Source organism: Micropterus salmoides, unplaced genomic scaffold (genome assembly GCF_014851395.1).
Source record: "Micropterus salmoides isolate LMB-PRFRI ecotype aquatic unplaced genomic scaffold, ASM1485139v1 Ms_hic_scaffold_8, whole genome shotgun sequence".
NCBI classification, from domain to species: domain Eukaryota; kingdom Metazoa; phylum Chordata; class Actinopteri; order Centrarchiformes; family Centrarchidae; genus Micropterus; species Micropterus salmoides.
In genome coordinates, this window is record NW_024044570.1 from 37,007,645 (window position 1) to 37,079,733 (window position 72,089).

Genomic DNA, 72,089 nt, shown 5'->3' on the forward strand with positions numbered 1-72,089 from the left:
AAGAGCCGGGGCCCCACAGAGCCCTTGCAAACCCTCCACCTTAGACATGAGAGAGCCCACCTGGTAGGACTTCCAGGAGGTAGTCAGAGCCAGCTAACACCCAGGGGAGTACCCTAGCCGCAGAGGAAATGCAGTAAATATGGGACTTTGGGAGTCCACTGCATGCTCTGAATTGATTACAGTGTAATAACACTGACTGTTTCTCACGAAATGACGGCACATTCTTTCTTAGTAGTCTAATCTATAATACAGTTTACATCCAATATCATACACTATCATCTATATATATATAGATGTACACAGTATTGTACCATACCCCTTAAATTTGAATTGTAATCAGTTGTAGAAGCAATAATGTGCCTTTTGTGCATCTTTGAGTCGTATAAATTTGACTACATTTAGACCAAAACAGCATAGAAAAGGGATTCTTTGTTTTGCCAAAAGACCTTTCTCCCAAGCAGTGTGGAGAATCTTTAAAAACAGCATTACACCTTCATGTTAGGAAATACAATATAACAGAACTGTTTACAAAAGGAATAACATATCTAAATAATGAAAATAAATAACATTCTCTTTGAAGAAGGGGGACTTAGAATCATGACCTTAGTATTTCTAAAACTCAGCCCTGTGGTCTAACACAATCAGACTATATTTAATCTCTCAGGATGTGTGTTCATGACACACGTAGCGGTTCCTACTATTCATCCCACATCTGCTCCATGAAAGAACCACCTCAAATATTCTCAAAGATTCTCTACTTCAAGTATCTTTAATGCCAGAAGCCAGTGAAACAGCAGATGTCAAAAGTATTACTTTTATTATGGAACCAGTTCAGCCTATACATGAATTATTCTCAAGGCTGAGCTAAAAGGAAATAAATAAATACACTTTAAAAATCTAACAACAAAACTGAATACAGTAGAAAATGTATTTTAAATTAGTTAGTTTGAACATTTGTTACATTCATTTGTATATATAGATTAGACAACTCATTTTCTTGTTATGTCTAAAAGACTGAAATATGCTACAGAAGGCAGTCACCTTGAACAATCTTTGAAATATTTATGGTACAAACACTGGAACTGCCTCTGAATGTTGAATGCTCACCAGATTTAAATCAGAACCAGAACACTAACTCTGAAGAAATCATACAGACCCCAAACAGCAAGAAAAGAAAAAAAAACACCTCTGTGCGGCTGTTTATAAATGTTTGTCTGGTATTAACAATAAAACTAAAATATTGGAAATTCACTCCACTCAGGAGCACAATCCTATGAACCTAAGCTCAGTGTAATTCTGTCAGTATGTGTTGTACTTGAACATGGCCATGACAATCTGTGTGAGACAGTGTCCGAACTCGTCCAGGACCATGTGCTCAGCCTGGGCGCGGCTCTGGGCCTCTCTCTCAGCCCCCTCAGCCTGAGCCAGCAGACAGCCACACACAGCCTCCACCACAGCAGGGGTTATCACGATACAGGCCATCTGAACACAAATACAGACACACATTAACGTGATGGCTAAGGCCCTTCCTCTGGTGCATGTTAAAACATATCCAACGAAGGTTGAGGTCCAGGGCAACTGGACTTGGTTGAAGATGCTAGAAGACGGTCGTTCAGACTTGGCCACGGGTGGCTCTAACGACCATGACGACTGTCGTTACCACAGCCAGGAGCACTGACGAACCAGCGGTATTGACGATCCGAGCTAATGATCCCAGAGGTTAAATAGCTGAGTTTCCCTGAGTTTCCTGAAGAAGTCTCTTGGATGACGGACAAAACGTCTTCTAGTTTTTTCTTCTACAAAGTCCAGTTGCCCTTGACCTCAACCTTTGTTGGATAACTATGACCTGAATGACTGAGAACCTTCACAGACATGTTAAACATGACCATTAAATGGCAATTACGTTTTTCTTCATTCAAAGTTAGATTCACCACACTCTAACTAGACACACTTGTTGTAAACTTTGATGCCCCTAAATTGCTAAATATACTTTACAACACAGAGGCTGCTGCTATTAGAGACCAGGAGTTGTTACTGTAACAGATTTAGCAGTGCAGAAAGTGGGCCATACTGTGACAGAGATAAAGAAAGGGTGGATATGAAGTTAGAAGAAAATATCTACTTGCTAATGTAAAACATCTCCATAAGAAAACAAGACTAGGTGCCAAGCCAGTATATGGCTGGAGCGTGTGTGGTGAATGTGCTCCTGGGGATGTAATTGAGGACAGTGCCTCGCTGTAAAGCTTTGTTTCTGCTCAGTGCAGTGTTCCCATTGCGAGGGTGTGCACGCCTAAAGTGACATCAGCAGAATCAAATTGTTTACAGGAGTGGCTTCATTAGAATACATTTGTTTTTACAAATACTTGACTTGTTACTTTACAGGCATTGTATAAGGGGGATAACGTATGTCCATAAAAAATCCAATACATTTTTCCCCTGCATAGCAGCCATGTAATTGGTTCTTGCTTCTTCACAGAATGTTTGTCTGTACGCCCCTTGGAGTTTTGGAGAATACAATCCAATTCAATTTTATTTATATGGCAGCAATTCATTATTTCTATTTTCACACACAGTTTATGGAACCTGTAAATTAATTTCATACAGTTGAATTTGGTTACTATTAAATATTATACAATAATAATCCTATAGTTATTTTTGAATTCACTGTACTTTAACTGTAACACTGAAACCTGCCAAAATGACAACATGGCAACAGTGTTCCAAAAAATTCAAACCAATTAATTTACAGTCTACAGAGAACGTGATGCTAAAGCAAAGAAATGTGGCTTGTTCCAAAAACGGCATTGATGAGTGAGTTTGTAATGAGAGGAGAGTGACAGAAGTAACATCTCAGAGTTTGTAATTTACATTTCTTAACAATTCCTTTGGAACTGGAATTTTGGAACTGGTTCTAATTTGGAACTAGTATTACAGAAAGATTAAGTTAAGATTTTTCCCAATTTGGTATTACAGAAGCAAATCCTAACTAACTTTAGGAATCCTATCTTATCTTATCATAATTCTATTTTATCTCAGGTTAAAAATCCTAAATACTCAATCCAACACTAACCAGTTTTTGTCTGTTACCTAGCAACCGATGGCACTTTTCTCACTTTTCTCATCTTGCCGAGCTAAACAGCTTCTAACCTTTTTTAATGGTACTTTTTTTATTAAACATACATTGAAAAATAAAGCTGAAACAATTGAAATTTATTTGGCCCCAGTTCTTGATGCCCAGCCCTACTCTTGATTCACAGATTCACTCATATGGTTTATGCATGAGTCCCACTGTTTCTACTTCCCACATGGCAGCAGGTTTATCTTCAGTGATATGGTTTAGTAATCTGCCACTGTGTCACTGACGCAGCTGTGACATAATATGATGTACTGTGTCAAACTTGACTGACTCACTTGTCCTTGACATTGACAGTCTTCTCTTTGAGGCCTGTTTCTGAGCCGTCATCGTAGTTTCTACAGCCAACACATTTACAGCTGGAGGTACACATGATGTTGGCCTGCACACAGACAACAGTATAACTCACATTTCAAAAGAAATACAATTAGCCAAATATCTTGTTTGACCTTACACTGACAAAAGTGTGTGAAAATGACTGCAATGAATAAAACTGTTTTATATTTGCAGTAACTAAACACCAGCATACAGAAAATAGAAAAGAAACAGATATGCTAAAGAAAATCTGTCTATATGCTTCCATATTAATCCATTTGTATTTAACCTTACAGTAATTCTCTGCTGGGCAAAAAAGTGGTAATTACCAAACTAAGTACAGAAGCCTGAGAGACCGTCAGTCAAGACAAACAGGAGGAGGTCATTTTGTTCTTAGTACGAGAAGTTTCCGCTTAGTTGGAGCCAGCATCTGGGAGCTATTACAAGATGTGCAGTATAAGGCCACATTCAAATTCACAACAACATTGCTCAAAATATGCATCCTCCTCATTTATTTCAAAGTCGTCCAAAAGATCATGGCAGACTCAAGTCAAGCTGATCATGGCTCAACCTTTGCTGCAGTGCGGTGTATTACACTGTGTTAGCCAATCAAACTGCAAGCAAGAATTCACAAAATACTGTCTCCAGTGTATATAAAGCACTGTTTCTTTGTAATAAGCCCTGAGCATGGACTTCCAGGTTTGTATTTCAAGCTCTTACCAACACACCCACTCCAATGCAGTGTGTTGCCAGTGGGCTGATGTCTGTCTGAAGGTGCCCTAACTTACTTCTACAACAGCTTCTGCACTCAGCTCTTGTAGTTACCACTTGGTTTCCTTATGATTTCTATAACAGCTTATTAAATCTGGGTCACTTTGTGTGTGTGTGTGTGTGTGTGTGTCTGTTTGTCTGTCTGTAAACCTCATAGCACTCGCAGTAGTTCTTAAGGCAGCCGGAGCGTTTACAGTTGCAGCCTTTGTTGTGCCAACCTTTGACCTCTCTTGACTTCCCACCAGCAATCTTAGACCTGAAGGCATCTGGGTTCCGACCTAAACATGACTACCATAATGACAACACTAGTAATGATTACATCAAGAAGGACAGGGAAATTATTATTAAACTGTTAACATTCCATAACCGATGATATACATATACTACTTTTCCTGTTGTTCTACTGAAATGCTTTCAGTAGGTATTGGAAGACGTGACACAGCTGTGACACTCAGCCACGTCCAATGAACATTTTGGGTTAGAAATCATACATCTCTCAACATTGTGGTTTTATTAGCCTTTACTGTCCTAACTCTAAACACTACCACTACCACTGCACAGAGCATCCTTATAATAGTGCACATGCACTGACTGTACATGCAGCCTGTTGCAGTTGCTCCTGCTCATTTCTTCATTATCTTACTTGTTCAATTTTTTACAAAAGAAAATGACCCAAATTCAAAAGTAATCAAAGTCACAAGTGTTCCTTTGACTATGAAGACATACTAAAAGTAATTAAACACATATGCATATGCTGAGCTAAATAAGAGGAACACATATTCAAAATGAAACAAGCAAATTCTTAATGATGCTCATAATGTTCTGTTTACAGTGAGACTGGGACAAAGAGGTGTAGAACTTTGTTCTGGTGACTGGGCTCACTCTTAATCTGAGGTGCTAAGATATTTTTAGCGAGCTGCTCCTTTTCATATTTATAGGGGCCGGTCGAGATGGTAAAACATCAAGATATCTTTTAGATGCCACGCTGTGAAGGTGTTCCAGACACAGACTCTGTCTGTTGTCAGGTTACACCCCAGCAAATGTGTTTTTTTTTAATTATCAATCATCAAAAGGGGCTATGTAGTTTTAAAAGTAGTAAAATAAATCACTTTTTATTGCCTGTGTGTGCAGGGGTTGTAACATGACATAAAACCATCCACTTGCTCCCGAGCCTCTTGCCTACTCTATATATTCTGCACCTTACACACAGCAATGCTACAGCTAATGAGATGGAGTCCGCTAAAATATCATGCTCAACACTGACTCCACGTAAGGATAAAAACCAATCAGACGGCTGTCAGGTGAAAACACAGCTTCATCGGCTCAGTCGCTGTAACTTCTACAATAATGCAACATAACGGCGCCGGACAGCAACACAGCAGAAGACCCATTCACTACAGTAATGTTACTGCGGCCTAACTGTTAAAAAGTGTGGCAACAATCTCAAGAGATTATTCAGTCTCGCTCACTAACTGTTTCGTTATAATCCAATACATTTAGCTGTGCTCACACGGTTGAGCCTCCGGTGAAAGACACACAAATAGTTATTAAAAAGCAGCAAGCGAGCTAACGCTGACATAACACGTCAGCTAAATGGAGTCAATGTAACATTGTCATGTAACGAGCATGGATTAGTTCAATCTCATGCTGATAAAAATTACTTTAACGTTGCAGTGGAAATTGACCTGAGCTGTCTCCCTGTGTTTCGGTCTGTGTGTGTCGGATTCTGCTCGCTTATGAGTTCGAGCACACTTACGAATACAAGCACACACCTGCTTGCAATTTTAAAAAATGCACTGCTAGTGACTGCTGAAAACAACACATTGCCCCTTTAATACGGGCGAAACATCACTGAGGTTAGCAAAATAGCCTTGCTAGCATCAGAGCCTTTTTGTTTTATGTCAACACATGAATCATATTCATGCTACTTTACTTTATCCGCTCAACATCCACGACCCCCCTGAGGGGGCTCTAAGCCCCCCAGTGGGCCCCGCTCTTCAGTTTGAGAACCACTGGAATAGATTAAAATTGGAGTGACAGTTGTGTTTGTCATGTGGTGGTTATGGCTAAGCCTGTATTAAGTTATTGTAAGTCAATACACTGTCCTTACAAATGACAAAAGTGTATGTTTGAGACAAACATCAGAGAGTGAGAGACAACATGTCCCCCCAGTTTTCCAGTAACAGCAGTAACAGGCTGATGAATCAGATACCCATCACCTGAGCTGGAGCACCAATTAGACACAATCAATGCAGTCACCCCTACTCACATCTTACTGTCTACAGCAGCTCAAACACCAGCAGCCAGCAACAGTCGATGTGTTTCAGCTCTTACTGACTGATTGGCAGTCAGCTCACACAGCAGTCAACCATCCTGTACCATCCCACAGCTGGATGGTGACACTATCAGCTCACTGCTTGCACACTGTAATCAATATAATGTATTTTTTTCTTTTTCTTTTTCACTTCTTTATATGTCACGGTGGCTGCCGCTTAGAGGTAGAGCGGGTCGTCACTAATCAGAAGGTCTGCATGTCCAGATGGGCAAGATACTGAACCCCAAATTGCTCCCGGAGCGGTGCCATCGGTGTGTGTGTGTGAATATTAAATGTAGTGTAAAGTGCTTTGATTGACTAGAAAGGAGCGATACAAGTACAGACCATTTACCATATCTAGTACTTACTGTTGATTGACCATTCAGATAATTTCTGCCGGTGAGTCATTTATTCATTTATTCACTGTGTACATTGAGTTGAATGGGGTCTCAGTCTGCCATTTTCCAATTTTATGATTGGTCATCTTATATATCAGTGTTTTCTGCTTTCCATTAGTCATTAGTGGCTTCATTTATTCTTTGTAAATATTTCCAGACATGTTAAAGACTCACTGTGAAGCACTTCATTAAACTGCCATACAGATACATGTGTTTGTGTATTTGTGATGTGAACATGATTACCACAAGCATCACAAACCTTAATTGCCTTGTGACGCTTCATTTCATGCTCCGCATTGTTGTGGCAGTTAGAGCAGTCACAGTTGCTGCACATCACTCCATTGGCAAAACACTCACAGTAGCTGAAAGAGACAAACACACAAAAGCACAGACAGGGGCTCAGCTGCAGGTCATCTGATATCAGAATCAGAATCAGCTTTATTGCCAGGTATGTGTACACATACGAGGAATTTGACTCAGGATTGTACATTGCTCACAATGTGCTTACTTATACAATAATACAATAACACAATAATAAATAATAATAAAGAATAGAACACTAATATACACTCTATGAACAAAACAATACAGACATATTGACAAATAGTGCAGTAATCAGAGTGCAAAGGATGCAAGAGTAAACTATTCTCATTATGTACATGTTGAAGGTGGATATTATATACAGATACACATACACATACATGTACACATGTACACAGTGTGATGGAGCATAGTGCAAAGGATGCTGGAAAAAATAAATAAGACCTATGACCTTCTGACCTGAGGTAGGTGTATTGGTATACAGTATATACAATATGACATAGTATATTGAAGAATTTGTAGTATGTATAAATATTGTTGTGTATGGGTAATATCTGTATGTGAATAGAACTTTTGAATATATATTTTCATTGATTAGAGATTTATTATCTATTTAGAGTTAAGTAGTAAGGTAGTAAGGCTATAAAGGGGTAGGAGTACATAAGTTTTACTTTTTTTACTCCTTTTTGCACATGTAAATTGAGGTTTTTAAGTACTGGAAAGTATGGAGTTTTTCTTTGTTGTTCTTTTTTTTTTACCACCATTTTTTGTTTAATTGATTATTTTTATTTACATGTTCAAAATAAAGATATCAAATCAAATCAAATAGTATGAACAGTACTGAAATAGAGAATGGTGAATAAATAAATAATAAGTGGAAACCAGTAAACAGGTGACTGATTAGAGGCAGAGTTACTGGGTTATTGCACAGGAATTGTTCCTGACACTGTGAGTCAGAAATCAGCTGTTCATTAGAGTGATGGCTTGTGGGAAGAAACTGCTTCTGTGTCTGTTGGTTTTGGCGTACAGTGCTCTGTAGCGCCTACCAGAGGGGAGGAGCTCGAACAGGTTATGTCTGGGGTGAGATGGATCTGCAGTGATGTTTGTCCTGACTCTGGAAATGTATAAGTCCTGAATGGAGGGCAGGTTGGCACCGATTATTTTTTCTGCAGTCCTGACTGTCCGTTGTAGTCTGCTCCTGTCTTTTTGGTGGCAGATCTAAACCAGACAGTGATGGAGGTGCCAGACTGGATGATGGCTGTGTAGAACTGGATCAGCAGGTCCTTAGGCAGGTTGAGCTTCCTGAGCTGACGCAGGAAGTACATCCCTCTGCTGGGCCTTCTTGATGGTGGCAGTGTTGGGCTCCCACTTCAGGTCCTGGGATATGGTGGAACCCAGAAACCTAAAGGATTCGACAGCAGACACAGGGCTGTTGAGTATGGTGATGGGGGGCAGAGTGGGGGGGCTCCTCCTGAAGTCCACGGTCATCTCCACAGTTTTGAGTGTGTTAAGCTCCAGGTTGTTCTGACCGCACCGAGAGCCAGCTGTCTGCTTCAGCGCGTCTGCCAGTTGTTGAGTACCAGCAGTGTTGGGGGATGGTCTCTTGTAGTTTGTGAGTGTCCGTAGGCTTCTCCACAACAACGCAGTGTCGTTGGCTGCAAAGCTGTTATTTAGCTTTTCAGCGTAGCATCTCTTTGCAGCTTTGACCTCTGTAGTCACTGTGTTTCTGGCCTGGTTGTACAAGAATCTGTCCCCACTTCTGAAGGCCTCTTCCTTGGTCTGACAAAGCTGCCTGAAGCTTGTCATATACTGACGCTTGGTCAAGACCCTTTGGAGTCACTTCCTAACGCCATGAGTAGCGGTTTTCTTAGGGCTCCGCGGTCAAGTTAGCAACAAATATGCAACGTCTGGTAAAGTTAGCAACAATAAATATGCAATATACTTTAAAAATAAAACGCTAGCACTGCGAAACATTGCCATTTTGAAATGGCACGTTATAAGTTGTGAAACGTTGAAATTTGGTTAGGTCTAGGCACAAAAAGTACTTTACCGTCACAAACTGACACTACAGGGCTTCCCCCACTGCGTTGAACTATGATGCTAAAGGGATCCCCAATGTGTTACATACTGACGCCGATGGGTCTTGACCATGTCCATATGTTCATATGTGACAAGTTGGGTAGTGACAACGGATTGAATTTGCACAAAGTGCAGTTATGCATGTCTGGACAAGTGTTTTCTGAAGAGAAAACACTTTCGGACATGCAACCGTGCACTCATGCCGTAGGATATACATACAATGTGAGGATTATTAAATATCCTGATCATTTGAGCTAAACAAAAAGATCAGTGGAGCTGGTTACACTTTTAAACATCTTGTAATTTGTGTTTCTCTCTCTCTTGCTGTCTATCTCATTGTTTGGCTCCGGCTATGGTCTCTCATCTTCTGGGCGTCCAATAAAACAGTGGGACAGATTGACAAGCTGTTTTCCTCAGATGTTAAATACCAGACACATTTTATTCTGCTGCAGTGGTCAGTCTGCTGTATGTAAATAAGGTACAGCAGCTATTTGTCCCATATTTAGCACCTCTGAGCAGGGTCACCTTAAAATGCATACTGCATTCGACCGAACATGCAGTTATCAGTAGTGCTACTTTATTATGGTTATTTTAAAAGCGCAAAACCTTGGTGCAGTCAATAAACAATAACAAAGGCATTTTGACTGTTAAGTGGATAAAAAGGGCTCAAAATCTTTAGTAAATATCCCTCAGAGTTGGCAGTCTGTAGTAAAATGTTTTATGGTCATATTTTGGGCCCTGTGTCCACCAAAGCATTTTTTACCAGCTGAAAACGCCACCTGCTCTTTTGAAAATGCCCAGCAGGGTGCGCTAGCGGGCGTTTTTGAGGCGCAGCGTTTTTTCCTCCTGCTTTGTTTGCTATGACACATAACCTACCTAACTTTACTGGATGTAAAAATGGCAACACAGAGCAGAGTACTTGCTCTGTATGAGAGAAGGCTGAAGCAGGTAGAGAGAGAGGACGGACTCGCCGAGTTCCACCGTTTGGTCCAAGAGGACGATGCCCGGTTCCAGGATAGTAACCGTTGCTACGGTGTGCTATTTGTCCCGCCCCTCCTCTACTGTGATTGGACGGCTGGGTAAAAAGTGACAGTGACGAGCGCAGCGTTTTTCCCAAAGTTTCAACTCTCGGTGACCACAAAAAAATGTGATGATGATGAGCATGATGTCTCAGAAGGAGGTTGACACTATATCCTGCTATAAAAAAAACACAAAATGAAAGTAGTAATAAGATCGGCTACTCACAGTTTGAGGCACTGGGATCTGGTGCAGTGGCAGGGTTTCCTGGACTTCGATTCACAAGTTCCAACAGTTCTACAAGGAATCAGAATCAGGTTTATGGCCAACTAGATTTTCACATACAAGGAATTTGCCTTGGTCTTTTGGTGTATAACAACATCAAACATAGTAAGTAGAAGATATAAAAAAAAGTAAAGTAAGCAAAATAAGTACTGCAAGTCATAAACAGAAAATAATAATACAATTTGAAATATTTATTTAAAAATATTTATTTTTCTATATTTTTCTAAATATTTAGTTTCTTATAAAATGGCTGTACAGTTTTGTGAAGTGTAAAATAGTGACCATGGAATGTACAAAAGTTCACAGTTTGAATTGTAAAGAATATAGGCAATGTACAGAGATCATAATCCAAAAGATGTGTGTTGATGCAACGCACTGAGGCAGTGTGTAGGGATGGTAATGATTCTTGGAAAATTGATTAATCGCTGTTAAAGAGGTGGTATTCTGCTCATTTTCAGGTTCAAACTCTTCTTTAGGGGTTGTACCAGAACAGGCTTACATGGTTTCATTTTCAAAAAACACCATATTTTTGTCATACTGCACATTGCTGCAGCTCCTCTTTTCATTCTGTGTATTGAACGCTTTGTTTTAGCTATGGAGTGATGCATCTTGTCTCTAAATGATCTTTGTTGGGAGTTGCACATGCGCAGTTCCTAGTTAAGCACTACTAGCCAATCAGAAGCAGAGAAAGGCGGGTCAGTGAGAAGCCGGTAAACACAGGTTCGTTTCAGCTGTAGGCTACATGTTGCCGACCAGGTTGGCAACATGGACTGGAGCAAGAGTTTCAGAGTGGTGAGTTAATAATCTGTAACAAAAGTATCTTTCATCCATGAAGTTTTAACTGAGCTCTGTCTCTACATCACAGGAACAACTTTATGTCCACTGACTGCCTGGAGGGTAGCTAGTGTTTGGTAGGGAGAGGAGAGCTGTGGTGCAGCTCACTGTTTTTCCCCCGGTGTTTTTGAGGGCGTGTTGGAGTAGCCGCTTGACGAGCGTTATGACACGTATTTTCATTGTGACGTCACAAGAAAGGAAGTAAAGACTGGACTACAAACGAGCCATTTTCAGTTCAGAGCAGAGCTTGCTGTGGGAGATGGGAACTCCCTTTGGGCTGGACTTTGGGCTTTTTCACTTTCCAAACCTAGTACATGCACAAAAAAGATATATAACTCAATAAAGGAGAGGGAAAAAGCCAAAAACCATAATACCACCTCTTTAAGAAGTTAACTGATTAAAATTACAACCGAAAATGTACATTTGTGTACCATTTCTGCTGTGGGAAATGGGGCAAGATGAAGAGGGCAAAACACTGTACACTGTAAAAGAGGACAAGGCTCAATGTAAATACTGCAACACCATTTTAAAATACAGATCCAGTACAACGTCAGTGTTGCACCACCTGAAAGGTCAGCACCCAACCGTTTCAGTGCAAGTTGAGAGTGGAAAAGAGTCAGTGTTAGCTATAAGAGGCTGTAGTGATGCGTACAGAGGCAAAAACTCAGAGGCTTTCCTTTATGGTGGAAAAGGACATGATGCTTATAAACGTGGTGGACGCTGAGGTCTGACAACACTGAACCAGGCTATCACATCGCTAGCTGCATGGAGAAGCAGTAACATTTTATAGGTGTTAGCTGGGTGTAGCCTACCCCACGCACAGCCTCCCCACTCTGCCCCAGATGCAGTTTAACGTCAATGCCCAGGACACTGTTTATTTGAAACTAGCGCAAGTGAAATTAGTTTTTGACCCGATAAGCAGAATCAAAATGTACTTTTCTTAAAGGATAATTTTGGTATTTTTAAACCTGGGCCCTATTTTCATATATTATGGTGTCTAAATAACTATTTGGTACAAAAAGGTGTAGAATCCGTGCAGCTGTAAACCTGCAGTGGTTGCAACATAGTCCTTCAGGGCGCCCATCAAAGTTGAGACAGTAAGTGCTTCTTTTTGCCACCAACCACTTACCGTGCTAAAAGGGCTTGAAGCTGGGTGTTGGCTGTCTGATCTCTGGACTCATACTGGGGGCATGTTGTCTGGTGGTACTGGGGAAGCTATATATCAATGAATGATTAAATAAATGGATAACAATCTATTAATCAATCAATTAATGAATTAATCAGTGGTAAAGTTGGAGCTAGGTTCGATTTACTGAAGTCTGTGAATGTTCAACAGAGACATTTGATTTCTGGGTCAAAATGGAACAACCTTTGTTTCCCTACCTGGCTGGGAGTCCCTAGTACACTCACATCTGGTGAACACAAAGGAAAAGAGGATCACTACAAAAACTGAAATGCATCAACAAATGTAAAACTTTTACTGCTGTAATATTTGGGTGAGCCATTTACAGTAGTGTTGAGCCATCTATGGATTGTCTCTTCTTTCACCTCTTTTCTTTGGATCACCCTTTCAAGGGTCCTTTTCAGGTTGAGGGCGAATTTGTCTCAAGCATTTACGGTTCTGGTAGTTTGGTTTACTAGAGAAGCTGCCCCCGTATTTCCAACTATACTATGTATTTTAAAAAGTACAGTACCAGCAGTTAGCACAAAGGCAGGGGTCAAAGTGTCTTATTTACTTTTAAATAGATATTTCACTATTAAAATCATAATTTAGAGTTCTTGTATTCACGCGTCTTTAATATTGATGCAAGTTTGGCTTATTCTATAAAATGGTGCTGTCCATGTTTTTTTTACCTCCTTATCCAAACTTCCAAAATCCTTAATAAAAATAATTTAGGGTTAATTATGAGCAGTTTTAATCACCCGCTGCAGAGCCCCCGGTCCTGGGCCGTGCACATCCCATGCCAGTCAGGATGCTTTCTATTGCTCCTCTGTAAAAGCTAACAGGAATTTGGCCTTCTTAAGCTTCCTCAAGAAATACAGTCATTTCTGAGCTTTCTTCAGCAGCCTGGAGATGTGAGATGATGTTTATTCCCAGGAACCTGAAACTGTTCACCTGCTCCACCTCAGCTCCACTGATGTAGACAGGAGTGTGTGTCTTTATCTCCTTCTTCCTGAAATCAGTGATCAGCTCCTTGGTTTTGCTGACGTTGAGCAGTAGGTTGTTCTCTGAGCACCACTCTGCAAGATTATGAATTTCCTCCCGATATGAAGTCTCATCTTTGTTTGAAATCCGGCCAATGATGGTGGTGTCATCCGCAAACTTTTCAACAGAGTTCTCTCCATGTTGGGGGATGCAGTCATGGGTGTACAGCGTGAACAGGAGGGGGCTGAGCACACAGCCCTGGGGAGCTCCGGTGTTGAGCACTTGTTGAGCTCTAGTCACTGCTTTTTTCTTTACACAGGATTTGCATGGCCTTTTTGCTTTTAACCCATGAGATTCTTTTGCATCTCTTTTTTTTTCTTTTTTAAACCTGTCCTGCCCAGCAGCCTGGTATAGAGTATAATCACCTGGATACCATATTGTGCCAGACAGATTTTACTTTAACAAGAGAGTATTAAAATACTCCTTTGTCTGTTTTATTCTGTATTATTTATTTAATTATGTATTGATTTGTCACCGGGCCGGACAGGGGGGCAGACACGGGGATGGGGGGGCACAAACAGACAGCACAGAGAAAGGACAAGACCTGTAAGAGAAGGGGGAAAGGGGGATGGAAGGTGGGGACAACAGGGAAAAGCTGTGGCAAACACCAATTGCAGAAAGCAATGAAACCTGAAATAGAACAGAGAGGGGGCTTGGGGAGGAGAAAAACAACAACAAACACAAACAAAAACAAACAATAAATAATAATATAATAATAATAGTAAAAGACAACCAGCCGAACAGCAGCAATAAACAGCTGACATAGAATGACAACTAAGAGAAAAATGAAAACAAGAAACAAACCGCAATCGGATCAACCCGCACAGAGACCCCCACCCCCAGAAGCCAGGGCACCCTGCGACCCCCCAAAGCGCAAAGGACCCCAGACTGCATGTCCCGGGGGAAGCTGTACCCCGCCCCAAGGAAGAACAGCAGAAAGCCGTGCCGGGAAGCTCCCTGCCGCCAGAGAGCGACAACGTGGGAGAGCCAGGCCAACGGTCCCCCCAGCCCAGCCAGAGGCATCCCTCCCTACAGTGCAGGCAGTGACAGCAGCCCCCGAGGCCGATCTCATCCCCGGACAGGGGCCCAGCCCCACCCAGTCAAGCACCCCCAAGGAGGAGCACCAAAACCTACCCCGACAACACCGGCCATGCGCCCCAGAGACTCCCGAATGCCCCCACCGTGAGAGAGCTGGCAGGGGGAAGCAGCGGGAGCCTCACCTCTGCCAAAGAGGGCCCAGGCGAGGAGAGGAGACAACGGGCCCCCAGGCCCAGGGACACAGCACCCGCCCAGAAATGAGCAAAGGCCAAAAGCCCGAGTCCCCAGTCCCTGACCCCCCCCAGCCCACCCCAGATCAGGCACGGCCATCACCAACCCCACAGCACCCCCGACGCCCGGGGCTCCAGGGGTAGGACACGAGGCCAATGAGAATCTCCCCCACTCCTTCAACCCCTCTGCCTGCCTCTGTAAATGTATTGTTTTGTGTTGGATGCATGTCATGGATTGTGAAGTGTTGTATGGTGGAGTAAAGATAAGGTGTGTGGTAACTAAGGTGCAACTAAAATTGGAGGGTAGTTGTGACACAGGCACCCCACAACTGTCAGGTAGTGGAGCCTCCCATCGTTCCCCTCCCACCCCCCAAGCCCTCTGTGTCTAATGTGTAATTAAAATTGAGGGGCGGGCAGTGAGGGAGGAAGAAGTGCAAGGCCGCAATAAAGCAGCCCCACCCCCCAAACACCCTGCAGGCTGCCCGCCCCCCAGGGTCCTAAGGGTGTATGTTGTGAGACATGACCAAAGGGGGAAAGGTGAAGGAGGTCATAGGGAGGCTAGGAGACCAGATTCCTGACTGGCCCCATCATTCATTCAGGTCCCTCCAGCCCAGGGCTTATAGCAAGAGCCCCTCTAGCACTGGCAGCACCCCAGAGTCAGCGACAACCCCCCCTCCATCCCCAGGACGGGCCCAGGCAGTTCCGCCAGTGTATGAATGAGTGTGAATGCTAGTTTCTGTTTGAGCACTTAGGCTCAGTGTATGAATGACTGGTGAATGCAGATGTAGTGTAAAAGCGCTTTGAGTAGTCGAAAAGACTAGGCAGGTCAGTGCAGCCAACCCAAAGTCCAACAATCCCCAGCCCCACTGCCATCCCCCCACCTCACCGCTCCCACAATCAGGAGCACTCCGAGCACCACCAGGCCATCGGAGCTGGCACAACCCCCCCCTACAAGGGAGCAGGTCCGGAGCAGCAAAGACCCCGCCCAAGGACAGAACGGCCCAACAGCCCAGACCCGAAGGTCAGCCCACACCCAGGAGGCAATGCCACTCAGGCCAGGTCAGGCCAGAAGACCCCCACCCCCCCGCCTTTCCCTCCCTAGCAGCGAAGCATCCCACACACAGAAAAAGTCAGAAAAAAAAAGCAGATGCACCCAGCCCCCCTAGGACTCAACACGACCACAATCCAGAGGGCCGCGACGCGACTGCGAAGCAACCATCGACACACCCCAAAGCACAATCCCTCCACACACAGGATCCCCACACCAACTACCAAGCATCCAGTCCGGGCACTAAAATCCAGAGGAGACCAGCTCAAAAAGGACCAGCCCGCACCCACCACCCCGTCAACCCCTTCTTCCTGGTTCCCCACCCCTCCAACAACCAGTTGCCAGACCCCTCAGAGAACCGAAATGTAATTATCAGGATACACAGCATGCACACAGGCCAATAACGACCTACAGGTGAGCCAACCAACACTACCCCGCTACCAATCTAGCGGCACACAACAGCCAAGTAATGCGCTGCACAGGAGAGATGCCAGCCGGCGCAAACCGCCCCCATCCCCCGAGGCCACTAGATCCTGGAATGGAATAAAGTTACTACCTTGCATTACATGCTCTTTGTCAAACCACAGTGGGGAATTTAGTGTTTTCTTATTTTGCAGGATGTCAGGATTATTCCAGATTGGGGTAAATCTGCATGGGATAGGTGAAGACCCAGATATTTTGAGAAGTTCCCACCAAGCTGCCAAGGAAGTGCTTATGTTAATGCTTTTAAAGCAGGTATGACGTTTGATGCTGGAACTGATGAATGGCATATCGGAAATTTTAATTTCCTTACAGAATGTTTGTTCTATGTCCATCCATGAGTGGTCCAGGGGGCTCTGATTGATCCATTTTGAGATATATTGTAGTCTATTGGACAGGAAGTAATGATAAAAATTTGGCAGTTCTAAACCACCACAGTCTTTTGCTTTTTGCATAGTTTTTAGACTGATTCGTGGGGGTTTATTTTTCCACAAAAATTTTGAGATGTTTGAGTCCAGAGATTTAAACCAGACAGCAGAGGGTTTGGTGGGTAACATTTAAAACAGGTAATTGATTTTAGGTAGGACCATCATTTTTATGGTGGAGACTCTTCCCATGAGTGATATAGGTAATGATGTCCACCGTACAAGGTCATCCTCTACTGATTTAAGAAAAGGCGTGTAGTTTAGCCATGTCAGTTCTGACAGCCTGGAGGAAATATTGACACCCAGATATTTAATATTCCCAGACTTTAGCGGTGTGGTAGATATACTCTGGAAATCACACTTTACAGGTAAAACTATGGATTTACTCCAGTTAATGGAGTAGTCTGAGATGGATGAGAATTTATCTATAAGTGTGATTGTCTCAGAAAGAGAAGTTTGTGAGTTTAGGAGGAAAAGTAATACATCATCTGCATAAAGGCTTATCTTGTGGTGTATATTTTCTGTTTGAATTCCTTTAATATTATTATTTTGTCTGATAGCAGCTGCTAGCGGTTCTATAAAAATAGCAAATAGCGAGGGAGAGAGTGGGCAACCCTGCCTGGTACCCCTCTGGAGACTAAAGCATGGAGAAGTATGATCATTTGTTTTGACAGAAGCTCTTGGGGAACTGTATAAGATTTTAATCCAATCTATGAAAAGTAGCGAATAGAAATTTACAATTTACTCTTACTTTATCTAAAGAAACAACTGTAGTTTCCAGGTTATGAATAGTAGCATAGTCTATTACGTTACGTTACGTTACGTATAAGTAGCCTGCGTGTATTGTTGGTGGAGTGCCTGCCCTTAATAAATCCTGTTTGGTCAGAGTGTATTATACCAGGAGTGACCTTCTCTAGCCTTCTTGCTAGGTGATGCTAGATGATTTTAAGATCTGCGTTAATAAGTGATATTGGGCGATAACTGGATGGGAGTGTGGGGTCTTTGTCTGGTTTAAGGAGCAGGCTGATATTAGCAGAATTCATTGTTGGAGGCAACATGCAAGTACCCCTAATTTGTATAACCATCCTATAGAATGTGGGCGCAAGTATTTCCCAGAATTCCTTATAGAGTTCAGTGGGAAAACCATCTGGCCCAGGGGCTTTATTATTTGGCATATGTAAGAGAGCTTCCTGGAGTTCAGCCATTGAAACAGGTGAATCCAGAGCCCTGATCTGTTCATCATCTAACCTTGGCAAATCTTTATTGTTCAGAAATGCATCGATGTTAGAGCTAGATGGGTCAATTTGTGATGTATATAAGTTTTTATAATAATCTCTGAATGCATTGTTGATTTCTTCTGGGTTATAAGTCAGATTCCCAGCTGAGTCCTTTAAGGAAGAAATAGTTATTTTTTCTTTATTCAATTTCAATTGGCTGGCTAAGAATCTGCCGGATTTATTGCCATGTTCAAAGTTCTCCAAGCGTAGTCTTTGCAACTGAAATTGGGTCTTTTTATTAATAATTTCATTTAATTCAAGTTTTGATTTTCTCAGATCATTCAGCATGCGTTCCTGTGGGGAGGTAGCAAGGGTAGTTTCTAATGTTTTTATTTTTTGTTCTAGCTCTAATTCACAAGATCTCTCTTTCTTTTTTTGTATGATGAATAGGAGATTATTTTACCTCTCATGACTGCTTTTGCTGCCTCCCAAAGAAGACATGGCGAGGTTCCTGGCAGGTCATTAGTTTCCATAATATAGCCCACTCCTTTTTGAAGTAACTTATAAAATCTAGGTCTTTAAGCAATGATGCATTAAATCTCCAACTTCTAGTTGGCCGTGTGACCCTTTTTTTAGTAAGAGTGATAGAAACCGGTGCATGATCACTGATAGTGATAGGGTGAATCTGAGTATTGGAAATGTCATAATTGAGCTGCTAACCAAAAAATAGTCAAGGCGAGAATATGAGTGGTGGACTGGTGAAAAGAAGGTATATAAGAGTGGGGTGGTGAGAACGCCAAACATCGCAAAGACCAAAATCGCTCATGTATTGTTTAAGGATGTCTGTTGATTTCCAAATACGGTGACCACCTGCCGTACTGAGCCTGTCAACTGCTGGATTACATACCATGTTGAAGTCCCCTCCTAATATAAGAGCTGTGTCTGAGTGAGCAGAGAGTGAGTTGAAGAAAGCATGAAAAAAGGAGGGGTCGTCAACATTTTGGCCATAGATGTTAGCAATGCATAAACGAGTATTTTGAATCGAAATGTTAACAATAATGAATCGACCCTCTGGATCATAGTAGTGGTATTATGATTGAAGTGTGTTTTTCTATTTACCATAATGGTGACACCCCTTTGTTTTGAGTTATAACAGGCTGAGTACGAGTGAGGAAACTGTGGTGAGGTTAGTTTATCTGCTGTCTTGGGTAAATGAGTCTCCTGTAGTAGGACAATGTCTGCTTGCAGATTATATAGATGGTTAAAAAATTTTAATCTCTTTTCCCTTGAACCAACTCCGCGTACATTCCAAGAGGTGATTTTAAGTGTGGTCATCATTCAACTAAGGGATGTGGTGTAGGCTAGTGTGTGCAGTGTGCGTGTTGTATCATTGTGTGTTGTATGCGCCTGTATGTGTGTGTCTATGTGTTCATGTTGTATGCGCCTGCGTGTGTGTGCTAGCGGTGTGCCCGACTGTTTGTGAATTAAACAGTATGAAAATTGCGCAGCTGATCGACGTGTAAACGGCGGAGGAAGAGCAACATTAACAAAAGAAAGAAACAGTGAAACAAAAAACAGAGGAAAATACACAAAACATTATCGGACAGTCTAGTCAGATAACCACAGTATAGGCTGTTGAGACGTGCACTGTATTTTATAACTATTAACCTACCATATGTCACGGAGTAATTAACTGAGAGGGGAAAAAATTATCGCATAGTGATACAGTTCACCTGTTGCTGGATTTGGTTCTTAGTAGAGCCAAGGAGTGGTGTCTCTGTCGCGGTACAGCTGGCCATCAACGTAAAGTTTATCCACCGCGATGACAGCCCGTGATCCTTCTCCAATAAGCTTCTTTCTTATTGGGAACAGGACTCGGCGTCGGTCCAGGATCTCCCGGGGAAACTGGTCATTAACGCTGAAGTTGGTCCCTCTCAGCTCCCTGCCGCGGCCTTTAACCAGTTCCTTCTGCTTGAAGTGTTCAAACTTCGCGACGATGGGCCTGGGTCTCTGGTTCTCCTGTCGCCGTCCTCCCGGGCGGTGCACCCGGTGGAAGCTGATGTTCTTCACGGTCTCGGCCAGGAGCTTCAGTTGATTTTGGATGAAGCTTTTAACGGTCTCCTCTGGGGCTTCATCCGCCTGACCAGATTGTATACATTGCATTGAAATGACCAGATTATCCCGCATACTACGAGCCTGGAGATGGATGATTGCTTCTCTAATGTTTTTATTGTCTGCCGAGAGCCGCGTCATTCCCTCCGTGAGGGATTTAACCGAACCTTTGAGGACCTTGTTTTCCGCCGCGAGCTCAACCACCTGTTTCTGACTGAGACTCCAGGGATTCCCGCAGAGCCTGAAACTCTTTGTGAAGTACTTCCACCAGAGATAATCGGGCATCAAAGCTAGACAATTTCTTGTCTATTGAATCCAGGATTTCTGTGAAATCTGCACCTTGTGAGGAGACTGCTCCAGGTGATGCTCCAGGTGAGTCTTCAGTGCGGTTTCTTTTTGATTTCCCCATGACCACTCGATGAAAACACTGGTCAATGTAAACTTCGAGGTCCTCCAAACACTCGTCCTCGAGGTCCTCCAGTGCGATTTGACTGCTCTTGTTTGTTAATTCGCTTAAAATTGGCAGATTGTTTGTTTAATGAAATGTTTGTTTAGCTGCGCGCTGCCATGTTTGAATTGCACCAAGTCTCACGAGATTACACAACGCTCACCGTGTCATCTCCTCTCACTCCATCTAAAACTCTTTTGCATCTCACCAATACACAGCGATATGTCACCCCCTAGGGCAGTGGTTCCCAAACTTTTTTGCCCGGCGTACCCCCAAAGACCTATCAGATGGGCCCAAGTACCCCTTTCTCACCCCTTGATAGATGGGATGGCTTAATGGCATTTGTGCCCACGTTTGCATTTTTCAGAATCAGAATCAGTTTTATTGCCAGGTACATTTTTACATACGAGGAATTTGCCTAAGGAAAAGTAAGGAGCTCATAAATGTACAAGTATACAAAAATTACAAATAATACTATAATACAATGCTGACAAATATGTGCAAAAGTTCACAACATGAGCATAAAGCACAGTTGAGAGTTGGAGTAAAGTGTGGGGTCAGGAGTGTGTATGAGCGTGTGTGTGTTTGTGGAGGGGGGGCATGAGAGTCAGTGACAGTGGGGACCCGGGCCTTGTTGAGGAAGCCCACTGCTATCGGAAAGAAACTGTTGTGGTGAGAGGGTTTGGTCCTGATGGACGGCAGCCTCCTGCCAGAGGAGAGTGTGAAATAGTTTGTGTCCGGGGTGGGAGGGGTCAGCTGCAATCTTTCCTGCTCAGTGTCCTCGAGGCGTACAGGTCCTGAAGAGATGGAAGGTGACAACCAATCACCTTCTCTGCAGAGCGAATGATATGCTGCAGTCTGCCCTTGTCCCTGGCAGTGGCAGCAGCGTACTAGATGCTGATGGAGGAGGTGAGGATGGACTCAATGATGGCCGTGTAGAAGTGCGCCATCATTGTCTTTGGCAGGAAGTACATCCTCTGCTGGGCCTTCTTGCTTAAAATCCACGACCATCTCCACTGTCTTCTGAGCGTTGAGCTCCTAACTGTTCTGGCTGCACCAGGTCACCAGATGGTCGATGTCCCACATGTAGGCGGACCCACGTGAGATGAGCCCAATGAGGGTGGTGTCATCCGCAAACTTCAGGAGCTTGACAGACTGGTGACTGGAGGTGCAGCTGTTGGTGTACAGGGAGAAGAGAAGTGGGGAAGAACACAGCCTTGAGGGGAACCGGTCCTGATGGTCCTGGAGTCAGAGACATGTTTTCCCAGCATCACGTGCTGCTTACTGTCCGTCAGGAAGTCTTTGATCCACCTGCAGGTGGAGTCAGGCACGCTCAGCTGGGAGAGCTTGTCCTGCAGCAGGGCCAGGATGATGGTGTTGAAAGCAGAGCTGAAATCCACAAACAGGATCCTGGTGAGTCCAGGTGCTGGGGAATGACGTGAAGGACCAAGTTTACTGCTAATCGTCTACAGACCTGTTGGCTCTGTAGGCAAATTGCAGGGGGTCCAGGAGTGGGTCTGTGATGGATTTTAGGTGGGACAACACAAGGCGCTCAAAAGGACTTCACTTTCCTACTTGGAGTGGCAAAAACTGATTGTTTCAACCATTGTTTCATTTACTGTAGTTGACTTTTTTCTAACTAGGATTTCTGCCTTTCTAAATAAAATTACATTTGACTCAGGTTGGTGGAAAGCTGAGGCATGTAATGTGCAGACTACAATAGTTGGTAGGTTATTTTTACAATAACTACACACATTTGTAATCTTACATGTGCGTTGATTTTTTTCCTACACACAAATATGTGGATATATTATCAGATCATAACTTTTCCCACATACCCCCTGGCACCTTCAGAAGTACCCCCTGGGGTACAAGTAGCCCTGGTTGAGAATCACTGCCCTAGGGCAACTACACAAAGGACAAAAATTCTGTAATTCATTCCATTTGCAAAATATTAGAAGGCAATCTGGGCAAGATTAATATTTACACGAGGGGTAACTGTAGTTAACCATTGCTGAAATCTGGTCACTGAGCAGTGGTTTAAATGTGAGAAGACAAGTGACATACTGAGGCAGCTTTTGCAGAAAAAAATTATAGAATGCCATTTTCTTCTTGTTGCTAGTGATGAGTCGGAGCAACCCTTTTCAGATAATATTAGGATCTCCTGTAATGAAGCTTAAAGCAGAATGATAAACTGCATTACATTGTTTGAAGTGAGCAGCATGAGAATAAAGCCAAGCACAAAACGGGGGCTTACGGTAGTGGAAGGCGATATTTCAGGGTATTTGTGCGATGTTGATATTCTTGACGACAAATACTGAAAAATCACAGTAGCTGTTAAGCTCTCCTCGCACGATTTTTGGCCCTCATTGTTGTGAACCACATGCTTCTTCTTGAGGTGGTGAACAAGTTTGTTGTATTGCTCCCTTTTGTTGTTGGACTTCTTAGTTATTACCGTGGTTTGTTCTACATCTGATCTTTTGGAACCAAATCAATTTCCACACTCCTGACGTCGTTCCCCTCTTTGGTAGTAATTCCTCCACCGTGGAGTGTTCCTTTCACGTTCAGCCATGCTTTTAGTTATAGTGTTTTAGTTGCTATTTATAATATAAAAGATAGATATAGATATATTGTGCCACACCTCCAGTTGACTGTCCAATCATTTCTTGTCCTCTGGACAGACACAAGTCTGGCACAAAACTAAACTGAAACTAATATGTAACCTATGCAAACGTCCTCACCTTCACCCGCAGTTGGGCCGTCATCTGTATGTGTTGGGGCAGATTTCAGGGTAAGGAACACAGGTCCTGGCTCACAGGGGTTGACGAGCACAACCTGTCCACCTCCACTTACATTACACATCACCTACACAGATGAGGGGAAGACTTTAACAACTGCTCGATTATCGATTAGTCCATAAGTTCTAATATAAAATATAATACACCTTCTTTTAAAGGTAGAGCTCATTTTAAGTACTCAGAATCATACACCCCAGCCCGTCCACTATGCTCTGCTACTGCCAATTAGCCACTGCCAATAACACGACTGCTGGAACCATCTCCCCACTGACATCAGGACAGCAGACACTCTACACATCTTCTGTCACAGACTGAACATCCAAGCTTATGACATAGATCATATTTATGCTGCTTAGCATGATAAAAAACCTCTGTAAGCCTTCGCCTCAATTTACAAACTATAGTCTACAGACTTATTTTTATACTATACTTGGGCATACATATATACCAGGGCTGGGCCTACATCCCTTTCAGGATATTCAGTCTGCTTAGGAAACCAATCTGAGGGGCATAAATTATACCTCCCTATAGAAATAAATGGAAACAGAATGCCACTAAACTTCATGAGATCTATTGTTTTTCATGTTGAAAGGAAGAGCTGTTTTCCTTTGTGCTGATGGTAGCACTTACATGCTGTGGGATGTGGGATGTAAATTCAGTCAGTCCCTCTTGAAACTGCTGATGGTCCACGGCCTGTGGTACACAGATACTGGATACAGGGGCATGTAAATCCCCCTAAAAACACAGAAGACATACTCACACACAAAACAAATATGCAATGTATACATTCTGTATTAATATAGTTAAATGATTGTGAATACTCACTGGCATCATGCTGCAGAGGATGGGTTCATTAGTAAACCAATGAGCAGAACCTGAGCTGTGAAGGCTGCTGTCTGGTGGACCAGGCACAGGGCTGAGGAAACCAAGACTCAAGTCACTTTACAAACTTTTCCAAACACATCATATCCCACAAGCACAGGACTGTACATACTCAGGCATAGCTCAGACCACCAATTATTCATGACACTGTTGCTGCCTCTGCAATATACAGTGGGGAGAACAAGTATTTGATACACTGCTGATTTTGCAGGTTTTCTTACTTACAAAGCATGTAGAGGTCTGTAATTTTTATCATAGGTACACTACAACTGTGAGAGACGGAATCTAAAACAAAAACCCAGAAAACCACATTGTATTTTTTTTAAATAATTAATTTGCATTTTATTGCATGATATAATCATTAGTGTATCAAATACTTGTTCCCCCCCTCTAAGAGATTCTGTTCATAATTTTGACTAAGTTTGTAGAAGTCCCCAAATCGAAGGGACTGTGTGTAGGACTTTTATGTGATAATAGCAATTTTCTAATTATCCTGATGACATGTTTGGTTTGTAGACAAATAAAATAATCCCAGTGAAAAGGGTTGCATTATATGATGGTTTCAACCAATTCATGTCAGTGTCCCTGTGTCATTCTTAATACCACCACCAGATGACGCAAAAGTATATATAGTTGTAGTCCAAGAGTTTTTTTCACTTGCTGGAGACACCATATTTACTGGTAACTAACATTATGTGTCACTCCAACATGGTACAGTGGAACACAACCTATACGCTATAAAATGAATGAGGACTTACTCAGTGAGGAGGTGATACTGACTGGACTGGGGCTCCAGAAGGTAGTCTGGATAATTCAGTTGACAGTGAGTGGACTGACACGGATAGGGGAACCTGCAACTCAAAATTTACATCAACTGTTTATGTGAAAACATGTGAAAGATAAATACAGTACACGTATTCCTTGCACATTTTTTTCAAACATATGGTAAGGTCAGGAGATTTGTACACCAGTACAGCCCAAATGGAATCACAAGAAATGGCACGAGTCATTTTGTGAACGGCTGACAGAGAAACAAGAAAAGAGAAGATTTTCTAAGTGTCCAAATAATGAAAGAAAAAACATCTCTAAATTGTTGAGTGTGTGAATGAACATTATACCTTAAGCTAAGAGGGTCCACCATCCCTGGCTGGATAATATACTGGTGATGATGGGGAGCTACTCCAGGCAGACTGACATCTGAAGGGGGGCCTGTCCATAGAGGAGTCCCTGCAGGGCCTGGGTTGACATTATTGTCCTCTTTTGAAGAACAGTCATCAGCATCAATATACTCCTGTCTGCTCTGTGCTGTGTTCAGCTCTGTCAAATGGGTATTCATCCCGCCAGCATAAAAGGCACCTGTCAGCCATTCATTAGTGAAATATACAGATGTTAGTCAGGAATTCTGACAGAAACTGGTCTATGAAGTTATTAAAACTTAGGGTTAGTAAATGTAACTAAGTAAATTTACTCAACTACACATTTGAGGAAATACTGAACATTTTACATTTGACAGCTTTAGTTCCTAGTTATTTTACAAATTAAATGTTTGCATAAAAACATAGAAAGAGCTTATAAATGATCTTTCGTTATAAATTAAACTACCTATATATTTTATACATAGACACAAGTAAAGCTGAAATTAATAATATTTTTATAATAGTTTAAGTAATATTTCATGCAAAAACATGTCATGGTTCTGGTCCTTAAATTTTGATTGATTTGAAATCATTTTTAATAATTTGTATTTTCAACTATTGGTTGATCAAAACAAGCAATGTGAAGATATCACCCGGGACTCTTGAGTAATTCTGACAGCATTTCTACTATTTTCAGAATTTTCACAAGTACTAGTTCTAAATACTAACGTTACCTCCATCACTGGATCGGTATTGACACCTTACTTGATCTGAATAAATTACTGTCATTGTTAGTGTTGCGTTTTTCTTACTGGTGAAACTTACGTTTCACTAGTTACACTATTTGATACTGTAACTTCAGGTCCTCCACATCGCTCACTATGACACTAGGATTTAGGCTGTTCAGCTGCGCTCACCTGTTAACTACTCATAGTTAAAGCCACACTTGGATTAATTTTCTTCTCCAAATATTATGACTTGCTTTTTCAATGGCGCTCCGAACGGCCGCTACGTTAGCTAGCTAAATGCTTAGCATTTCGCTATTATTAGCCTAACACTACCTAGCTAATATTGTTAAATGTTACACTACCAAATGTTACGTTAAATTTAAATTGCGTTAGCTACTGAATTAGCCAAAAGTAACAACTGGCTTGTTGGTGAGTAACTGAATCAATTTAAAGTTCTTAACTTTGTCTTAATTACTGCCTTTAGAGGTGGATAAACTGAACGCTCTGTTGCTAGGAGCTGCAGACGGACTGGTGCCTTCAGACTATCAGAAGTGTCGAAATTACGAAACCTTCCTACTGAAGCGTGAAAAGAGAGAGCAGTTGTCACAAGTGTAATCCTAGACTGTAGTGTGGAACTAGATTTGCGGGTTCTTGTCGGGCTCTGTTACCAGCCAGCGGCGTTGTTAGCCCTGGGCATCCGGGGCTATAGCCCCAGATGTTTTTTGAAAAGCCCCAGATCTCAGAAGGATTTTTAAAAAACAAACAACAAAAGGCTGAAAATTGAACTTTACAGGTTTAACTAACGTTACATGCGCGGGAGTGAGCGAGAGATTATTGTTATTATTTATTCTGCTGCACATTAGCGGAGAATAAGATGATCCAGCTGTAGCTCTGTGTCTGTCCTCTCTGCTCCACCTGAAGCTGTGAGCTGCACTTTATCAGAGGCGCTGAAATTAACTTGTGGATTTGTGGTGAGGTTAATCACCTGATCTATGTTTGGTCCCCCTCTTTCCTAATGTAAAGTTTTATTTGGCATTGCCTTCCTGGCTCAGGCGATTTCGGAGCTGGCTCATATAGGAGGCGGTTTACTAAGAGACCAGTCACAAAATGTTGCCGATAGAAATGTTGAGGGAGGAAAATAAAGTTGCTCGATGCCGGTGCAGCTTCTTCTTTTGTGCTGCTGTTACTTCTAGCTGAAGCCACAAAAATTCTTTGCATTGTGAACATTATTTAGATGTTTCAGGAATAATCAGATTGTCTTGGCAGCCTGGTTTGGTTGGCTACATGTCCATAATAAAAAGCACAGGCAACAAAAATTGGCTGGGCAGCAAAAGTGATACTTTAAAGTGATCTTGAAAAAGGAAAACAGCTAAATTACAGATAATCAGCTTTTGCAGGAATATTTTATAATATATATATAATAAGTTGCCTGGTCTGATGCAATAGACAGTCCATTTTTACTCTGATAGCCTATCTTGAACTTTCCTCATGTGAACACATAAGGGCTGTGATCCTGCACAACAAAACATGCAAGAATTAAATCCACACACTACCATGGATCACTTCCACACGGTGCGGCACGCAGATGGACCACAGATTAATTGCAAAGTTTATGATGATTTATCCTGTTTGACCTCTCAAAATATCCTTTATTCTGGAAACGTCAGAGAACCCAGTTAGATTCTGAATGTGCAGAACTTTGAACGTGAGCAGAAAACCTGCTGAAACACAGGAGCTATTAAAGTCCAGGAGTTTCTAACTGAATTAAAATGATTGAATTTTTTATTGATGACGTAAAAAGGTGCCACATGCACATTTAAATAGTTTACCTCAATCAGTCACGTCTGCGTGTGTGTTGATTCAGCAGTGATGATATTAAAAGTTGATCTACAGGAGAAACATATCTGAAAGCAACCCTGAGAGCTGCTCTGCATTTTAGATTTTAAATTGTTTTATTATACCTTTATTAAACCAGAAAATCTCTTTTTCCAAGAGTGTCCTGGCCAAGGCAGGCAGTAGTACAATTGCACATTTAAGATGGAAATAAATAATCAGTTACAAGGTCATAAAATCTCAGTCCAGCAGCACTAATGATCAACAAACAAACCAAATTTTATTTTGAATCAAAATACTCACCATTACATTACAAAAAATTACAATTTATTTAATGTTTCTTTAGTAAAATATAGCCTGTTTCATAATGAAAACCCCCTCTCCTGAAAATGGTATGAGTAATGTTTGTTGTACCCAACATCCGAACATCAAAAGTGTGCCGCATGCAGCAGCCCATGTCTGTGTTTATGTAGGAGATAGAGAGAGAGCACAGCATGCGTTGACATGAGTGAAGCAGATTTAGGGAGGGCCCATTAACTGGACCTTTTCAGGGGCCCAGTCATTTTTGTGGGCAGGCCTGGAGTCAATTATTATGTGAAGATATGAAGTTTTATGGGCTGGGCTAAGTCTTTAAATGGGGGACGCTACAGTACTTTTATCCTTTTCTGTTTTACTGTGGCCTTGTTGTTTTGCATTGTTGGCTATCATTGTATTTCATATAGTAGCATTTCTAATGTTCTTTGAATAACTAACTATTCACCTTAATGAAAGGTATGTCTTTTAACAAATGGACTGAATAAAAGTGTTTCAATCAGAGCTGTTTCAGACAAAAACGTTTCTCACAAAACCTAAGGGCAGCACTGCTTTAAAAGAGAGTGTGTTCAGATTTACGAGCAGCATTAAAGGCAGCATGAACCAACCCAGCGTGCTGACGTTGATCTTCAAGAACAGTGTAGTTTGGTTTACGGTGCGGAGGTAACGCGGACTGACGACTCCGCAGTGAAACAGTCTGAACATGAGTGCGAGTTTCGGGAAATCCGTGTTGATAACGGGGTCCAGCAGAGGAATAGGATTACAGCTGGTGAAAGAGCTGGCTAAAAGCAGCAACAGACCCGCTACAATCATAGCGACAGCCCGCAATCCGACTGGATCTGTGGTAAATAAACCTCTAACTTAACGTTACCTAACTTTGGTTTTCACATCAGTGCACACGAGTCCTGACATTAGTTGTTTTGTCTGTTGCACACTTCGCCAGACTCAAGATCGAAACACCGAGCTGCAAAGTGGCTGCCGCTGTTGTCCTGTTGCAAATGAGTGCACTTGTTTTTCTAAATTGTATCACTGTTCTTTACGGATCCCTGAGGACCAGGAACAAAGTTTAACCTGTTCGTCCGGGTTGTCCAAACTGACTGACTAGATTGGTGTTAAAAGGGACTCCAATGGCGAAAAAGACTGATTAGTTGATTTGGTAGATTGCAGCATGTGCGCGTGCGAAAGGCATGCACAGCAGCTAGAATTTAGTTTTTTAGTAATTGCTTGTATTTTATCGCAGAATAATGCACGATGATGGTGTCAGGACTTAATGAGTGTAAAAGGTTATCTAACACACCAAGGCGGTCATCAAAGCCGGGGATCACGCTGGCAGGACAGTCATTCCTGCTCTTGTTCTATATTCTCTATTTTGTCTTAGGGACTCTTCTTTCATTTGGAATATGATTGTAAAGCTATAACTGCGAATTGGGGCCCTTACAGGTTTAAAAACACAGGAGGGATGTAATCTGAGGAAAAACTCCAAGATTAATATGGTAAAATATAATAAAAGTAAATAAAAACTCGAGTATTCTCGGACATTATAGTCATACATTTATGAGATTAACACTCTAGTAGTATTGTTTGGCAAGCCTCACTTTGCAAGGCTGCAACATCACACCCAAGCACCTAACCGCACACGCTGCCCTTGCCTGTATTATGCCTGCAGTGGGTAATCTATTAATCATGCCTGTAATCAAATTGCATATAAAATATTTACGTGGGTTTATTTAAGAAATTTTTTCACAATCAAAATCCATTGAAACCCAAGAAACTGCTTTGGAAGAGAGAGCTTGATGACGTTTCTGAAAGTGCACAACCAGGGCTTTTTTGCTCACCAGTCACTGTGACTAATGGTTTTCCAAAGTTACTAGACGCATAGCATTTTCACTAGCCAAATGTTTGTGTAAAGCTCTGTTTTTCTGAAAACATGTAGGCTAGTCCATAAAGATAAAGACATAAAAAGTAGCTTCTTATTGCATATAATAAAACTGGTGCGTGGTTGTAGAAAATGGAAGCCCTAAGCGGCCTTTGATTCAATTGATTTTCTTCGTTTTCCTGTGATAATTATTTCGAGATAATGAAAGTTGTTTCCCCGTGATGATGGGACAATTTTCTTGTGATCTCAATAGTAGTGGGAATGTTTCTTAATGGTATTTTCAGTGTTTTCCAGTATCACTGGTTAGCTCAGTTGGTAGAACACTGGACTCATGGTCTAAGGGTTGTGTGTTCAACCCTCACTGAAGGCTTATTTCTTTCTATTTTATCTTTTCTCTTCAACAAATTTCTTATGAAGACACTGTTTCACATGCTCACAATAAAGCACGTGCTGGACTTTGTGCGTCCGGGCGATTGGTCCACGTCCATCAACCTATGGACTTTTCAAATACCCATCATTCCCAGGCAGAGGAATTTCCTGCGCTTCTCATTCAGGGGAATCCATTTAAAGTTACACAGTTTCTGACGGGTATTTCGGAACCTTTGAAATAGCCATTGGGAAATGTGTGATTGGATTCCCCTGAATCCTTTCATAACAACTTTGTTGAAGAGGATAACAAAAAACACACTAAAGAAGAAAGCAAACATGCAATCCTTGTATTACAAGTTTTTTGCTCTACCAACTGAGCTAACCAGTGACACTAAAATATTTTTGAAATTCTCCTAAACAAACGCACCTGCCGACCCCTGTATTCAGCTATGGTTTGTTATCTCAAGATCATGAGTAATTATCTTGTTATCACGGAAAATGGAGTAAAAAAAATATTTGAATAGATGGCTGCTTACGGCTTCGTATTAGAAGGATAATTGAAGATATAAACTAAACAGAAAAAACCTGGCATCAGAAACACTGTTTAAATATTTATTTACAACAGCAGTAAAAACCGCAATACAGAGTAGAAAAAATTCTATGCAATATAATCAATGAGCAAAGATGAACAAATTATGTTTTTCTAATAAAATTCATAAACATTTAACTTCTGTAATATCTGTAATTTTTACAGCATTTAGTGACACTTCATTTAGTCCTTCTGACTTTTTCTTCTGTGCTCAGCTCTGCCGTTTCTCTTTCTCTCGTTCTCCTGTGCATGTTTTCTCCACTCTGCTCAGCCACGCACACTCACGCACTGACTAAAGGTCGTGGAACGTGTGTGTTGCAACCAACCATGCAACCAACCATGCAACCAACCATGCAACCAACCATGCAACCAACCATGCAACCAACCATGCAACCAACCATGCAACCAACCGTGGCGAGATGACAGACAGAGATCAAACCATCAGGTTAAAAGCAGGCGGGGTGGGAGGGCTGACGGTCTACAGGTTTTAGGGAATGTGGCAGCCCTGGGACAGAGAAAACTTTTATATTCTCATTTGACAAAAGTCTGGATGTCATATTTGGAGTGCGTAGCCAGCGGCACTACAGAAGAGAGTGAGACACACCTCACATGTGGATTCTCCTGCTTGACGTCCACTAGTTTATTGTCATTTAATAAAAAATAATCACATATTTAATCACAATCACAATATTGAAATAAAAATATGGTGTTTTTTGAAAATGAAGCCATGTAAACCTGTTCTGGTACAACTCCTAAATACAAGTTTGAACCTGAAAATGAGCAGAATACCACCTCTTTAAGAATCAATTATAAGAAGCACAAATATAAATCTAAGAACATTTTTATAAGGAACACGCCTAGACTACTTCAAAGCTCCTGGTGGCTGCATGTGCCATCCCACCTCTGCAGTTCATCCAGAATGCAGGTCTTCAACCTACCCAAGTTCCCCTACGCTACACTGCTCCTCTGCACCCTGCACTGGTTACCGGTGGCTGCTCGAACCCGATTCAGGACACTGATACTTGCCTACTGGGCTGCAAATGGCATGGGCCGATCATACATCCAGGACATGGTCATCAGGACAGCTGAAACTTGCACATTTTGACATTGGCTTACTAAGTAAACATTACAGTGGAACTCAATTGTGCATTCAAAGGTGATCATTACTATACATTTATGAATAAACTTCCTCAATGATTTCTACTCACTCAATTTCCTTGATAATTTAGGATCTGCAAGAGCTCTCCAAAACCTATCCAGGGGTTCATATTGTGACATTAGGTGAGTCTGCTCATAAGATATTACATGGATACAGTATACAACTTGCATACAATGTGTTATTTTACTATCTGTATTTAAATGACTGCAGCTTTGTATATTCTATTGCAACATAAGTAGTTTTAATTTATAATCACTGATTAAATAGTGAGTTCCTCTGCTGCTTGCACTCATCTCAGTTAATTGGCTCCTTGTTGCCTGAATGGACCTAGTACAGTTCTGCCAAAATGATCTATCTAATTAATTTTTTAGACTGTCTGGGCTAAAAGAAAAGAAAGAAACATCTCTGCTCCACTCATACACGTGACTGCACGGCTATCATGTAACATCTGTTGTCAGGGTAGTGTCAGTCATTGATAGACCATTAACTAAAAAATTTTATGTGGTTGAGAACTATGAAGAATGTCCTGTTTATATTAAAGTTTCCTGTCATTTCACCAGACGTGGACAGCCAGCAGAGTATCCGCTCAGCCGTGGAGGAGGTCCAGTCCATTGTAAGGAATAACGGACTGAACTGTCTGATCAATAACGCTGCCATCGGACTCCTTACAGACATAAACACTGTTACCCCAGAGGCCATGATGGAGACCTTCCAGGTCAACAGTGTTGCACCACTGTTCGTCACAAAGGTAGGCCGACATTTGTCGGTACGTTGAAAGTTTTATGAACTTAACCAGAAAAAAACAAACATTTGAAGAGTCAGAAGTGTTCTCGTTTTTTATTGTGTTCACAATATTGATGTCAGTTAGATTTGGTTAGTCAGAGCTATGGAATATCTAATCATCCTAGCTCACTACTCCAATAATAAGACATCCTGCTAAATCATCTAAACATATACTGTATTTCTAAGCTACAGAATTCCTCTCTTCTTCATTAAGGCTAATGGCTTAAATTAACTAGCAAGCACTACATTCTGTACTTTATATCCATACAATTATTAGCGATATTACATTGCACCATAATAAACATTAAACTACTAAGTAATAATAAGAACTAAGGCATTCTAGGCTCGTAAGGCCTAGAATAAGGTTAATGGACAGCATTATCCATTAATACAAGCAGTAACAAAGGTTTGGCAGCTACTATGCAGATGTCTGGAAAAGTCTGGGATTTTGAAATGGAAAATGTGTAGAAACCCTGGTATGTTATATTTAACTTTTTTGCACAGAACAAGGACTTACAGGTGTTGGTCATATAATTAGAATATCAGAATATCCTTCGGGAGTCTCTGGGGTGCATGGCCCATGGGCTTTCTCCCACCCCTATTGGCTACTGGGGTTCTTGCCTGCCTGTTACAGTCGTGGCGTCCCACTCTCACTAACAACTACATTCTTTAACAGGCTTATGCGCACACACATGTACACACACACACACATACAGACACATTCACCCACACGCACACAGACGCACACAGTCTCACACATAGACACAAACAAACTTAGGTTGTCCCTGGTAGAATTATTCCTGATGCTTTTCTTTCAGTTACTTATTTAAATTAATTATTATTCCAGCTCTCGTGGCTGTGTTGTGTTGCTTATTTAGTGTGTGTGACTGTTTCTTGTTTTCATTTTTCTCTTAGTTGTCTGCTGCTGTTCGGCTGGTTGTCTTTTACTATTATTATTATTTTTATTGTTTGTTTTTGTTTGTGTTTGTTTGTTGTTGTTTTTCTCCTCCCCAAGCCCACCTCTCTGTTCTATTGCAGGTTTCGTTGCTTTCTGCAATTGGTGTTTCCCACAGCTTTTCCCTGTTGTCCTCACCTTCCATCCCCCTTTCCCCCTTCTCTTACAGGTGTTGTCCTTTCTCTGTGCTGTCTGTTTGTGACCCCCCATCCCTGTGTCTGCCCCCCCGTCTGGCCCGGTGACAAATCAATACATAATTAAATAAATAATAAAACAGACAAAGGAGTATTTTAATACTCTCTTGTTGAAGTAAAATCTGTCTGGCACAATATGGTATCCAGGTCATTATACTCTATACCAGGCTGCTGGGCAGGACAGGTTTTAAAAAAATAAATAAATAAAAAAAATTTAAAAAAATAGAATATCATCAAAAAGTTGATTTATTTCAGTAATTCCATTCAAAAAGTGAAACTTGTATAATGTATACATTCATTCCACACAGACTGATATACAGTATTTCAAGTGTTCAGAAAATTAGAATATTGTGTAAAGGTTCAATATTGAAGACACCTGGTGCCACACTCTAATCAGCTAATTAACCCAAAACACCTGCAAAGGCCTTTAAATGGTCTCTCAGTCTAGTTCTGTAGGCTACACAATCATGGGGAAGACTGCTGACTTGACAGCTGTCCAAAAGACGACCATTGACACCTTGCAAAAGGAGGGCAAGACACAAAAGGTCATTGCTAAAGAGGATGGCTGTTCATAGAGCTCTGTGTCCAAGCACATTAATAGAGAGGCGAAGGGAAGGAAAAGATGTGGTAGAAAAAAGTGTATAAGCAATAGGGATAACCGCACCCTGGAGAGGATTGTGAAACAAAACCCATTCAAAAATGTGGGGGAGATTCACAAAGAGTGGACTGCAGCTGGAGTCAGTGCTTCAAGAACCACCACGCACAGACGTATGCAAGACATGGGTTTCAGCTGTCGCATTCCTTGTGTCAAGCCACTCTTGAACAAGACACAGCGTCAGAAGCGTCTCGCCTGGGCTAAAGACAAAAAGGACTGGACTGCTGCTGAGTGATCCAAAGTTATGTTCTCTGATGAAAGTAAATTTTGCATTTCCTTTGGAAATCAAGGTCCCAGAGTCTGGAGGAAGAGAGGAGAGGCACGGAATCCACGTTGCTTGAAGTCCAGTGTAAAGTTTCCACAGTCAGTGATGGTTTGGGGTGCCATGTCATCTGCTGGTGTTGGTCCACTGTGTTTTCTGAGGTCCAAGGTCAACGCAGCCGTCTACCAGGAAGTTTTAGAGCACTTCATGCTTCCTGCTGCTGACCAACTTTATGGAGATGCAGATTTCATTTTCCAACAGGACTTGGCACCTGCACACAGTGCCAAAGCTACCAGTACCTGGTTTAAAGACCATGGTAAGAGGAAGATGCGATACGCCAGACCCAACAATGCAGAAGAGCTGAAGGCCACTATCAGAGCAACCTGGGCTCTCATAACACCTGAGCAGTGCCACAGACTGATCGACTCCATGCCATGCCGCATTGCTGCAGTAATTCAGGCAAAAGGAGCCCCAACTAAGTATTGAGTGCTGTACATGCTCATACTTTTCATGTTCATACTTTTCAGTTGGCCAACATTTTCTAAAAATCCTTTTTTGTATTGGTCTTAAGTAATATTCTAATTTTCGGAGATACTGGATTTGTGATTTTCATTAGTTGTCAGTTTTAATCATCACAATTAAATGAAATAAACATTTGAAATATATCAGTCTGTGTGGAATGAATGAATATAATATCCAAGTTTGTGTGTAAATTTGCTGTCCCTTCAAAATAACACATCACACAGACAATGCTCTAATTAATCATTGTGTTATAGTTCATTGACATAATCACCAAATTTATTTTAAACACCAGAAGTCTTTACTCTGTACTCTTAAACTAGTGTGCATTGTCTGCATGATGAAGGGAAGCCTGCAAACCACAGATGTGGGTTCAGGCATTGAGACAGACAACTCAGGTGACACAACACTGCCATCTGGTGGGACCTCCTTTTTAATCATCTCTACAGAGAGCAGCCTCACGGAAGTCTTTTACTGGCCCCCTTATTGGATATCCGCTATTGATTGGATGCTGCAGCTGATCGGACTGATCTGATACATCAGAACATCACTGTAGTTTCATATTGGAGTGATCACAAGTTTTTATATTTGATGTGTTTTATGATTCACTGTCTAGTCTGAGCAACAAAAGGACCACAATCAACTTTCTTTATTTATTAGATTTCTTTCCATGATGTGTGATTTTCCCCATTAGCTTTTATTATGGAGACAGTTTCATGTAGCAATCTGGGATTTGTTTAAATATAAAGTGCATTACAAATACTTATTATATCCACTGATTATAGTTTATTTCTGTTCACCATTTTTATAATTGCATGCCCTCTCTAGGGTTTACAGAGAATGGTCCGAAAAAGAGAAAATATCCAGGAAAAATGCCTTGTTGGTGTCAGAGCAGAGACTGGTTAAAGATGACATAGAGGCAACAGTAACTCAAATATCCACTCGTTACAACCAAGGTATGCAGAATACCTGCCACTCCTGTCAGCCAAGAACAGGAAACTGAGGCTACAATTCTCACAGGCTCACCAAAAATGGACAACAGAAGATTGGAAAAATGTTGCCTGGTCTGATGAGTCTTGATTTCAGCTGCAACATTCAGATGATAGGGTCAGAATTTGATATAAACAACATGAAAGCATGGATCCATCCTGCCTTGTATCGTTGTACCTTGTATTGTTCAGCCTGCTGCTGGTGGTGTAATGGTGTGGGGGATATTTTCTACGACACTTTGGGCCCCTTAGTACCAGCTGAGCATTGCTTAAACGTGACAGCCTGCCTGAGTATTGTTGCTGACCATGTCCATCCCTTTATGACCACAGTGTACCATCTTCTGATGGCTGCTTCCAGCAGGATAATGCACCACGTCACAAAGCTCAAATCATCTCAAACTGGTTTCTTGAACATGACAATGAGTTCACTGAACTTTGAGGAATGTTTCCAACACCTTGTTGAAAGTATGCTGTGAAGAATTAAGGCAGTTCTGAAGGCAAAAGGGGGTCCAACCCGGTACTAACACGGCGTAGCTAATACATTGGCTGGTGAGTGTAAATGCGTATGTATGTGTAGATACACTCACCGGCCACTTTATTAGGTACACCTGTTACTTAACATTACTTGTTCAGTGTGTGTATTTACAGCACATTTCTTTGAAAGGCTACACCACAGGCCCCCTTAGAAAATGATCTTTTGATTCCATCTTCTCTATTTATGACTTAAATAGCCCGAACAGTTTAACAACACTGTCTATCAAAGTTAGTACACATGAAAAACTCTCCAGTAGCCTACTTTGATCTTTATCCAGATTATCTCCTGCTTTCATCTTGCTCTTTGAACTGTTTCTTTGTAGGCTTGATTTGTTTGTTTTTTTTGTTTTTTTGCCATGGCTTTCTGCTCTTGGCGTCGCTGTTCTGTCTCTTCTGTGTTCTTCTTGGCTGATCATTTCTGCCTGTTGCTCTTGCATCCAGGCCTTCTTGCCGCTGCTGCAGACTGCTGCAGCTCAGTCGACCGGGATGGGGCTCCACAGAGCAGCTGTTATCAACATGTCCTCCATTCTCGGCTCCATCACACAGAACTGGGGGGAAGGTGCCATCTTTAAGAACTACTCCTACCGCACCTCCAAGGTCAGCGCACAGAATTTTGGTACACAAAATAATCAAGCAGAATTGAGTTTTGTGAATAAAGTGGTGCTTTTCATTTGTGTCTGCATTTGAAATCCATAGAATAGGAGGTAAGGTTCTCTTTTTTGCTTACCAAAACTTTGCTTTCTAACTATCATAGGCAGCTCTGAACATGGTGACAAGGTGTCTAGCTACTGATTTGGGGTCAGATGGAATCCTTTGTATGTCCCTACACCCTGGCTGGGTCAAGACTGACATGGGAGGGCCTGATGTAAGTATTCTGTCATTTCCACACTTGAAGGTGCATTAGCAGATTTTTGGGGTACTTGCAGGCTGAAGATGTTGTTGGCAAACAGTTGGCTTATTTGTTTGTCAGAGAATGTATGATGCAGCATTAGCAACACAGGCTAATGAAGACAGCATGGCTAAATGGGCTTGGTAATATGCTAGCTTGCTGTGCTAGCTATCTAGTTATCATATTAGATACTGTGAAAGTCCTGCTCCTCTCACAAAACATCTGTTCTGCCTTGTGTTATCCCAGTAATCTTTAATTTGTTCCATGGAACAGCAGCTAACGCAGTGTGGGAGCAGCAGAACAATGCTAAAGAAAAGCTGTGGAGTTTGTGAACCACAAGAGATGCTGTAGGGCTGCTGGTTGATGAGTTGGTCTCTGTATTGTTGTATCACATCCTGGAGTGGTGATGGTACAGTGGATAAGAAGCATGCCTTCGGTGTGGGAGACCTGGGTTTGAATCCCACCCTGACATCCACCAATGTGTCCCTGAGCAGGACTCTATCTCTCTATCTATGAGATTTGATTATATTATTTTTATCCTGTTTGTCTCCTGCTTGTGCCCTCTTTGTTTTGTTGGGAGTCATCACTCATCAATATTTTGTTTGTCATTATTACTAATGTTTAATTATTTTTTTTCCTTGCTAATGAAATGACCAACTGTGCATGACTCAGCAGTTTTTCCCCAAGATCAAGAGAACTTGTCATGTGTTGCCTCTCATTTTACCAGCATCAACAGTTTTCAGTAGTAACTGCTGTCTCTTTTAACGTAACTGATGCTAAGTGGACAGCGTCAGTGTTGACAGATGATGTCAGGGCATCTGGATACCACTAATATGTTCTGGCTAAATAAAATCCTTCCCTGACGCAAAATGAATGCAGTGTCAGACTGAATCTTGTTAAATAGCTATTGGGTGTGAATGTGAGACTGAGTTAGTGTTATTTGTGGCTTATCACTTATCAAAGTCTTCCTATGAGCACGTGTTTCTGTGTTTCAGGCTGACTTGACAGTAGAGGAGAGTGTTTCTGGACTGCTGGCTGTTCTCTCCAATCTCACAGATAAAGACCATGGAGGATTCAAGGACTACCGTGGAGAGAACATACCATGGTAAAATGAAACACTGGGTGTAACACTGTAATAAAAACCTTCTCTATATAATAAAAGAATATAATTAAAACAGTGTGTCCTGGTGTAGTGTAAACAACTTGATACATATACTAGCTACAATCTAATGCATTTCTCATCATTTAACTATAAACAACACTATGTATAAACATCAGTTTGGCTTTTGGGGGAGAAAAAAAACACTACTGAAATTGTTCTTATGCATCTTATTCTGCTCTGGATTACAAGAAATGTTCACAAAAAACATTGATAAACTGTTTGTTAGATATCGACAGAACAATTTGTATGTATTGATGATTACATGTCAAAAATATCAAGCTTTAAGATATGCCACAAGGATCTATTCTTGATCAATGTCATTGCCTATTTTTTCTTTACAAACATACCTTTTCATTGTTGTGTGCTGACGATAGACATTTTAGAGCTTCACAAGATTTTAGTACATTAATACAAAAAGTTTAAACAGACTTGGTGCACTTTTTTTAATGGCTTTAATTGAACAAACTCACCACAATATTAAAAAGACAACTCTTACCGAATTACTAATACCAAGTCATTATTTTGAGATAGTAAAGTCACAGTTATGAGAGAAAAAAAGCTAACATTTTTTTTTCATTCAACATGTCATGTATTTTTTCACGTCTTGCAGAAACGTGCTTCCACATAGTTAGGCAAAGGAACAGACATAAAATGTATCTAAGTAATAATGAATGCACGTGTACCAAAATCATCTCACTGACTTTGATGGTTAAGATAATACTCCTCAGGAACCTGATGATGAACCCAAAGTGTAGAGAGGATCTACGGTAATTTCAAGTACATTATAATAATGAAACAAGAACAAGACATTAAACTACAGTTAAGAGAGAAACATAAGTACCCATGTATCATGTTTTCAAATAAATGTGGTTTCTCCAAGACTGATTTCCCTTAAAGACAATCTGAAGGTCTGTTTTTGTTGTTCGTTCTCATAACAAATCCAGTGTTCAGTGACATTTTACTGAATGAGCAAGGTGAAACATGTACTACTTGCTTCTTTTTGTTTTTACTCAAATGCAGCTGAAATCTAAGTGATAATTATGACTATGACTAATGGAGAGAAAGAAATTCAAGTTGTCCAGTGCCATTTGTTTGTTTATTTCACTCCATTTTATTAAATGAGATGATGGTATATTAAGGTGAAAATACAGTGTTTGATTCTGAATAGACGTCTCTGTTACCTAGATCCACCTAGTCAGTAGACACTCACTGACCTTCAGTGGATATAACATTAGATTTACACAGGAGAAGAAAGATCTGATATTTCTTTTGGGGGACAATCAATCTGTCATAAAGAGTTACAGAATCAGCTCTTTTAGTACCAGGACAAATCCAGCATCAGAGTGTGAAGAGCTACAGTAAGGTGACATTTAGGGCAGTGGGAGCCCAGACAGCAGAAACATAGACTTGGGTAGATGGAGATAACATGCAGAGAGGCAGAATCATTAGGGATTGGCCAGTTCGTCTGATGTCACAGAGGAAGGAAGGCTGTCCAAGGCTCCCATCTCTGTAAACACATACACAAAGCTGGATGTCTTCGGGCTCAGAGACAATTACTAGACAAGAAATTTGTCAGTTCAACCGACGTCAAAGCTATTATACACTTCAAAGTCCACCAGGGCCTATGGACAGCTCAGTCAGTCTGTTTATCCAGTACACATTTTTATATATAAGATATCTCTATAGATAGATATATCTGTAAGATATAAGTACTGACTAGATTTCAATGGTATTTACTGAAGGATTTTCATTACATCCAAATGAAGATTCATGGCCATTTTAGTGACCTCCTGACTTCTCCTCCAGTGCCCACCATGAGGACACATTTTCCACTTGTACACAATATATCTTACAGTCTAACAAGCAGATCAGCATGTCATTTTCTGAGCTCATTCATGCAAAGGGGATAAACACTTTAAATGACCCATTGACCCTTCCCCTAGTGGCATCTTGAGTACAACAGTACATTTTTTACTCCACTAGAAGGAGTCCTGTATTAATGGGCTGTTATAAAGTGAATAAAACAGTCACACATTAGCAATATAGCTTGTTTGCTTGATGTCTTTGTTGGTCAAGTTAGTTAGAACAGACATGATACGCATACCTTTGAGTTTGAGGTATGACAAGAAGTCAATGACAGTGTGGATGATGTCTCCATCTGCTATTCTCAGGGCACCTGTGAAGGTAAAGCAACAAAGTGACGCGTGTTATGTGAAGTTGGTAGTATGGTGTAAAGTTTGACTGGAGCTCTGGTAACACGTAGGGAAATGAATATCTCCAGAAGCCAAGATGTCTTGGAAGAATTAATTTTAAAGATGTGAATTACAGAGAAAACTGAACCGATGCTTGTTTTGTCAAAAAGCAAATCAGCGTTCTGGGAAGGTCCAGTGAACTAACTAACCACTAACATCAGAGGGATGTAGGTGGTTGCTTTATTGACTTAATGTAAATATACACATTTTAAAATTTCAGCCAACTGTCTAGTTTTCGTTTTCAGACCCATTTCAGAACTTCAACATGAGTTCTTCTGTGTTGAATCAATGTTTTTAAAGAATCATGATCATGTGTTGCAGCTGGGAGAGAGGCTGAGAGGGGAGTGTCAGCATGTAGCAATAGCCCTGCTGTTCATCATGTTAAAAGAACTTAATGTAGTAATTTTATGTTAAAATAAGAGCTTCAAAATCATTGGGATGCTACATGACTTGTCATTGCCACTCCAGGCTAGAAGAAGAGGAAGAAGCAAAAAGTATGTACAAGAAGCTAGCTCAGAATCCTCAGTGTGGATATCATGGCAGAGGCTGCGAAGAGCCAGAAGAAGGTGTTGTTGGAGGAAGTGAGGAAGAGAAAGAGAGAGAGTGACCGAGCGAGAGACCGTACAAGAGTAAATATCAGACTGGCTTTTACTCGTTGGCGTGAACTAAAAGAGCTGAATGGCTGCAAGGCAGGCAGAGCTGGCCTTCTTTCTGTTGGACTAGTCAGTAATGTTGCTGTCTTGTGTTGTCACACTTGGTTGATGTTTGGCTGTGTTAGCAAAGTTAGCAACTTGCTAGTTTTTGATCATAAGTAAGGTAATCAAAACAAATGCACATGTACAGCTGTCCTTATTTACAACAGCGGTGAAGAACACTGAAACAGCAGAGGCGCCAAACTACACCAAATATTACATGATGGTGCTTTAAAGCTCAGGTAGTTCATTTATTTCAGAAGCATTTTTGTTATATTTGTGGAAACATCCTGAACAAAATCTGGTATCTATGGCTGTCAATGGACTGTCATAAGCACGGGTTCTATGGAACACGGAAATACTTGATTTTGTTAAAGTGCTCAGTAACATCACACGATGGTCCATATTTTGATACTCATTTGAGGCCAGTAAAGTTAAAAAACATCAACAATGAGCTGCAGGGAGGGAGCAGTTTTTACAGGTGCACAACAGAACATTCATCAAAATCATCAGTCAGGTGTATCTTCTAACAATAGACAGAGGAAGGTTGTCCTGTTTCTGTGTGTGAGAGACAGACAGACCTGTTCTGAAGTCCTCCTCCTGGCCCATGTCCCTCTTGCCAGCCAGACCCGGCTTATCTCCGAGTGTCCTGTGTCCATCTATTCCATCTGGACAATGAGGAGTGATCACAGTCGTACAGTCATACAAACAGCAGATGGGTCAGCCGAGCATTTGAGTGCACTGCAGCCCTAAACTCAGTTCCTTTGAAATTCAGCAAATTCACCATGAAATATAAACTGCAGTTATAAAATTATTACCGCTATGTCTAATTTTCAAGAAAATCATTTCAGCTGCTCAGGGTTTCCCATATATCAGCTGTGAATGAACTGTTTTTATTATTATTATTTGCAATAGTAAATTACTTGAATTAACAGTTGTGCTAAATTAACATAATCTCCAAAATACACACATATTTGCTAAATATCCCACTGTTTCAGAAGCATCACACATTGGACACACATGCATACACAGTGAACACGTGGCACACCTCCACCTAATTCTTGTAAGAAGAGCTAAGGACATTGTTGGCATGGTATTTGCTTTGTTATTGTTTGGTTCAATTTCCAAACTTTTACGGACCACCTGCAGGGCTTGGCTCACGGAATTGCAGTAAAACAGAGATTTGACCAACAGAAGAAGGTATGAAAAAGCACACATTTAAAATAGGATCAACTGTAGTTTAAACACACAAGGGAATGCATTAGAATAATAATGATGAAAAAAATGAAAGTAAAATAATGGACAATCAAAGCGATTTGCTTAGCCATGGTGGTGGGTGCATCATTACTTCTCAGTATATTCCTATGCAGGCTACACACTTTAAAAGTGGCACAAAGTTTCAATGGGCCTACAGATCATAGGGAGATGTTACTGACGGAGTTCAAAGTCCTCATCCTATATAACCCCATGTGTTCAAATCAGTTTTAGTGGTTCATGACAGCTCTGCTGTGTAACAGACCAGAACAAAGCAAACATGTCCATCACCAATGGTGGTTTTTAAAGGACACATCCAGAACATACAGGCTGAAGTTGATTATTTTGTGTCATTTTAAAAAAAAATGCTGTCATCTATGTGTGTCCAGTAGCGTTCTGCTACCTGGCCACAGTCACCTTTTTTGCTGTGGAGGTTATTTTCAAATAGAACTTAATCAGAAATGTCCCTTTTCTCTCTCTGACTTAATCAGTTGTTTGGTGCATGTCATGTGTGTACTTTTTTATCTTACATATAAATGGATATGCACTTAATCTGGCTGTGATTGAGGGCAATGCTTTGGCATTAGCCTGGTGAACTAAAAAATTATGCAAAAAAGATGGCCTCAATCATGTCTCAAATTTGGCAATACCAGTGCGGTGCAGGTTGGCTCTCAAAGACATGGGTACGCAAAGGGTTCGTTGTCTGTGTAGATGTCTAGTGTTTGAGTACAGAAAAGTCTCTGAACTTCCCACTTCCCTGAGCTTTTCTGTGCGACCTTGTGGAACTCCCACGCGGTCGATGAGTCAGTTCCAAATGTTTAGCCTAACTTAGCACAACACTGCAAGCAGGTGGAAACTAGCCTATCTCTGTAACAAGGGAACAATGTTCTAGAAAGAACCTCCAACACTGTCATATAAACTACGCTAGCAATCAATACATCTAAGTGTAATTTGGGTTTTGTTCAGAGTTAGGAGAGTGTAACATCCCGGCAACCCCTCTATGAGCACTAATCCAAACAATGATGAAAGCTGCAAAACACGTCCTTGCTTAATCCGTACTATGAGAATAAAAATTAAAAAGCTTTATTATTTGTCATATTTTTCTTTCCTAACTCACCGTTCTTCTTCAGGTATGTGTCTTTGTCTTTAAGTTCACACACCGTACACAGCTCTCTGGGTGAAGAGGAGGAACGTTAGGCTAAGTGGTGGAATTGTTTGACTCATCTTAGGGGCTTCCTCATTAGCTAAAGTAGTGCTTGAGCTGGTAGCCCTTGCACTTTTTGCGTGTGTGTTGAACTATATGCTTAAACATCCGATTAAAATACATGACATTGGAGTGGGGGAAAATTATGTATTTTAATGGTTTTGCCTTTCAAGTATAAAAAGCTCCTCTTATCTCTATGAGCTCTTGGTGGTTTTGTCTTCACATTTAATATTATATATACTGCAATGTTAAATGCAATGCATTTTTATTATCAAAATCAAAAGTGCCCAGTTAAACAACATTCCTTGTAAGCTTTATTGCTATGTTAATAAGCAAATTACTCTTAGTGAATTGTTAATGTGATAAATAAATGATCAGTTTAGAGAATACTGAATCCCTCCACAGAGGGACATTTTCTACATAATGCTTATTAGATGTTTTTCCCACAGTGGGAGTTAGAGACGCAGTGGAGTCAGAAACAGTTAGAAGAGTATTATATTTTCATTATGTTGGCTCTACTGGACATTGGATTCAAAAAGAAACGGTGACTACAGGCTTCATGAGCTGACTTTGATCACGTGTTTCACACAAAACCAAAGCAAAAAGAGAAGATGGCTGTCAGCAGAGAAGATACCAAGTTACTGCTGATGTCTGGGTCATAGATCAGACAGTCATTGACGGAAAGGATTTAACACTAAACACTGAATATGATGACCTCTTGAAGTTTATGTTAACTTGACCACTTACTTTCTGTCCCCCTAAAATAGGGGGGTTATGTGTAAAAAGGGATACAATAACTGCACTGCTCATCTGATGTGGATGGAACCCACAACTTATAGATGAGAGTCAGTCATTCTTTCATTTCAAATCCAATGGGTTGGAGTGCAAAGCCAACACATCAAAAATGTGTCACTGCCCTTATATCTAACTAGCTCTGCATAAGGAATGCAAACCACAACTGAAAGGGTAACCCAAGGTTCAGGTTCAGTTTTCTCACATTCTGAAACTGCAAAAAAAATGACAGCAGCACTAAATATGCAACAACCAAATGAAGAATTCATTCCAGTATTAACTGTGGAATTGTTGCATGGACAAAATGCTTCCCATTTTGCATTCCAGGTCTGTTTCTGTGCAGTGAAGACTTTCATTTTTGAAAGCATTGCATTGGGCTGTCTTAACTCCCTAGATGACTGGTTTAAAACATTATTAACTTATTGTTTTGAATGTCATCCTAATGCTTTTCCATGCCAGTGTAAAGCACTTTGAATTGTGTTTGAAATGTGCTATACAGGCTGCCTTGCACACACATTCACTGCAAACAGAGTGTATGCATATGCTAACATCGAGCTAACATGATACAATACTGTACAATATAAAACATAACGATGAAAGGCATCTTTTTAACTATTAATGCAGTTAAGCTAGGCTATCCTGGACATACAGCACCTCTGTACTGGACAGACAAACTGATATTGCTCTTCTGATCCTACTCTGGGTTAAACAGAAACACATATGTGAGGTATGGGGAGTTGTTTGAAATAGTATAGTAGTTTTGTTTGTAATGTCATATAGTATATGCTGTTAACGTAAGCGAGAGATGTTGGAATTTCCAAATCTAAATAAAATCCATTATCAACATTAATATAATAGATTCAGCTAACTGTTTGTTCATATATGGTAACTAATCATCATCACCACTTTAGGCTATTTAACCTGTAGTACTAGCTCTGAATGGGGCGGCCATTTTAGAACAATGCATTAACGCTCACAAGATAGAGTAGGGGGGTGTTTTCCTCCTCCTCCCATTCTGTCGACATTACGTAAACAAATAGACAAATGAGGTGTTTGGATGCGTAAGCGCAGACAGCAGTAGGATGACAGACGTCCTCCCCTGATGAGTGACAGAAGCAGCTAAGAGGCGGGATGTTTGGACAAAGCAATTCCTGGCCTGACACCAAGGCCCTGCAGCGGCCGTATGTTTCTATCTTACATTGAGTGACCAGCTCGTCTCTGCCTCTGGCACTGGGAGAATCCTTTATCTGAATTAGGTGATCAATACGACCTGAAACACAGGATGAGGCAGGAGCAACCTTTACCTGGGCTTCTCACACACACACACACACACACACACACACACACACACACACACACAGGGACAGCATTTCCAGGGTTCCTTTTCTGGATTGATTTGGAACCCACTAATGGGTAAGAACACACAGACACACACACACACACACACACAGACACACACATCTGGATACCCAGTGTTCACTTAATGTGTTCTCTACAGGTAATGAGGCAATCTTTTAAATTATACTAAATTAGCTGACACAGTGGAGACAGGGACAAAGAAACAGATCAGATTCACAGAAGATGAGTTCGGCTGTCTCTTTTGTAAGCTATGCTACATAGACAACATTTTTAGGCAATACAGGCCAGCACTGGGATACGTAAAGACCCAGGAAGCATTTCAGAGATTAGTCACAGCTCTATAACTGTGTACAAGCTTTAAAAATGATTTCTAGGTGTACATATAGTAATTATTTAACAATAAACAGTTGATATGTACTCCCACACTTGGTTGTATTGATCCATTTTTTTATATCAAAACAAAGTTTAACATTTTGGGAAGCAGGCTTATTAACTGTCTTGCGAAGAGTTAGATGAGATGATTGATACGACTCCCATATCTGTCCAAGTTAATAGCTTAACAAAGGTGTGTTAGAATTTAATAGCCAAAATGTGTAATGTGTTTTCACAGGATCTGATAAAGAAATGATTTGGACATGTTGGCAGCACAGGTAACCTCGTGGGAACATGTGTTGAAGTAAAGTTTTAAATAACAGCTGATTACTGATGCAGTGTAACAGTGGGCTGTGTGTGTGTGTGTGTTTGTGTGTGTGTGCACAGTCAGTACTTACGGGGACCTAACAGGTAGCCAGCGCTGTTCAGAGTCCAGCCACGCTTCTCCTTTGCCTGCAGGGTCCAGTGACACACAATGATCAGATCACACAGGTTTACTGCTCAGTGTTTCTGACATGTCTTTAGGTGTTTTGGAATATAAAATATGCTGATACAGTAGTGTACATTTGAAGCCTATGAATGAATTAGAAAATAAATAAATGAACTCCTCTTCCTCTTTCCTACTTCTTTATGTAGTGGAATCCCCATCATTTTGAAAAACACACATATACACAGGTGTAAAACCCAACAGCCAACTTTATCTGAGATCGTCTATTCAATTATCAACTCAACTCCCATATTACCACTCCCTGATAGATATTCAAATTTAAGCTGTTTTATTATCTTAGGTGTTTGTGATTTCTGATATCTTTGCCCTTAAAAAATCACTACTCAGAAAGCTCTGTTGTCATGGTAAACAGAACAGACCATGTCATTTATCATAAGGAAAGCACCCACCAGTCCCAGCAGAGCTTCTTCACTTCTCTCATCAATAAATTCAATTTGTCTGGCTAAATATGTGACGAACTGACCTGTGCCAGGGCCTGGCTTTGCCTAACGCTGTATGCATACACTTTTTGACTTTTGTGGAAAACACTTCCAGGCATCCATTCTTATATTACCGTACTACACATTTTAATGTGTAACCCTGCAACAGCATTTTAAATAGCTTACCAAGTGGCATTGCCTCTCTTTCCAGGTTTGTTATACATAGTAAATTGCATGTGGTCATATAATTTAATAATAGGCTGAAGTATTTTATATTGTACCTAATTCTACATGGTCTGCCTCCGTACTGTATCTCTGACGGATTTGGCACACAATCGCATTTTTTTTTTAGACAAAATAACAATAAAGTTGCGCTGAATAGGCCTATTGAACTTAAGCAGCTTACCGCAATGACCAAGCCGATGGACTCGGAGAGAGTTGCGCAAAAGATGAGCGACACGCAAAAAATCCCAAAGCACCTCTGCATCTAAGAAAGAAAGAAAGAACAGAACATATCGATAGAAACGTGCTAAGAAAGAGTGAGTAGTTAGTTAATACATTTTTAGTCTAACTTTTGAAGAGACTAAAAAATGCACAAAGCAGAAAGTTACCTTTGAGTTGAGAGTCTCTGTTCCTCACTGAGTCAGCAGCAGAAGTGGGTCTGGGTGTGTGACGCTGTGTGGTTCGGATGAAATGAGGACTCCGTCCACCTTTTATGTCCTCCCAGCCCGACCCCGACCGGCGGCACACGTCACGACCCCCCCTCCTCCCGCAGATCACGGATGTAACTCATAATGAAATTCAATAATGTCATGCAATGCTTTTTCTTTGTTGCCCTCGGAGACATGAGATTGAATTTAAAAAGGGTGAAAATACGTCTCCCGTTTTTCTGTCCTAATCAGATAACGATCTTATTCCGGGAGCTTGACAAATCTGAAGGAGCAGGTTGGCAGTAAAACATGTTCTGGTCCATGATCATCACTGATTTTATGGCTTACAATGTTTATGATTGCCTTACTTTTTTGCTTTTCTATTTCTTCCCTGATGTATTGCTTCATTGAAGTTTTAGGATCTGTAGGATCATATTGTGCTGCTTTAGATTTTAGTCGCTCAATGGAGATGTGTTTACCATATAGTACTTTCTAAATGTGTTCACCCTGGGTCCAAAATTGATGCTGTTTAATGTGTTTTTGCAACAGTATTTAACAAGTGAATTTCTGATTTTAATCATGACCTAAAATTTATAATGGTTTATAATTTTGTGTATTTCTAGGTCCCATGACTAATTCAAGACCATGTATAAAGAAGACAGAAACAAAGAAGCCACCCTTACGGTAGGCGACAGTGTTTGGTGAATGAAGCCTATGTTGGAAAAGAATTACGCAACTTGTGTGATTTTGAGTTGGGAAAATGATGCAAATATATAAATATGTTGAGTAAATGGTATGGTATGTAAATCTACAAGGTGTAACATGTTACCACAAATGTTTCTTGACCACACCAACGTCCTTCAGTTTGATCTGGAAAAACTTTTGCTTGTATTCAAATGCTCGTAATCTTCTTGTGTAGGGAGCCACCAGATACGAGACTACGATGCTTTGAAAGACCCTTATGAGCTTCTGTGATCAGGACAAACCCCTTTAAGGGTTCCCATCAAGAATAATTTAGTTATCTAAAATATGTGAAAATGGGTTCACAGCCCCTGTAACTGCTGTTTGATTAGATAATCTTCTAAATACCTGTGAGAAGATTTCTGCTGGGATTTTAAAGTCACATGATTTAATACACACTTTATATTTCGCACTTTCTCTTACTTTAACAGGAATGAAAGACATCATCAAAATAAACATGATTACACTGTGGCACATGTTACAGACTAAAACAGTGAAATTAAACAATGTTTCATCTCAGTGGAACCTACTGATGAAGCTTTAAGACTCCCTGGACACCATTTTAAGAGCCTATCTGGCCATGATACTAATAATCCATTCTAATAACATTCACTTTTGTGGTCCTCAGGCACATCTCTGCAAACAAATAAAACTATTATGAAGGATGAGAGATCCTTCATTCGGGTTACTGCTTTGAGTAGGTGAAGATTCTAGGTGTGTGAATCCAGCCAGAGACTCCGCTCCTGCTGTGTCACTACAATTACAAGTCAGTATTCAACAAGTAGACTTAGTCAGTAGAAATATAAACCGCCACTGAGCCGACATTAATGATTATCAACTGATAATCTGTCAGCTGGCCCATGTGCTACTGCTGTACAGGTGAAATTAATTCAAAATAGCAATAGCAATATTATTGCTTCAGTTAATGACAGATTGGAATGACTAAGCACTTAAGATGAAGCAAATCACACAGTGCTTCAACGGATCCTAGCAGTGGCTCATTAAGAGCAATCTGCTGTTTACTGAGGGACACCTTGCTGGAACTGAGGGGAGAAGGCTGTTTAGATGGACAGGTTGGGTGATGTTGAATAGTTTTTATTCTGGCACGTATTGACAGTGGAAACGTAAGGGGAGAAGAGGGGACGTGAAAAATATCCCTGAAGGGTCAGTGGAATACAGAGGGTGAGTGTTTGAGGTCTCTGCTGCTTGTGGGATAATAAATACCTGTAACATCCTCAGTAGCAGTGGAACTGTTTAATGGTTGTACTTCAGTTATCAGTGGAATCAGCACTGAGGTCTCTGGGTTATCTTCAGTCTTCTGGGGAGTAGTATGTTTGTTTTTAAAGCAGTGAAGTAGATGTAAATGTCACTTGAGAGAAGTGGAGAAAATATGAAAATATGTTTTTGTGACTAAAAACAATTTTCTTATTTATTTTCTTATTTCTATAATTCCCAAGATGATGAGGCAAAACATGCCCTCAATCACAGAAAGATGATAACATGCAAGAAAGAGATGACATGTTTCATGCCAGTGGTGCACAATATTTTGCAGCAACATTTGAGATGTGTTTGCCAATAACCAATAGAAGAAGATATACTTTATTTAATGAGGAAACTCAATGTTTTTACTTGTTTGAGCTGTGCAGTTTGACACTAGAGGGCTGTTTTCACACTCACCTGCCTGCTTCTCTGTGCTCACCTTACCTCTCAGTTTAACACCTGGTCTCAACTGGTCTGGCAGCCAATCGTGGTCCGGTATACAGATTGCACAAATATAATGTGGACACAAGGGCTCCAGTACACATACACTGGCCATTTCAGTAAACTAGGAGACATCTGTATTAAGGAGTTAAAGCTTAATTTGCATATTCATAGATTTTTCAACATGGAGTAGGGTAATTTTAAGAACTTGTAGCAAGGTCATTAAACTTCTTTGTGGAAAAAACAAATGAGACACAAAATATTTTTTTCAAAGCAGACCATTGTTATGTCTTAAAACATGTGTCGGGTATGTAAGGTTTCACCATTAAATCCGCAATAATCAAGCAAACAAGTGGAAACTCAGCTAATCAGTGTGGTTGTTTATGTGCACTTGGTATGGTGCAGTGCTCGGTACCTCTTGCGTACTAATAATACCTTAGCAGCTGTGTACTACTTTTGTTGTTATAAGCCTCAGGACCAGAAAGAGAAATTAAAATTACCACCAAAGTTCTAATGTTGATACATCTCGCTGTGATGAACAATAGTCTTCTGTATCTATGCAGGCTTGTCTTTAGCTCGTGCAGAGGGATATCATGCAGGGACGGTGGGTTAGAGCCTCTGAGAGAACAGCCTTCAGTAACAGTGATATTATGTTTTATTATTATCCTAGTTATATTTGAACGTTATTTGAACCCATTCTGAAGCCCAGAGCAAGAAAACATGCTAATGAAATTCATCCCAAATTTCTGTATGGGGCAAACATACAAAATATATTGAATACATTTTACATCTTCCCTGAGGTGGTCAAAATAAATACTTGGTGACTGTTTAATAGCCAGGTGAAAAGGACAGCAGATGGGGAGGAAGCCATTTCATGTTCTCCACCTTCTGTGATAACACACACCACACACTGACCTGTGGAGGGGCTTCTTAGCAACGAGCTGGGCAGCTCCCCCTGAGGATTTACTGTTACTGGCTGTAATGATGGTCACTGGTATCAGACATGATGGGCATCACCACAGAGTCAGGGCTCATATGACATGATACAAGGAGAAATAGAAGGGAATGTAAGATATCAAATAAGAGAGGAAGGAACATAGAGAGAGGGATTAAATGAGAATGCGGAGGAGAGAGCAGAGCAGCTGAAAGAACGTTGAGTGGGTGAACAAAATGAAGAGGATAGGAGGAAAGAGGAGAATGAGCTTGCCGAGCACTTGATGCCGGACAGTATCCGAGAAATGTCATCTATACTGGACAATTCTGCACCTCGCAAGTTTTGTCTAATGCCAGTGTTCACTGCCAAACAAGAAGTAGTGTGTCCTTTATGTAGAGAGCTAGAAATTAAGGTTGTGGCAGGCCAGAGAGCTTCACAAGTCATTTTCAAGTCCAAGTTAGTTTTCAAGTCTCTGTTTGGAATAAATGTTTCATCCGCTGTGCAACATGGTTATTTCTAGGAATGTACTTTACATATTGATTATCTCTAATTTACCTATTTCTGTTTAAAGCAACAGTCAGCAATCACTGACCATACAAAAACATGCTGCTTGTATCAATCCCCTAAGCCCCTCCCACCAAACCCACAAGCAGAAGCCGTTTTCCCTGTAAACCTCATCCTGCTTCGTGGCCCGGCGCTCTTCTGAGGCAAAAGTTATTCCCCAGTGTTTGTCATCACTCGCCGATACGAGCGCCATGGCATTGAACATTGAGCCCGAAGCTCCATGTGGAGCTGTGACTTATTTTGTGCTACACACTATTGTTGGCAAAAGAGGGCAGTTCTTCAATTGCTGCTGGTTGTTTCTCAGACATTGAGTTTGCAAAACTTCATATTAGGCATAAGTGCACCGGTTAAAGCTCTCCTGCATAACCACACATGATGGATTATGGATGACAGCTCATTTCAGTTAATGCAGCAAAATGCATAGTAGATAACAGACTAGTTGTAATGAAGGTATAAATTGTAACTGTAGCTACTTATGTTAAAATACTCGAGTAAAGAGTAAAAGTACATTTTTAAAAAGGAATGTGAAACAACAACTTTTTTTACTCATTTGAGAGTGAGTTACTACCCACCCCAGCTTTGCATTACTCTCTCTATAGCTGTTTCACAAAGAGATCCCACAATAAAGAAAGAATAGAATAAGACTGTCCGCCAATGCCCCGCATGTGTGTTTCACATAGTGATTCACACCTGTTCCAGCTCACATTCCGGCTCAGAGGCGTATCAAATCTGACCACCTTGCCGGCTCCGTACCTTTCATACAGTGCAGCGGCCCCTCTGCTCGCATCTTGGGAGGGACTAGGATGCGAGGAGAGGAATTTAGGACCTCCTGCCTCCATCTGATCTCTTCTCTCAGCCCATTTTTCTTTCTTTAACTTCGCTAACCTCTTGCCGTCCACCAGATCTCCTTGGACTTTCCCTCCTCTCCTCATTACCTAACTGCCCCACCCATTCACACACCTGTTGCCACTTCTGGTCAGCACTGCAGTCACAGCTTCCCCATCCTTCTCCCCCAATTGCATCTCATCCACTTTTCAGCAACATATTTAGACTTGTTTGATTTGGCAACACCCGTGGGTACTGCACTGAGGACGTAGTAACAGGAGTTTGTCGCTGTCACAGTGTATGCACTGAATGTTTACACAGTGTGTTCAATAAAAACATAAAAACATATAATTGTTTGTGTGGTATTAGTTTAAGCAGACTGTATTTGTCTATTGTTGTGACTTAGATGAAGAACAGATCACACTTGTGAGCAATTTATGCAGAAAACAAGATAATTTTAAAATGATTCACATATTTTTCCTGCGACTGTATATAAAGAAGTCATTGTTATTATAAACTGATAAATAAATAGCATCAAAAATGAGGTTTGATTTTATGAAAATGAAAATTCTGGTTACTCTTGCCTGTTCGAGGGCCACAAGAAAATCAATCCGTTGTTGAACTACTCAGCAATCATGCCCACGCTAAGGTCGTGACCTGTGTATATAAGTAACCTGTGAACCAATGGAATGGTCTTTGGTCGCTGCTGCCAGTTTGTATCTATGCCTTACAGATGCTGGGGGCAATGCATGGCTGTCCATTCTAAATGTCTACAAACAGCAAATGTTTCCTCATTCTGTGATGGCAGTAAACAATTTGTACAGCTCAAAATGGTTTGTTGACTCCACACTGCATAGACTGTTTCTTACCAACAGCCAGTGTTGGTATCTTTTTACCCTGACTAACCTGTGGCAGTTGTCTCACATGAATGGGTTTGAAGTGCGCTGAATTTGCATTGTGTAGTGTCTTGTATAAAAAGGGAATAAAACTATGTTGTTATGGAGGGATCATAATCTTAGGTTTTCACGGGTAGCAGAGACTCTATACTTAATAATAATAATACTATATAATAAATACTTAATAAAATAATAAAGAGTTTCAAACGGAAAGTGAAGGGGGTTTGTGCAGGATAAAATCGACCTGTGGGGCACCTATAGCCTTGCCAGCCAAGTGTTTTTTGTCCCTCATCTTCAGGTTACCATACCAAGCAAAAGGTAAAAATAGATCCAATAAAGGACGCATGATAATTTTCGTATCTACATTAAAAACATTTTAATTCCTAAGGAAGTACCGTCTGAATTTTCATCAAATTTCAGGTCACTATCAATGACTGTTCCAAGAGACCAAATGCATAATCCAGAGATAATAAAATCTGTCCATATGCATGCTCCCTCTTTCTTGCATGCCCACATGTGCAAGAAAGAGTCCGTTTCTCTGCACCTGCAGGATGCTCTTACAGAACTCAGTATGGAAAGATTCTATGATTGTTTTGTCCCATTTATCATATTCATTATTTAGTTTTGAAATTTCGCTGCCATATAGAATTATTGGTTCTAGTAGCTACAAATTGGAAAATTTTCAGCCAGATTCCAATTGGAATATGTATTTTATGTTTAGCTCTCCTTGCTTTGTCCCTCAGATCTTCTTCATCTCTTCATCTCACAGCCATGTTGTAATTTAGTTGTGTCTAAATAGAAATTGTGTGTAACCCGATTTCTGTATTGTTTCTGAAAGATCATTATCTTAGTCTTTGCTGTGTTTACTGTCAGGGCCCAGGTCTGACAGAATCTCTGCAGGAGGTTAAGGTGCTGCTGCAAACCTTCTTTAGTAGGTGAGAGCAACACTAAGTCATCTGCATACAGCAGACCTCTGATCTCTGTGTCGTTCAGGGTGAGGCCAGGTGCTCTGGAACTCTCTAATTGGTTTGCTAATTCAATGATATATAGATTGAAGAGAATTGTACTGAGATTGCATCCCTGCCTCACTCCCCGGCCCTGGGAGAAGAACGCTGTTTGTTTGTTTCCAATCTTTATGGCACATTCACTTTTTGTATACATGTTCTTAATCAAATCATGTGTTTTTTCCCCCCAATGCCGCTTTCAAGTAGCCTATACAAGAGGCTTTTTTGAAAATCCTTTGATTCTCTCTCTCTCCCTTGTTTTTATTATTCTCTTTCTCAGTCTTTTTTAGTGGCAATCATAATTGACTTCATGATTTATTATGTTGAGGCTGCAGCTACATGATTCACAGTTTGGAGGAGCTGACTGTTAAGTGGCTGCTGAGTGAAGACCATAACAGCACTAGGAAATGTCATAATACACAATTCTTCTTCTACAAGTCTTGCTTTAATATTGACCTTTGGTTTATATTTGAATCACTCACTGGGCTTTTAATTTCATACTCAGTCGTACTGAGAACTGACGTACAGCCTCATCTTCAGGCTGACATGATGTTGGGCACTGTGTCTCTATCAGCCGGGATACCACATCATTGTGGAGCTCGATGGATTAAGTTACAATCGGTCGGAGTGTTGCGTTCGTACTCTGAACCTGATCTTCCTGCTCTGGTTTGTCTCAATCTTGTCTTATGCTGTCAGTACAGACCACTGTGGAGGCCTGAATTGGGTTAGAGAGACAGTCATGAATAGATCTTGTGCTGTAAACTATTGACCTGTCTGGTTCCACATTTTCAAATAAGGTTTGATATTACTTAGTATGCGAGAAACGAATCTTACACATGAGAAAAAGTTGCCTCCAAAGTAGGTAACATCAACGGAGGTCTGTTAAAGCTTTGTGACAACCATCCAACCAGACTGCCTGTAAGCTCATAGGGCCTGATTTACTGAAGGTTTGCGTGAGTAAAAATGTGTGCAAACTTGATATCACCAGCAAATTAGTACCTAAGCTGATCTACTAACGGTGTGCACGCAGAATGATGCAAGATAAGCACCTGTTGTTCATTTAGTACTTTTGCCTTAATGAATATGCAATTTGGGGCATTTAAATTTTATTGTGCAAAGTAGTGGGAGGGTAACATGCAAATACATGTATTTACTACACACACTGTGACCTAACAGGCCTAAACACAATTTCATGCGAGTGCAACAGCATCTGTATTTAATACATTAGAAAGAAAATTGCAAACCGCTAAGTGTTGCGCAGAGATGGCTGCTGTTATTGTTGCCAGAAGAAGACACAGGCGTAATGAAAGAAGATGTAGAGAAATTAACAATATTAGATAATATTATTCTATATCCAATGTATAGAAATACATTTTTTAAATTTTATTTATTCAATTAGCTATATGAATTGAATTGGGTTTTTTTTGTATTTTCCTTTAGCTTTGGCAAAACTGTTCATGCCAATGAAGCAAGCTTCGTTTCGACCTGACTTCTTTTCTCCGTGAGAGGGAAGAATTTAGAAAGTTGCATGGTGCTACCAGCTGCAGTGCATGGATCACGTGTAAAATTAATCCAGCCAGAGGGAACGATCACCAACTATTCACAGCACCCCTGTCGTAATAGCGACACAACCCACTGTATATGGAGGACTTGGAGAGGGAATGGGGTGTTGGGGCGTACAGGGTCAGGGACAGGAGATCGCGGAGCGAATAAAACAAACCAAGGTTTTTACGCAGTGGCTGCTTTCCCTCCTGACTCTCCATGGCAGAAACCATTAAAACACGCAAAACCCTCATTTAAATACTGCCACCTCCATTGTGTTTGCTCCCGTTGTCATCTACGCAATAATTCTTAAGAAATCACTCATAACAGGCACGCAATTTAGTACTCTTTATTCGGGATATTAGTAAATCAGGCCCTTAAAGTACTATTCACTGCGTTACCGCTTGAGTCCTTTCAGAATCTTGAGTCCAGTAACAAGTCCTTCTACTGTTTCACTTAGGTCTTGCTCTAATTCTTATTTTAGCCAAACAAAACATGAATCAACATGAAGCTGAATCTTTCACAAATAATATTTTCTCACAATTACAGTATTTACCTAGACGTTGTCTTCTTATACCCCAGACTGTGAGATGACATCATGTACTATCAATTAAGTATTTTCCACCCTGCAATGTGAATGTTTCACTGTGTGTTCAATAAAAACATAAAAATGTATAATTGTTCGTGTGGTGTTAGTTTAAGCAGACTGTGTTTATATTTTTGTGACTATAATGAAGATGAAGATCAGATCACATTATGACCAATTTATGCAGAAATCCAGGTAATTCCAAAGGGTTCACATACTTTTTCCTGTAACTGTATGTTCTAACCTAAGACTTCCCTCTGTGGAACAAATCCCTCCAGAGTGTTCATATATATTCTGCAACGCGCACCCCCACCCCCAACAAAAGCTCACTTGGGGCTCTGAAAATATCTATAATAAATTCAATTTAGATTTTTTAAATTGTTTTTCTGTATTTTTAATCACTTCTTCAGCCCCCTTGATCAGCCGTTACTAACCCCTTGACACCAATTGTTGCAAATTCACATCACACCTCTTCCTTTCAGACTGCAAGCCAAGATAGCACATGAATTCCCCCAATGCCTGTTGCATATTCCATACGTAGCTAGGAATCTTTTGCAAGCCCTGGTTTCTCGTTTATGCCTATTGTTGCTAATTTGCATCATACCTACATCATACCTGAATTGATATCTTTTCTATGTTCTACAGACAAATTAACAATCTTCACTTAATTTAACATCAGCTTGAAATCAAATGAAAACACACAGAAAGTGTGGAAAAGAAAACCAAAAAATGCCCCATGTTTAGGAAGTAACTGGAATATGAGATGAAGGGCATGTAGTAGATATCATTATCTACAGAAATGTTTTAGGTAACAAGAAATGTCTTTTGTCGCCTATTCTTTCTTCCCTGAATTCCCAATTACGAAGTGGTCAAAGTTTGGGGGTGGGGGGCATTAGGGCCCCAGTTTCATCTGCTTTCATATCTGTCTCTGCTGTCCTCAGCATCAAAGGAGACCCAGCAGAGGCGGAGCAGAGCAGAAGTAACAGAGGTCTTGCTGAGAAGAAAAAGAATAGGATGTGACTAGTGAGCTATTTCAGCATGACGATGAGTCCAGGAAAAGGTAGATGGAGAGCTGGCCACAATAGGACAGCCTCAGCAGGACACAAAGACATAAACTGTAGAGCATGGCAATCTTGAAATGGGCTTTCATCCTGTGTTAAGGAAATAACACTACTGCACTGACTGACAGGTACGTTAGAATAAGAAAATTCTAAGTCGAAGCATTAAAATATGATTCCAGCTAATTACAACTTGGATTTTATTTTTAGGAGCAGAATCAACATGTCTGTTTATCTGTGAGGATTTTGACTCTGGTACAAATTCCCCAGGTGGATACAAAATACAGACATACGGCGGAAAGAAAATAAGCCTGTCAAATGTGGCGACTGTGGCTCAGGAGCAGGTTGCCCGTTAATCGGAAGGTCGGCGGTTCAATCCCCAGCTCCTCCAGGCTGCAATTGTCCTTGGGCAAGATACTGAACCCCGAATTACCCCGAATTGCCCCGAATTGGTGGCTGTTCCGCCAGTGTATGAATATGTGTGAATGTTAGTTTCTGTTTGAGCACTTAGGCTCAGGGTATAAATGTGAGTGAATGGTGATCTGTGATCATCTACAACACCTGTTTACTTAAAACTGGACTGAAAATACTTAAAGATTCTTTGCACCCTGCTAATTCTCTTTTTATCCTTCTACCATCAGGCAGAAGGCTAAGAAGCATCAGATCTAGAACCACCCGTTTTTCAAGTAGCACTTACCCCGCAGGCTGTGAGGTCCCTCAGTTCACACCAACAATCCTTATCTGCTCTGCCTATACAACTACGTCCTCCTCAGTGTCACTAAATGTATTAGCACTTTGTGTGATTTTTGATTATCTGTTATATTTACTCATTAGTATTGTTTTGTTTTTATGCTATATGTTATGTATGATGATGTGTTGTTATTTTTGTCCAATATTGTCTTGTACTGTCCTGAATGAGCCAAATCACTAAAATGAATCCCAGGCGACTTGCATCGTTTTGGCAAATAACTTGAACTTGAACTTGAATGCAGATGTAGTGTAAAAAGCGCTTTGAGTGGTCGAAAAGACTAGAATGTATTTCATTTAAATGTGACTATATGTATCCTATGTGATTGTAAGTTGTGTGTTAGTGTGTAAATGTAGCATGTAAAGCGACCTTGAGCTCTGGAAAGGCACTATATAAATAAAACTTCTTCTTCTTCTTCTTATTCCAAGTAGTGCATGTGTGTCTATTCCAGTGTAAAGAATGCTAGAATACATATTGTATGGATATTCCATAGGTATTTGGTGATGAAAAGTATATGTACAGTTTGCTTAGACTTACTGTACAAGGTTCCTTTCCAAGATGGCGCTGCAGACAGCCGCCTCGAGATTACGCTCCGTAGTGCTCTTTGTGTTTTTGTTAATTAACGCTGTTTTCTGCCGTCCCTCTCTGGTAACTTTTACCAGAGAAGAGCTCTTAAACATTGGACTTTCAACTGCTCATACTATTCCACCGCTCTTTATTGACCCTGGAACTTTCCCGGAGTTACTAGTTGGAGGAGCAGCAGCTCTGTTTCGGATCCTTTGGAAACGGCGCAGGGGAAAACGTGCAGGCGCGCTGGTAAAGCTGAGACAGCGGGGATTTCGCACTGCGCTCCCTTCAATCCACCTTGCGAATGTCCGCTCTCTAGCCAACAAAATGGACAAACTGCTGCTCCTCAATAGAATTAACTCAGACTTCTGCAGATCTGCCGCCCTCTGTTTCACTGAATCCTGGCTAACCGAGCGCATCCCGGACAGCGCACTTCATCTATTTAATCTCATCTGCGCGGATCGTGAAAGGGAGCTCACAGGAAAAACACGGGGAGGCGGACTCTGTTTCTGTATAAACAAAGGTTGGTGCACAGATGTCACAGTGTTGAAGATATCATGCAGGCCTCACCTAGAGACATTATTTATAAACCGTAAACAGTTTTGTTCACCATGGGAGTTTTTCTCGTTTGTCCTGGTCGCCGTTTACATTCCACCTCAGGCCTGTGTTAGTGAGGCGTTACTACACCTGGCTGACCACATAACTAATGTGGAGAAAAAACATCCAGACTCCCTGCTCATTGTTCATCAGGGACTTCAACAAAGCAAACCTCAGCCATGAACTTCCAAAGTACAGACAGCATATTACACAGGGACACTAACACACTGGACCACTGCTACACAACATTAAAGGACGCCTATTGCTCTGTTCCCCGTGCAGCCTTGGGACTCTCTGATCACTGTCTGGTTCATCTTATGCCAACACACAGGCAAAAACTGAACTGAAATCTGCTAACCTGTTGTAAAGACTGTGAAAAGATGGACCAACGAGTCAAAGCTGGAGTTACAGGCCTGCTTTGACTGCACTGACTGGAGTGTTTTTGAGGCTGCAGCCACTGACCTGGATGAACTAACTGACACTGTGACATCTTACATCAGTTTTTGTGAGGACATGTGTGTGCCGACTAAAACCTTCCGCACAAACAACAACCAAAAACCCTGGTTCACAGCGAAACTCAAGCAGCTTTGTCAGACCAAGGAAGAGGCCTTCAGAAGTGGGGACAGAGTCTTGTACAACCAGGCCAGGAACACAATGACTAAAGAGGTCAAAGCTGCAAAGAGGTGCTACGCTGAAAAGCTAAATAACAGCTTTGCAGCCAACGATCCTGCGTCAGTGTGGAGAGGCCTGCGGACACTCACAAATTACAAGAGACCATCTCCCAACACTGCTGGTACTCAACGACTGGCAGACGCGCTGAATGGTTTCTACTGTAGCCCAGAGTCACACCTCTCCCCCACTCCAACGCCATCTTCAGTCACCTTCCCCCTCTGACCTCTCACCTGCACTCAAGATCTGTGAAGAGGACATGGGCCACCTCTTCCAAAGGCAGAAGATCAGGAAGGCTCCTGGACCTCACGGTGTCTCTCCATCATGCCTGAAAATCTGTGCGGACCAGCTGGCCCCCATCTTCACTCAGATCTTCAACAAATCACTGGAGCTGTGTGAAGTTCCCTCCTGCTTCAAACGCTTCACAGTTATCCTGGTCCCAAAAAACCCTCCATCTCTGGACTAAATGACTACAGGCCCGTCGCCCTGACATCTGTAGTCATGAAGTCCTTTGAAAGACTTGTGTTGGCCCACCTAAAGGACATTACAGGCCCCCTGCTGGACCCCCTGCAGTTTGCCTACAGGGCTAACAGGTCAGTGGATGATGCTGTCAACTTGGGTCTGCATCACATCCTGCAACACCTCGACGCTCCAGGGACATATGCAAGGATCCTGTTAATGGACTTCAGCATTCAACACCATCATCCCGGACATCCTCAGCACCAAACTCACCCAGCTCACTGTGCCAGCCTCCACCTGTCAGTGGATCACAGACTTCCTGACTGACAGGAGTCAGCAGGTAAAGCTAGGAAACATCACATCCAGCACCCGGACTATCAGCACTGGCGCCCCCCAAGGGTGTGTGCTCTACCCACTGCTCTTCTCCCTCTACACCAACGACTGCACCTCAGGAGACCCATCTGTCAAACTCCTGAAGTTCGCTGACGATACAACGTTCATCGTCCTCATCCGGGACGATGACAAGTCGGCCTACAGACGGGAGGTTGATCAGCTGGTTTTCTGGTGCGGTCAGAATAACCTGGAGCTTAACACGTTCAAAACTGTGGAGATGACCGTGGACTTCAGGAGGAGCCCCCCCACTCTGCCCCCCCATCACCATACTCAACAGCCCTGTGTCTGCTGTGGAATCCTTCAGGTTTCTGGGTTCCACTATATCCCAGGACCTGAAGTGGGAGCCCAACACTGACACCATCATCAAGAAGGCTCAGCAGAGGATGTACTTCCTGCGTCAGTTCAGGAAGCTCAACCTGCCTAAGGACCTGCTGATCCAGGTCTACACAGCCATCATCCAGTCTGTTCTCTGCGCCTCCATCACGGTCTGGTTTGGATCTGCCACCAAAAAGGACAGGAGCAGACTAAAAACGGACAGTCAGGACTGCAGAAAAAATAATCGGTGCCAACCTGCCCTCCATTCAGGACTTATACATTTCCAGAGCCAGGAAACGGGCAGGAAACATCACTGCAGATCCATCTCACCCCGGACACAACCTGTTCCAACTTCTCCCCTCTGGTAGGCGCTACAGAGCACTGTACGCCAAAAACAACAGACGTGGGAAGCAGTTTCTTCCGACAAGCCATCACTCTGATGAACAGCTGATTTCTGACTCAGTGTCAGGAACAATTCCTGTGCAATAACCCAGTAACTCTGCCTCTAATCAGTCACCTGTTTACTGGTTTCCACTTATTATTTATTTATTATTTATTTACTCACCATTCTCTATTTCAGTGCTGTTCATACGATGTCATATTGTATATACTGTATACCAATACACCTCCCTCAGGCCATAGGTCTGCAAATAAATAAAGATTATATTTATTTTTTCCAGCATCCTTTGCACTATGCTCCATCACACTGTGTCCATGTGTACCTGTATATCATATCCACTTTCAACATGTACATAATGAGAATAGTTTACTCTTGCATCCTTTGCACTCTGATCACTGCACTATTTGTCAATATGTCTATATTGTTTTGTTCTTAGTGTGTATATTAGCGTTGTCTATACTGTAGTTTGTGTCTGATTTTATTTTATTATTATTTTATTATTGTGTTATGGTATTTTTGTATGAGAAAGCACATCATGAGCAATGTACAATCCTGAGTCAAATTCCTCGTATGTGTACACATACCTGGCAATAAAGCTGATTCTGATGATAGGATATTAAGCCGCTTTTCCATTACCAGTACTAGCTAAACTTGCCTCTACTCGACTTGGTTTGGCCGTGCTCCGTTTCCCATTCCATTGTAATTTTCAATGCGACACACACACACACACCATAGAGGAGACAGTGGATGAGTCAGTGGACAAGACAGGGATGAAGAAAGCATTAAGTGGAGCAGCCACCTATTGTACTTTTAAAAGTGAGTGGTCAACCAAATGGCCATTCATCACCATAGGCACCACCAGCTCCTATTACTGGTGCTCACCTTGCAGACAGGAGAAGTCATGTGCCCATCAAGGGGTGACAGATGTGAACAGGCATATAAAAAGTAAAGGGCATCAGGCCAAAGAACAGTCACTTCAGTCAACAAGTGGTATTGCACACATTTCATGCTGCAGCTTCTGTTGGTGGCATGACAGCACAAGAGGCCAAGGTACATGGAACCCAAAAGACTGGTAGTAATGTTAGCTCACTGATTCCTGAGAGTCGGGACAAAACATGTCCCACATAGAAAAGTCTAATTTATAGCAAAAATTAAGAAATTCAGCATGTATGGCATACTCACAAAGTTAAATCTGAAGGAATTGTATATACCCATCTGATTTTCAGAATAAACTTTTTTATCTTTTTGGGGAAAAGTTGTTTAAATATATGGTCTGTGGTTAGATAGTCCATGTTATTGCACTTGTCCTCAGCATGAAGTTACAATATTAACCATCCCAAAAAAAATGAAAAAAGCTCTATAATTGTGAAAACATATATATCAAATAAAAATAAGGGGTATACAGTAGGTACGGAAAGTATTCAGACCCCTTTAAATTTTTCACTCTTTGTTTCATTGCAGCCATTTTCCAAAAATCAAAAAAGTTCATTTTATTTCTCAGTAATGTACACTCAGCACCCCATCTTGACAGAAAAAAACAGAAATGTAGAAATTTTTGCAAATTTATTAAAAAAGAAAAACTGAAATATCACATGGTCATAAGTATTCAGACCCTTTGCTCAGTATTTAGTAGAAGCACCCTTTTGATCTAATACAGCCATGAGTCGTTTTGGGAAAGATGCAACAAGTTTTTCACATCTGGATTTGGGTATCCTCTGCCATTCCTCCTTGCAGATCCTCTCCAGTTCTGTCAGGTTGGATGGTAAACGTTGGTGGACAGCCATTTTCAGGTCTCTCCAGAGATGCTCACTTGGGTTTAAGTCAGGGCTCTGGCTGGGCCATTCAAGAACAGCCACGGAGTTGTTGTGAAGCCACTCCTTCATTATTTTAGCGGTGTGCTTAGGGTCATTGTCTTGTTGGAAGGTAAACCATCGGCCCAGTCTGAGGTCCAGAGCACTCTGGAAAAGGTTTTCGTCCAGGATATCCCTGTACTTGGCCGCATTCATCTTTCCCTCGATTGCAACCAGTCGTCCTGTCCCTGCTGCTGAAAAACACCCCCACAGCATGATGCTGCCACCACCATGCTTCACTGTTGAGACTGTATTGGACACGTGATGAGCAGTGCCTGGTTTTCTCCACACATACCGCTTAGAATTAAGGCCAAAAAGTTCTATCTTGGTCTCATCAGACCAGAGGATCTTATTTATCACCATCTTGGAGTCCTTCGGGTGTTTTTTAGCAAACTCCATGCGGGCTTTCATGTGTCTTGCACTGAGGAGAGGCTTCCGTCGGGCCACTCTGCCATAAAGCCCAGACTGGTGGATTGCTGCAGTGATGGTTGACTTACTACAACTTTCTCCCATCTCCCGACTGCATCTCTGGAGCTCAGCCACAGTGACCTTTGGGTTCTTCTTTACCTCTCTCACCAAGGCTCTTCTCCCCCGATAGCTCAGTTTGGCCGGACGGCCAGCTCTAGGAAGGGTTCTGGTCGTCCCAAACGTCTTCCATTTGAGGATTATGGAGGCCACTGTGCTCTTAGGAACCTTAAGTGCAGCAGAAATTTTTTGTAACCTTGGCCAGATCTGTGCCTTGCCACAATTCTGTCTCTGAGCTCTTCAGGCAGTTCCTTTGACCTCATGATTCTCATTTGCTCTGACATGCACTGTGAGCTGTAAGGTCTTATATAGACAGGTGTGTGGCTTTCCTAATCAAGTCCAATCAGTATAATCAAACACAGCTGGACTCAAATGAAGGTGTAGAACCATCTCAAGGATGATCAGAAGAAATAGACAGCACCTGAGTTAAATAAGAGTGTCACAGCAAAGGGTCTGAATACTTATGACCATGTGATATTTCGGTTTTTCTTTTTTAATAAATTTGCAAAAATTTCTACATTTCTGTTTTTTTCTGTCAAGATGGGGTGCTGAGTGTACATTACTAAGAAATAAAATGACCTTTTTTTGATTTTTGGAAAATGGCTGCAATGAAACAAAGAGTGAAAAATTTAAAGGGGTCTGAATACTTTCCGTACCCACTGTAAATATAAAAAACAATGCATGAAGTGAACATCAAACAATATTTTCCATAAAAATCTGCCTATTAAAGTTGCGTCCTCAGCTTCTGTCAACTCCGTCAGATTTTTTCATAAAGCTCTTTAAATCAGGAAATAGCATGGTCAGCTATATCCTTGAGGACCCCTTTTTATCTCCCTGTCTGTGGTGAATGCAGCACTACCACACATGCTCTGGTAAGTTTGACATTTTTTTATATTTTAGACAAACAATGTCAATATTCCTTTGGTCACAGCTGCACAATGTCAATACCATCTTTCGTTTAAGATACTTTTTTTAAACCATAGTGGATTGAATTAAAGCATTTTAGTGAGGTTATTGGGACAGTTAGCAACTGAGGAAAAACTACCTAGCTGCAGTGTAAAATACATGTTTTGGCGGGAAAATACATGCCCTTACGTCAACTCCGTCAGACGTCAACTCCGTCAGGTTCTATGTCTGACGGAGTTGACCTGTAAGCTGATGGAGTTGACAAATCTACCAATAACCTCCTTAATGTGTGAATATAATATTATTTGTGAATATAGTGAAGGGTTAAACTGTTATTTCAGGGTTTTATTTAGACATAAATGCACATACATAGCATGCATTACATTATTTAACCATACACATCTGACTTGTAGAGAATGGTGAGGCAGTGGTCTGCTTATTATTGTGTAACGTGTAACTTTGCCAGCACATTAATATATATATATATATATATATATATATTGTGTATATGTATATGTAGAGACAGAGATAGAGAAATTAGAAGCCAATGTAGGGCTGGGGGGCGATATGACCAAAAAAACATTTATCATGATCTGAATTATCAAAATCTGATTCTATAGTCTTATTCATGTACATTTTCCTTAATTTAAATTTGTATTGTAGGGAAGCATGGCCAGACAGAAATTGTCAGTTGAGGAGCAAAGGAGAAGAAATAGAGAGTACCAACAAAAGAGAAGAGAAAAATTAAACAGTGACCAAGAGAGCAAGCATGCTATGCAAGAGAAGGAAAGACAAAGGTGGAAGAAGAGAGTTAAAGACAAAAAAGTAAAACAAATAGACGAGATGGGAGACAGGGCAAAGAGGAATTTGAGAAAATATTGGAGAGAGGCACAGAAAAGGTCCAGAGAGAAAAGATCCAAGGAAGATGCAGTGCTGAAGGCACACACCCCTCCAGATAGTCCGCAAGATCATGATATTCAAGAATACAGTGCCAGACACAGCAGACAGTCTCTCAGACAGGAAAGGGAGAGAAGTAAAACGAGAAAAAGACATTCAAGAGAAATAAAAAATTGAAAGAGAAGCTTAAGAAGGTAACAAAGCAACGAAACAAAATGAGAAAGAAAATATATAGAAGAAGAAACGCTACAAATAAAACACCACTTGACTCCCCAGGCACAGAAACAAAGAAGATGCTATCAGGAAGCAACATTAGGAATCCAAAAATCAAGAAAGCCCTTATATTTCACAACATCCTCAGAAGAGAGCTGAAGAAAAACAAACTAACTCCTGGGCCACGGCGCCAGGAACCAGCACTAAGTTTGTCATCAGGCAAGATTCTCAAAAAGTATCGTCTCCTTCACCAAATCCACCAGTTTGGGATAACCTACAAGTTAATGAGGGGAAAGAAACAGACAAAGAGAAAGCCAACATTCCTAAAGGGTATAACAGAGACTGTTAAGGATTTCTTCCTGAACTCTGCACATGTGACCACTGATAAGACTGACACCATCACTAGGAATAAGATAAAGCGGCAGAGAATGATCCTCGCAGACTCCATGATCAACCTCCACTCTGATTTCCTCATTAAGAACCCCACTGTGAAGCTGAGCTATTCTTCTTTCTGTACTCTGAAACCATTCTATATTACAGCACCAAAAGCATCTGATCGGAAGACATGTCTATGTCAAAAGCATGAAAATGCATACTTAATGCTTGAGGTCCTTAGAACGTCTGGTGTTGTGAAGTCAAACAAACTGGATGACAGTTTTCAATTAGTTTGTTGTTCTCCAGCAAGTGAGGCCTGCCTTCTACGCACCTGCTCACGATGTCTAAACAAAGGAACAGTTACAACCACAGAGCAAGACAAAATCCATGTTCAGTGGAAGCAGTGGGAGAGAGTTCAAGAAGAGACAGTCACTGGAATCCACACTAAACTTGTCCAACACAGTGGCAGTCTTTCAGAGCTCATCAAACTCTATGAGCAAATGCTCAGAAATGAAACCACAACACATGTGTGTTTAGTGCAAAACCAGTCAAAAGCATACAGAAACACAATTGAGACTTGCGAAGAAAGTACAGCAATTGTTCATGTTGACTTTTCAGAATCCTGGAGATGCAAGTATCAATCTGAAGTACAGGCCTGCCATTTTGGACAAAATCTGCCACAGATAACGCTACACACCGGAATGTATTACATTAAGGGTGGAAAGGCAGGGTTTTGCACACTTTCAGAGTCAAAGAGACAGGATGCTGCAGCAATCTGGACACACATGGATCCAGTCCTAAAAGATATCAAAATGAGATATCCACAGGTCACCACCGTGCACTTTTGGTCTGATGGCCCAAGTAAACAGTACAAGAACAAGAAGAATTTTTTCCTTCTGTCTTGTATCCCCCCTACACTTGGGTTTGAAAGAGCAACATGGAACTTCTTCCCTACTTCCCATGGTAAGGGCGCACCAGACGGCATTGGCGGAACAGTGAAGAGAACAGCTGACAACCTGGTTCTGAGAGGAAATGATGTGACAGATGGATACACATTCTTTGAAAAGGTCTCAAACAGTCTGAAGAGCATTCAGCTGTATCACATTGCAGAAGAAGACATGCAAAGATATGATACACTTCTCATGCATCCTCTCAAACAGGTTCCCTCAACCAGACGAATACACCAAGTCATCCCACATGAGAACAGGATCCAGCACAGACAAATATCCTGCTTTTGCAGCAAGATGTTGGTTTGCCAGTGCTTCAGCCCAGCTACCTTCTATTTCCATGGCTGCCCAGAGGAACAGCAGAGTGATACAAGGAGGGCAGGGAAGAAAAGACCTTTGGCCATGTTGTTGGAGGAGATGGAAAAAGAGATGGGAGGGGGGGAAGAGGATATGGAAATGGAAGATGTAATGGAGGAGGAGTTGGATGAGGAGCCTCTGAAAGGTCCTGAGGGTACTGTGCCAGTGACGACTGTTAGCAGCCTTAATAATGGAGACTGGTTAGCAGTAGTATATGATGACCACTGGTGGCTAGCCAAGACCATTGCTGTGGAAACTGAGCATCAAGATGTGAAAGTGGAGTTTCTGCATCCCCATGGTCCAACAGCAAAGTATCAGCCTAAGATTCTCACAAAGGATGTCTGTTTCTGCCCAGTTAAAGACATCATAGTGAAACTAATGGGAAATGCATCACCAGTCAAATTAAGAAAACGAGAGATTTACAGCATAGCCCCTGATGTGATGGACTTCATAGAGCGTATGCATGTCCGACGCCTGCTGCTCAAGGCATAAGTGCAGGTTAGACAAAAATTAAATCTTAAAGGGTTAGTTCACCCAAAAATGAAAATTCTGTCAGTATTTACTCACCCTCATGTTGTTCCAAACCTCTATGTGTTTATTTGTTCTGCTGTACACAAAGGAAGATATTTGGAAGAATGTTTTAATCAAACAGATCTCATTCCCCATTGACTATCATAGTATGTATTTTTTCCTACTATGGTAGTCAATGGGGAATGAGATCTGTTTGATTAAAACATTCTTCCAAATATCTTCCTTTGTGTACAGCAGAACAAATAGAGGTTTGGAACAACATGAGGGTGAGTAAATACTGACAGAATTTTCATTTTTGAGTGAACTAACCCTTTAACTAAGCTAACTGAACCTGATTCTAAGCTACAGATTATGTGTTGCAGTATTGTTGTCAAGGAATGTCCATTTAAGACCACACCCAGTATAAAGTAGGCAGTGCAGGGCAATCCCACATCCAACACATCCACCCACACAGACACACACACACGCACACCACTTTAAAGTAAATGGCTACTTACAAAGGAGGAAAGGAAGAGGAGAAGAGGTGGATGAGAAAAAGGAGAGCATAAGAAGTTGTATAGGGAGGTAGATGAAAACAGAAGGGGAGGAGGGCCCCTGGTTTCTGGCTTTTTTTTTGATATTTGGAAATGGTGTAATTTATAATAGTTGTAAACGGTGTATGTGCAATATGTTTATTATAGTTGCTTTACAGTAAGTTCAATACTCTAATAACAAGGAGTAGTTTTAGTAGTAGTTTAAAGAGCACATCTGTTCAATAATCACAATGCACATATTTTTTGTCAACACCGTCAGATCTTCATCAACACCGTCAGATCTTCATCAACAGCGTTGGATGTATGTTTTTGTTAATTTTTTGGGAAAAAAATGTTTTCTTCCTTCAGTTTATGTTGTTTTTTTAAATAAAGGACCATCTGATCTAAATCTTCTTATGTTTTGTTTATTTAAGGAATTTGTTTTTACAATATTGAAATTAAAATCAAAGTTTGAAAATGCAAATATTTAGAAATCTGAGTTTTCAGAATCGTGTGAAATCACAACTTAAGTTTATATATTGTATTTTTTTACATATCAGTGTAACTAAACACTACTACAATATACTTCAGAAGTTTATATTCTTGTTGGATTGGAAGAATTAAAATTGTATACTTTTTAGTGTGTCTGACGGAGTTGACACAAATCCAGCTCTGAAGGGAAACATGTTCATTTGTTAAAAATATGTTTTTATTTAGAACCTGTTCCTTTACATGGTTAAATAGCTAAGACCTTTCTCTGCAGAAACATACAACTCTAATTGATATACTGTGTATTTTTTTTTTTTTAATTTTAAAAAGTGTTTTGTCCCAACTCTCAAGAATCAGTGAGCTGAATTTTCTGAATATTGTAGGATAAAATAACAATAACAATTAAAGCTGCAAGCAGCGTTGGGCGGGCCCACGTGTAGATCGTCAAGGTGCATATGGATGTGTTCAGGGCGCGAATCTTAATATACATATCAAATTTGTTCCAGATGTCAGCATGTATACTGAAGTTAGAACAACTTGTTCTACCTGTGTCATGGCGAATCATGGATTTTTGACAGCACGCCACGGGAAAACTGGTTGACTGGTAATAACCGTTTGAATAACTTTTTAATTGTCAGTGGGTTTACACTGCACAGCAAAAATTTGAAGTTGATCGGACTAAATCCCTAGGAGGAGGAGTTAAAGTACAAAGTGTGTAACTTGCCAAAAATGACCATTAAATCCAAAATGACCGACTTCCTGTTGGGTTTAGGCAATGGCTCCAAGAGGCTTTTTTGTATGTCTGGACATGATACACGTACCACAGAAATTGGGGGCTGCTCTGTAGGGGGCGCTAGTGAGACATTTTGCCACGCCCATGCGCGAAAAACCTTTTTAACCTTGCATGAAATGCTTATGATTTAGAGATTTAATTAACCTTTTCTGTTGCAGACAAGGTGAGCTGAGGTTAAGGTGGCTGTTGCAATGGTCCAACATAATTTCAGCATTTGAGCACCTAAACAACATGCATCATCAATGAAGCAGTGGCCCCACATTTTAGAAATTAATTGGTGATGAAGATGAGGGAAAATCCATTCACACTGATCACAGATGGGTCAAATGATACAGGTATTACTTTAACAGCTATTATATACAATATTTGTATGTTTTCCACATTCTCTCACACATGCTCATTTCTTTACAGAACTCACACTCATTTTCAGCCTGATGTGTAGCTTTGATTATGTAAAACATGTACCTTATCATTGCAGGACAAGAGAAGATGAACCGACTCATGGATATATGACAGTGACACTAGCAAAGTTGTCCATAGGTTTTTGGATATGTGCACCACTAGTGGCCGTAGCTGTGGCACAGCTGAAGTAATCTATCACAAAATGAATGAGGTCTTGCAGAAAACTGTGTAAGTCTGTCCATTGACAATGCACCCGTCAATACAGGAGCAAAAAATTCAATTGCATCAAGAATTCTGAATGAAAATGGAAACATTCACATCCACATCATCCACAACACAGCCAAACACGCTGGGCAGAGGTTTTTGGAAGTAAGTTTGATCATATATGCTTTTCATGATCTGTTTAATGCCAGGTAAAGTGGAATGTTATTAAATTATCATGTACTGCAGGTAACTGGATTTGATCCTAGGATCTGACTGTGGATAATGGATACTG

At 41.1% G+C, this 72,089-nt stretch overlaps 3 protein-coding genes across 4 annotated transcripts; 1 reads left to right on the forward strand and 2 right to left on the reverse strand.

Moving 5' to 3' along the window:
• Positions 1 to 964: 964 nt before the first annotated feature.
• Positions 965 to 26,772, reverse strand: LOC119893068 (protein lin-54 homolog). The gene is made up of 13 exons (XM_038704995.1): positions 26,313 to 26,772; positions 25,470 to 25,707; positions 25,110 to 25,202; positions 24,295 to 24,385; positions 24,100 to 24,204; positions 23,413 to 23,536; positions 12,851 to 12,879; positions 12,597 to 12,682; positions 10,577 to 10,645; positions 7,191 to 7,293; positions 4,370 to 4,507; positions 3,412 to 3,515; positions 965 to 1,482 (listed from the first exon to the last, which is right to left on the reverse strand). The coding sequence occupies exons 2-13, from the start codon at positions 25,685 to 25,687 to the stop codon at positions 1,467 to 1,469; spliced, it is 1,176 nt and encodes a 391-aa protein (XP_038560923.1). The 5' UTR covers positions 25,688 to 25,707; positions 26,313 to 26,772; the 3' UTR covers positions 965 to 1,466.
• Positions 26,773 to 28,995: 2,223 nt separating this feature from the next.
• zgc:110339 (uncharacterized protein LOC550490 homolog) lies at positions 28,996 to 39,311 on the forward strand. The gene is made up of 6 exons (XM_038706109.1): positions 28,996 to 29,204; positions 32,424 to 32,475; positions 32,914 to 33,101; positions 37,686 to 37,841; positions 37,999 to 38,109; positions 39,129 to 39,311. The coding sequence occupies exons 1-6, from the start codon at positions 29,064 to 29,066 to the stop codon at positions 39,240 to 39,242; spliced, it is 762 nt and encodes a 253-aa protein (XP_038562037.1). The 5' UTR covers positions 28,996 to 29,063; the 3' UTR covers positions 39,243 to 39,311.
• Positions 39,312 to 40,372: 1,061 nt separating this feature from the next.
• gal (galanin/GMAP prepropeptide) lies at positions 40,373 to 48,872 on the reverse strand. Of its 2 annotated transcripts, XM_038706110.1 has the most exons (7): positions 48,759 to 48,872; positions 48,554 to 48,634; positions 47,619 to 47,673; positions 46,688 to 46,759; positions 42,821 to 42,907; positions 41,400 to 41,471; positions 40,373 to 40,802 (listed from the first exon to the last, which is right to left on the reverse strand). In XM_038706110.1, exons 2-7 carry the CDS (start codon positions 48,632 to 48,634, stop codon positions 40,741 to 40,743), a joined length of 429 nt encoding a protein of 142 aa, XP_038562038.1. In that variant the 5' UTR covers positions 48,759 to 48,872; the 3' UTR covers positions 40,373 to 40,740. The 2 variants fall into 2 exon arrangements, with proteins under 2 accessions (XP_038562038.1, XP_038562039.1); XM_038706111.1 differs by lacking the exon at positions 46,688 to 46,759.
• Positions 48,873 to 72,089: the final 23,217 nt, after the last annotated feature.

What these genes read in the sequence shown, in the direction of transcription:
- LOC119893068 (XM_038704995.1), bottom strand. Translation starts at nt 25,687, where the DNA reads ATGAATACCCATTTGACAGAGCTGAACACAGCACAGAGCAGACAGGAG. An exon ending in AGCGTCACAAGGCAATTAAG is followed by an intron (nt 4,508 to 7,190) that starts GTTTGTGATGCT and finishes TCATTATGGTAG; the next exon opens with TCATGTTTAGGTCGGAACCC. An exon ending in ACTACTGCGAGTGCTATGAG is followed by an intron (nt 3,516 to 4,369) that starts GTTTACAGACAG and finishes GTCTGTGTGCAG; the next exon opens with GCCAACATCATGTGTACCTC.
- zgc:110339 (XM_038706109.1), top strand. Translation starts at nt 29,064, where the DNA reads ATGAGTGCGAGTTTCGGGAAATCCGTGTTGATAACGGGGTCCAGCAGA. An exon ending in GCAATCCGACTGGATCTGTG is followed by an intron (nt 29,205 to 32,423) that starts GTAAATAAACCT and finishes TTGATAATTTAG; the next exon opens with GATCTGCAAGAGCTCTCCAA. An exon ending in CTGACATGGGAGGGCCTGAT is followed by an intron (nt 38,110 to 39,128) that starts GTAAGTATTCTG and finishes TCTGTGTTTCAG; the next exon opens with GCTGACTTGACAGTAGAGGA.
- gal (XM_038706110.1), bottom strand. Translation starts at nt 48,634, where the DNA reads ATGCAGAGGTGCTTTGGGATTTTTTGCGTGTCGCTCATCTTTTGCGCA. An exon ending in CCATCGGCTTGGTCATTGCG is followed by an intron (nt 47,674 to 48,553) that starts GTAAGCTGCTTA and finishes TGGACCCTGCAG; the next exon opens with GCAAAGGAGAAGCGTGGCTG. An exon ending in AGACGAGCTGGTCACTCAAT is followed by an intron (nt 42,908 to 46,687) that starts GTAAGATAGAAA and finishes CTCATTGTCCAG; the next exon opens with ATGGAATAGATGGACACAGG.